The 70,735-nt window shown below is 51.5% G+C and overlaps 1 protein-coding gene across 1 annotated transcript; it reads right to left on the reverse strand.

Moving 5' to 3' along the window:
• Positions 1-1,676: 1,676 nt before the first annotated feature.
• TGM2 (transglutaminase 2) lies at positions 1,677-53,410 on the reverse strand. Its single transcript, XM_075011324.1, has 13 exons — positions 53,136-53,410; positions 36,840-37,019; positions 26,930-27,172; positions 25,080-25,198; positions 21,738-21,866; positions 19,622-19,799; positions 17,217-17,352; positions 16,789-16,892; positions 15,978-16,217; positions 15,208-15,480; positions 9,413-9,573; positions 4,706-4,842; positions 1,677-4,101 (listed from the first exon to the last, which is right to left on the reverse strand). Exons 1-13 carry the CDS (start codon positions 53,143-53,145, stop codon positions 3,945-3,947), a joined length of 2,067 nt encoding a protein of 688 aa, XP_074867425.1. The 5' UTR covers positions 53,146-53,410; the 3' UTR covers positions 1,677-3,944.
• Between the last annotated feature and the right edge of the window lie 17,325 nt (positions 53,411-70,735).

Below are 70,735 nucleotides of genomic sequence, written 5' to 3' on the forward strand. Positions count from 1 at the left end.
AGAGGCGAGCTGGTGTGAGCCCCCTGGCCTCCTCCCCTTCCCCTTTTAGCCCTCAGTATCGGTCCTTGCAGTTGTGTGAGGGAGAGCCAATGTGGTGGAGAAGGAGGTGTGGAGCTGATGTAAGGGATGTGCCAGCAGGTGCTCGGTACTTCTGGAGGATTTGGCGAATGCGTCCTTCAGAGATCATTTGCATGAAAATGCAAAGGTGTGCATAGGTAATGCCTTGTAAACAAAGCCTGATGCACAGCCAATGAAGCAATGACTTTGCATCTATTGTAAACAACATGTTGTTGTAAAGTCATAATTTATGGATCGCACAGGGATCCCTGCATCTGAGCTTTGTGAGGTAGAAGGGAGGGTGGCAGAGGAGGGATAGTGATTAAACCAGCTGGCAGGGAGCACTTGGGCCATACAGCTGTAAGACTGGTATGACTAGTTCTTTGTCTCCCTCTGTTCAAACATCAATCTAGAGTTGGGGTCTGTAGTTATCTTGTGAGAATTCACCTGCATGGATTCTGAGATGCTGTGGCTAGGCCCAGAGCTGAAATCACTGGCTGCTGAAGCCACAGAGAGCTGGAGTCACAGGGTTTTGCCTACAGCAAAACCTGCTATACAGCAGGCAAGTGGCTGGTGGAGCACAGTAGACAGAGGCGGCTGGCAGGAGTGACCAGCGGGTGGCCGTTGGAGAAGCCGCAGGGCAGCTGGCAGGAGCCAGCGGAATGCTAAACCAGCACAGAGGTGGCGTTGCCTCAGGCTCAGGGAGCGAATGCATCAGGGTGATGGGGCAGGGCCTGCACGGCCTGGATCGAGTTGTAAGTGGGGCATTTGAAGGGGGATTCGGAGAAAATTTGGATGTGTGGATTGGCTGGTTACAGTATTGGACTGGTGAGCCTGAGAGGCAAAGGACACTGCTCAATACATTTGAGCTGGGACAGTTACTTGAGGGCTGGTTATGTACGTGGGGTGTGGGATTTTCCCAAGCTGTTGCCATATGACTTTCTGCCTCTTTCATTAAAAGTTCTCTCCTACACTCAGACTCTGTGCTTGCGAGGGGGGAGCATCGCCTCTCCGAGGTGCTTGGGGGATGTGAATTTCCCAGGCTACTGGGTGGGGGCTCGAGTCGGTTCCATGTGAGATGGATGAAAAGGAACCCCTAGATGTTGAACCGGCTCTGGTTGCTGCCAACTTCTTCTCACAGAAGGGTCACACTTGCATATTTTAGCACCTGGGGAATGGGGAGAGTAAAGGTATGTGTGTTTTGGCAAAGTGTTGAGGAATTGCTGATGGTTGCACAGGGAACCTTAATGCTGCACTCCCGAGTTTTCCAAAGTTTGCAGTTTGCTCAGTTCAGCACTCTGCAAAGGACAATCTGCCTCCAAGCAACTGTGTGTGTTTATGTATTTTTTTGCCATTGAATGTATTGGCTTTGCAGTGATAGAAGCAGGAAGAGAGCTCTTTCGGGGGGAATCAAAGAGCGGCTTTTTTTAATTGACATAGAAAACATATCCATTGACCCAGCATTTTACTGGGGCATTAATGCTCCTAGGGAGGGCAGACAGAGGAATTTCATATTGCATTGGTGGACAAACGCTCCTGTGCCTACCTGGCTGTAAGACAGACAGAGAGGTTCCTGGTGCCTCCAGCGTGTGTGGGCTGCTGAGAATGCAGCAGTCTGATTTTGGAAGTGAAAAAGAAACTCTTTATTGTGTGCTTGTAAAGTTACTTCACGTCAGTGTCATGACCAGCCCTCAGCACATACTGTTTGCCATGAGGTTAGTAGAAACGGTCAGAAAGCGAACATGTCACCCTCACTGTACATTAAAAGCTATAGACAATACACATAGAAAACAAGCACATTGTTACTCACATTATACAATTGTTTTGTCACCTTGCTGCTTTTGAGAGCACTTTCCCAGCATTGATAACTAGGTCAAAGTAGTGCTGGCCCTGCACAGTACTGTTGTGAAAGTATCTGTCTTTCTGCTGGTTGGGTTATAAATTCTGCTCAGCTTCCCAGGGGAGTGTTTACAGCTGGGGGAAAAGAGAGGTTTCTTGTGGTGTCTAGTTCTAGGAGAAGCGGTGGGTTTGATACTGGAAGCTTTTCAGACTGGTTAAAATGTCTCCTGCTTGGTGCGGATGCTAGGGAAGGCTGCTAGGCATGCCCAGGGAGGGCTCAACTCTCCCCACCCCCCTTACAAATGTAAGCAGCCACAGTGAGCATCATCAACTCCTGTTTCCCAGGAGGCAAAGCCGATTTTGTTAACCATTCACTGCTGAATGTCAACAGACACGTCCCATGGCTGCGCACTGCCAGTGCCAGGACTGGGAGATCTGCCAGGTGCACTCTTCCACGCCAGAGGGGCCTGTTGCCCAGCCCTGGGCACCCTGCGGTGGCAGCAGGCTGATGAGCTTCGCCTCTCCCAATAACCCCCTGCCCTGCGAGGTGCCTTGTCTTCTGCTGAGGCTGGAGGGATTCATTGGTAATTTGGGGGGAGGGATTAATGAGGCGGTGGAGGGTGACTGGCTGTTTAGTATGCTGGGCTGGGTGGCACGAAGAGATTAATGTATACAGGACCTGATCCTGAGTGATGCTGAACCCTGGAGTAGGTCTCTGGAACGTGCCACGGCCAGTCAGGTTCAATCCCCAGCCTGTCACCTCCAGCATTACCACAATGGGATCTCTAAGGGCTGTTTCAATCATTGCCTCACTCTTCGCACCAGAGGTTCTCAGCTCTCTTCTGTAAGTGCCCCTGCACCGATCAGGATACAGCCCACCACAGAGAGCTCAGCCAGGCAGAGCCCAAGGGGATGGATGACTGGCTTAAGCACCGTTCCCTCTCATTTTTTCTTTTCATCCATGGGTGGAATAAATAATATGTGCACCAATGCATGTTCAGCTGTGCACCACCAATAGAAACACGCTGCTCTGCTGATCACCTGGGCAGGACCTGAATCTCTTCTGGACAGCTGCCCAAGCACTCAGCTTACAGGGAACATTAGTGCAAAGCCATTTCCTCTGGCCCTGCCTGGCCCCCCAGAAGGCAGGCACAGGCAGTCAAGCTTCGCTGAAGCAGCTGAGGCCTTCCCAGAGGTGGACTGTGACCTGGGGTCACCCAGGCTCTAAGGGCCGTGTTTGCAAAGCAAGCCTTGGAAGCTGTGCTTGGGCTCCTAGGACACACTGGCTGTGGGCACAAAACCCCCTGGCACATCCAGCAGGTTTGCAGCCACATCCCCCCGTTGCATAAACACAACTACACACAGACCTGTCAGTTCAGAGGTAGCTTCTGGGCCAGGCTAACATCCAGCCCTAAAAACACTGGATGGCCCTAGACAATGGTGGGGTGGGAGGTAACCTGCAAGGGAAAAGGAGCCTGGTGTTCTCTCCAGCATGGCCTGGGGCCCTAGCCAGGCTCAGTGCCTTGAGACGATTTCAGCCCAGCGGTAGCTGCAGCCTCTAAGAGGAGTGCGGTGTGGCAGAGGCCAGGGCACGTGGCAGCTCCTTTTCAGGCCGCACCCATCCAGGGGCCATTGGAAATGCTGCTGTGCACCGCAGCGAACGCGTGTGAGGAAGGCTGGGGCTGGGGCTGGGGCTGGGGCTGGGGTCTCCTCTGCCCCCTTAGCTCCATGCCCACCCGCTGCCAGTCTCGGCTTGGCCCGAGGTTCTCCTGGTAGGGGAGCGTGGTGGAGGGGGACGTGTCTGCTGCCGAGCCTGGGGGAGGGGGGCAGCACTGGCATCCCGGTAGGCGCAGCCAGGCTTGGCTCTTGCTGCCAGCTCTGGGAGCCGTTGCACTCAGCAGCTGGCTGCTCCGTTCAGGAAAACCCCCTGGCAGGCCGCGAAGGGTGGAGGCAGGTGGCAGAGGCAAGGCTGTGTGAGGCGCGGCGGTGTCTCAGGCACTGTAGGAATCATGGAGGAGCAGGGCCAGGGGCACGTGGGCCGGGCGCCCTCACTTGGGTTGTGGGGCAATGATCACATTGCGATAGCCCTTCACGCCCTTCAGCTTGTCGCTCTCGAAATTCACCACGAGCTTGTGCCGGCCGGGCTGCTGGGGCACCAGGTTCACTCTGGCCTTTGCCTCCTCCCCCGGCTCGATGGGGCCAGTGCTGGGGACAGGAGAGGTGCAGTCAGCAAACCCCGGAGTGGCAGCGTACCCCAGTCCTGCAGGGGAACCCTAGCAGGTACCCTCGCCAGGCCCACGTGTGGCCCTGAGGGGAGCCCCTCTCCTTGAGAGGCCCTGGACACTGAAGAGGCGTCTCCCCGGGCCCAAAGACAGCACCAGCCTGGGGAAGAGGGGTCGTCCTTGAGGAGCAGTAAAACAAACTGTGTGGGGAGGAAGGGCTGCGAGAACTGTTTCTTTGATTGAAAACTGCTTCAGAGCCACAAGCGAGGGGGAAACAGATGTCCAGGACACATGCGGTTGAAGGACCGTTCCTACCAGCTGCTTTGGCTGGGGCTGCACCCCTTGGTTCCTCCCTGCAGCAACCCCTGCTGGGGCAGCTGGGCTGGAGACACCCCAGCCAGCCCTCCTCTGCTGCCCTGTCCGTGACTTTATCCCATGGGGAGTAGCTGCATTTTCTCTGGCTGAGGTGGGCCTTTGCTGGCTCTGGTGGCACAGGAAGGTTCTCGCTGTGTCTCCACAGTCAAACTCAGCCCCTGCCCACCCCTGCAGCCCAGATCAGACCAGCCTGGGGAGTAGAGAGCACTTACAGATCCTGTGTGGCCTGGCCCTGGGTCAGCCCGGCCCCCGCCACAGTGAACAGACAGCCAGTGAGAGGGCTCGAGAGCGGGTTCATCAGGGTGAGCTCAGCCACCAGCTTCCGCTTCTGCTGCGGCTCCCCCAAAATCTGTGGTGAAAAGAAATGAGCTGGGGCCTCAAAAAGTTACTTTTGCTGTTAGAATGTGTGTACTGGTGTGTGTGCATGTGTACCTGTGTGTGTGTGTGTGTGCGCGCGCGCGCGCGCGTGCATGCCTCTGTGTGTGTGTAGCTATGCATGTGTGTAGCTGTGCTTGTGATGTATTTCTCCGTGTGTGTGTGTGTACCTTTGTGTAGCTATGCATGTGTACCTGTGCATGTCTGTGTACCTGTGCTTGTATACCTATGTGTACCCGTGCGTAGCTATGCATGTGTGTACCCCTGTGTGTGTACCTGTGCATGTGTGTAACCCTGTGTGTGTATGTGTGTGTAACTGTGTATAGGTGTGCATGTGTGCACCTGTGTGTGAACCTGTGTATTTCTGTAGCTTTGTGTGTGTACACCTGTGTGTATCGGTGCATGCATAGCTGTGCGTGTGTACCTCTGTGTGTGTGTGTATCTGTGCATGTGTGTGTACTTGTGCGTGTGTGTGTACCTTTGTGCAGTTATTCATGTGGGAATTGGCAGAGGTCATTGCAGAGCCTTTGGCCATTATCTTTGAAAACTCAAGGATATCAGGAGGGGTCCCGGAGGATTGGAAAATGGCAAATGTAGTGCCCATCTTTAAAAAAGGAAAGAAGGACAATCCAGGGAACTATAGAGTGGTCAGCCTTACCTCAATCCCTGGGAACGTCATGGAGGGGATCCTCAAGGAATCCATTTTGGAGCATTTGGACGAGGGGAAAGTGATCAAGAGAAGTCAACATGGATCACCAAGGGCAAGTCATAGAATCATAGAACAATAGAGCTGGAAGAGACCTAAAAAGCCATCAAGTCCAGCCCCCTGCTCTAAGCAGGACCAAACCCACCAGATCGTCCCTGTCTGGGCTTTGTCGAGGTGAGACTTAAACACCTCCAGGGATGGAGACTCCACTACTTCCCTGGGTAGGCCATTCCATGCTTCACCACCCTCCAAGTGAAAAAGTTTTTCCTAATGTTCAACCTGGACCTTTCCAACCACAACTTGAGGCCATTCTTCCATGTTCTGCCATCTGTGACCACTGTGAACAGCCTCTCTCCAGCCTCTTTGCAGCCTCCCTTCAGTAAGTTGAAGGCTGTTATCAAGTCCCCCCTCAGTCTTCTCTTCTGCACACTAAACAGTCCCAATTCCCTCAACCTTTCTTCATAAGTCATATGCTCCAGCCCCCTAATTATTTTGGTGACCCTCCTCTGGACCCTCTCCAGTGTATCCACATCCTTCCTATAAATGGGGGCCCAGAACTGGACACAGTACTCTAGATGCAGCCTCACCAAAGCCGAATAAAGAGGAATAATCACTTCTCTGCATCTACTGGCAACGCTCTTCTTGATGCAACCTAATATGCCATTAGCTTTTTTGGCTACAACGGCACACTGTTGACTCATGTCCAGCTTCTCGTCCACTACAACTCCCATGTCCTTTTCTGCAAAACTACTACTGAGCCAGTCGGACCCCAGCCTGTAACGATGCTTGGGATTCTTCCAGCCCAAGTGCAGGACTCTGCACTTGCCCTTATTGAACCTCATCAGATTTCTTGCAGCCCAGTCTTCCAATTTGTCTAAGTCAGTCTGGACCCTGTCCCTACCTTCCAGAATATCTACCTCTCCCCCTAGCTGAGTGTCATCCGCAAACTTGCTGAGGGTGCAATCCAGCCCCTCATCCAGGTCATTGATAAATATGTTGAACAGCACAGGACCCAGAACCGAACCTTGGGGCACTCCACTAGAAACCAACTGCCATCCCGACATCGAACCGTTGATCACCACCTGCTGGGCCCAACTTTCTAGCCAGCTTTCTATCCATCTTACCGTCCATTTATCCAATCCACATTCCTTTAACTTGCTGACAAGAATATCGTGGGAGACTGTATCAAAAGCTTTGCTAAAGTCAAGATAAATCACATCCATTGATTTTTTTCCCCTATTCACAGAGCCAGGTATCGCATCATAGAAACTAATCAGATTGGTCAGGCATGACTTGCCCTTCATGAATCCATGCTGACTATTCCTGATCACTCTCCCCTCCTCCAAGTGCCTCAAAATGACTTCTTTGAGGAGCCCCTCTATGATTTTTCCAGGGACAGATGTAAGACTGACCAGGCTATGGTTCCCTGGATCATCCTTCTTCCCTTTTTTAAAGATGGGCACTACATTTGCCTTTTTCCAATCATCTGGGATCTCTCCTGATCTCCACAACTTTTCAAAGATAACAGCCAAAGGCTCATCAACAACATACACCAACTCCCTCAGAACCCTCGAATGAATTAAGTCCGGGCCCATGGATATATGTACGTTTAGCTTTTTTAGATAGCTCCTAACCTGTTCTTTCCTCACCAAAGACTATCCACCTTCATCCCACAATGCATCATTTATCGCATTAGTCCGGGAGCTGTCCTTGTCCGTGAAAACGGAGGCAAAGAAAGCATTAAGTACTTCAGCTTTCCCTACATCATCTGTCACTGGGTTACCTCCCTCATCCAGTAGGGGCCCCACACCCTCTCTGATCACCTTCTTCTTTCTAACATGCCTGTAGAAACTTTTCTTGTTATCCTTCACGTTCCTCGCGAGTCGCAATTCCAGTTGCGCTTTCGCCTTCCTGACAACTGCCCTACATTCTCGAGCTGTACGTTTATACCCCTCCCTAGATATCTGTCCAAGCTTCCACTTTTTGTAAGCTCCCTTTTTGTGCCTAAGTTTTCCAAGGATTTCCCCAGTAAGCCAGTCTGGTCTCCTACCATATGTACTTCTCTTGCTGTGCATTGGGACAGTTTCTTTCTGTGTCTTCAATAGGGCTTCCTTAAAATACTGCCAGTTTTCAGCAGCATGTTGTACGGATGTGAGACATGGGTGATGAAAAAGATTTGAAAAGAAGAAGATTGGCGTTTGAAAGGAGTTGTTATAGAAAGATTCTGATAATAGGATGGATGCAGAAGGTCACCAGTGAGGAATTATATAGGAAGATACAGCCAAAAGAGAGCCTGCTGCAGACGGTTATAAAACGGAAGCTACAACTATTTGGACATATTGCAGAATGAACAACAAACGAAAAATCAAGACCCTAGTATTCGGCATAATGGATGGCGCGAATAGGAGAGGCAGACCCCACAGCGAATGGATAGATGATATCGTAGATTGGTGCGGAGCTAGTCTACAGAAACTAAGCCACTCTGGTGAAGCACTGGAATGCATTGCTGAGTGAGGTGGTGGAATCTCCATCCCTAGAGGATTTTAAGTCCCAGCTTGACAAGGTCCTGGCTGGGATGACTTAGTTGGGGTTGATCCTGCTTTAGGCAGGGAACTGGATTCGGTGACCTCCTGAGGTCCATTCCAGCCCTAGGATTCTGTGATTCTATGTGTGTAGCTGTGCGTGTAGGCTCCCTTCAGTTGCTCTAGTTAAAGCTGACTGGAAACCCACGTGTAAGTTGTCTGGACCCACCTCCTCCCGCCCTTGTCCGGTGGGGAGCTGTCATGCTGCATCAGTCCCAGCACACAGGGGTCTGCCTTAGTTGCTTAAAAGGCAAATGTAAAAAAAATGCAGTTGGAGATACACATCTAGAACTGGAAGGGACCTCAGGAGGTCACCTAGTCAAGTCCCCTGCCCTCTTGCTAGGCCTAACCACCATCACTGGCATTTATCTGCCCCCCCCAATGGTCTCCTCAAGGATTGAGCTCACAACACTGGGTTTAGCAGGCCAATGCGCAAACCACTGAACTATCACAGAGTCCAGTGAAGTAGCTGTGTTTACAGCTGCTCTTCACCCCCAGCCTGGTTCACTGTTTGGCATGGGCCCTGCACCCAGTTTCTGGCTGTGTGCGAGGTGCCAGGGACTGTGGCAGTGCAGCTGTAAGTGACACGCTTTAAATCCCTCCTGGCACTGTCCATGCAAGCTGCTCCCCCTAACAAACCGAAACCCTCTGACCTTCCGCCCTCAGCTACGGTCTGTCCTCTCTGCCTTCGGCCTCATCCCACGCACGGGGCCATCCCTCATTTCCCCGGCGGTGCTGCAGCATCCCCTGTGCAGGCTCAAGCCCTGCATTGTGAGAAAGCCCCGGGCTCTACAGGAAAGCAGGAGGCTTCAGTCCCACCTCCTCTCTGTGGAGAGGTGAAACAGGAGGCCCTATGTGTGTGTGGAGAGAGGGGAGGTGGCTGGCAGCTTGGTCTCAGGCGTGGGGCTGGAGAGGAGCTTATGCCTTTCAGCACTGACCTGGCACAACACAGCACTGCCGCGTGCACTGGGAAACCCTATCAGGGCAGAGCAGCCAGGGATGGGCTGGCCCAGTGCGGCAACAGAGCGAGTCTGGGTTCCACGGAGGATGGGGGGGGGGGTCAGGTCAGTACCCTGCCCTGGGGATAAAGGGGGTGTATCTACGGCAAAGTGAATTACTTCTGTTGTCGTCTGGCTGGAGCCAAGAACAGTGGGCTGAGAAGTGCCCCAGCCCCCGAGCGATGGCCTCTGTGGAGCTGAGCTGCGGTGGGATGTGTGCTCAGCAGTGACAGGCTGGTGACTCGCCGAAGCCCTTACCCTAATCTTAATATCCGGGTTCTTCACGTAGATGTCTCGGACGCCCAGGACGGCGTCTCCAGTCTGGTACTCGATTAGGAGGGCCACCAGCTTGATCATGTTGTCTTGGGTCAGGCAGCCGCTGTACTTCTCATACAGAATACGCAGGGGCACGGTCTTCTCTGCAGAGAGGTGAAAAAGATCTGGGTTAGCCGTCCTCCCCGAGCTCAGCTCCCTCTGGCTTCCTGGTGCCCAAGGACAGACCTGCCAGCAGTCTCAGTGGGCCCCCTCCCACAAGCTGGGCCGGCACAGCCACGGGCCGCCTGCCATCTGGGTGATGCTGCATGTGCCCTGGCTGGTGCCCAGCAGTGCTGCTGGGTGTGTCTTTCTAGCACAGCCAGGGCTGATCTGTGCCTGCCCGGAAGGGCTGCCAACTAAGTGCACAAACCCAGGTAACCTTGTCCCACCCCCTTCATGCATAGCTCCTGCTACTAAGCTGTTGTGAGCCCTGCCCTGCTGCCTTTTCCTGGACACAGGCTTCCAGTCTCTAGAAAGCTTGGGACAGAGGGACTCAGGGTAAATAGGCCCCACGGGGGCTGCTTTTGGGAAGCCCGTAAAGCTGCAAGCACAGGCAGCATTTGCCTCCTGGGCAGGGCCAGTTGTGGGTCCTGTGGAGGCTGGTGGCTTCAGACAGGCGAGTGGATGGGGGCAGGGCTCTGCTATTGCCCACAGAAGTACAAAAGCCAGAAGATGCTGACTGCTCTCAGAGCCTGGGAGGTGGAACTCCAGGCTCCCTGCTCCACAATGCTGTGGAGAGAGCAGCCACTGAACAGCATCTGGGCCCCCACTCCCACGGCACTGGGTGAGTGTGGGGCAGACAGTGTTACCAATCAACCCTGCTAATGAGAAACAGCTCTGAACATTTCCAAAGCTGCCCCAGCCCCTCAGAGCCACCTGGCAGCCAGGGCAGGCTTTGGGAATGACAGGGGTTTCCCTGGGCTCTGCAGGGGGAGCTGCTCTAGCAGTGCCACCAGGAACTGAAGAGAAGCTGAGAGCTGCCTATAGGCAGGCCTGAACCTGGGACCTCTGGAGCTTAGTGCAGGCACCTCTACAGCTTGAGCTAGAGGCCAGCTGGCTCTCAGCTCAAGCTGTAGAGGACAGTGACTCTTTCCCTGTGAAGTGGTCTAGTTACCACTACGTGGAACAGTTAACCAGACATAGATGTGTGGGTTACACAGGGGAGCCCTGGGCCCCACAGGAAGCGGCACAGATTAATGGCGCTCAAGAGAGCTCGGGTCTGAGTCACTGCCCATGTCCTTCTAGGCCAGTCCACTCTGGCTGAGACAAGCAGTGCCAAGCTCAGTGCAGCAAGCCAAACCAGACTGCAAAATGGCAAATTTCTCGCCTGTGGACTCTCTCGTCCAGAAGAATCCAAAGCACTTTCCTGGTTCAAGACCTTCCTTCTCTTCTGTATGCCCAGTGAAGGGGAGCAGCGGTGTGCCAGAGGCAAATCAGCCTGCTAGCAAACGTGCTCTGTGAGAAAGGGTAAGCCACATGCACATCAATAGGAGACGCTCTGTTCTCTCCTAAGCTGTGTCAATTCAGCATTTTAGACTGAGCATCCTTAAGTTAACCTTGCTGCCTTGAGTTTGTTCAGCCTAAAAGGCGTTGCTTTCCGTTGCTTTGGAAGGAATTTAGACCAGATGCAAAATCGGGGTCTTGACAAGCTGTCACCTTTCAAGAACCTCTTCCCTTTCTTGCCGCTGTCAGGCAGGGAGCCCCATATAACTTGGCCAAATGCCAATCTGAGTAAAGCGCCCTGCTCGGTGATCCATGCACACTTCTGATGGATTCTTCAGTTGCTGTGAGTCATTCAGCAGCTGCTGTAGGCGACTCCAGAGATATACACCAGAGTCAGCATAGGGCCTGTGATGGCTGGGAGGGCTTCCCTACACACCCCAGCCATTCAGTTAACTAGGTTACCTGTAAAGGGTTAAACCCAGAGACAGCAGAGCCCTGAGCATCTCCTGGCAGTGCTGGCAGTCAGCCAGGTGAGCCAAAGGGCAGAGAGAGCCAGATTTGAACTGAAGCAGTGATCTGCCAGAGCAGAGATACAGAGGTGACTTGACACTGGAACCAAGCAGGCGATTCTCAGCAGTACCCACGCCTAGAGAGGGCTGAACCTTGGAACTACACGTATGCCAGTGAACAGCAAATGTTTAACAGCGGTTCCTGACCTTTGCCAGACAGGGACCCATTTTGACAATTCAGGAAGACTTGGTGACCCCCAGCTCTGAGCTGCTGGCGAGCCTTAACAAATCTAATTGCGACCCATGTTTGGGTCCTGGCCCATAGGGGTAGCAGTGCTGTAACTAACTAACTTTGTGCCCAAGGCAAGGAGTTAAAATTGTGCCACTCATGTTTATATATTCATAGTAGTTATTTCATAGAAAAGGAGGAGTCACTCTCAGGGATTGGAATGACTGGGGGATCCACTCAGGGGCTGGAGGGGTTGGGTGAGTCACACTCGGAGGATGGCAGGTCAGATTCAGGGGCTGGAGAAGCTGGGGTGTCACACTCTGGGACTGGGCCGGGGGGGAGATACAAACAAAAAATGAAGACTGACAAATCAGCTACATAGAACAGAAGTGGGGGGGGGCAAAAGGGAGGAAGGGAGGGAAAAATTACTTACTATAAGAATCTATTAAGTGGCTTACTTGGGATGGCTGCGCATATCAAAGGTGGAGAAGCTGTCTTTGCAATGCATAAATGCTTCTCTATTGATAGAGAGAGCTGCTTGATGTGGCAGCTTTAAGGAGCTGCAAATGACTCCACTGAGAGCCACATGCAGCTCTGAGCAGCTGGCGAGCCTTAACAAATCTAATCACGACCCATGTTTGGGTCCCGACCCATAAGCTGGGAATCCCTGGTTCAGGTAGACGTTATCAGGTCACCTTCTTTCTTTCTTTCTGTTTGTGGGACTCTTCTGTGTCTGCCCAGAGACTTGGGGAGCTTGGGAGGGGACTCAGCACCTCTGTCAAATTAGGCCTAAAGCAACTTTCCAGAAGAGCGCTCACAGGTCATGACACCTCTGCAGTAGTGCTGTCCAGGGGACACTGCTATGATTTTTTTATATTATCTTATTACCCAGGAGCCCCCGTCAGGGCAGGTGGCCCCTGTGCCAGGTGCTGTGGCTGATTGTCTTCGTGTAAGGCAAGAGGAGCCAACAGCTACAGCGTGCCCAGGAATGCAGGCACTTAGGGGAACTGGCCAGTGTGATAGGCAGCAGTCTTAGTCCCTTGTCAGCCACCAAGGCTGCAGCAAGCTCTGATCAGATATAGACTCAGTGCTTTCCTTTCCAGGAAAACAGGGGTTTGTCTGGATGTGCAGGAGCAGTGAGGCTTCCTCACACTCCTGCGCACCTTCAGGCAGATCCTCAACCTGACCAGGCTGACCTTGGACACCTAGCTGGGGCCTACAGTGGCCAACAGATCCAATTTTCAAGGATCTAGATCTGAAACTGCAGATCCAACAGCTGAACCTCGGAGCCACAGGTCCGGACCAGGCAGCCAAGCATGGACCTGAGAGCCATTAAACCCAGCTTTAACATTTCATGCATTTGACAATGGCTGTGGGAACACCTGTTGCCCGATTAAACCAGTGGGTGGAATGTCTTGAGTTAGAATTTTCAAAATAAAACTGTATCCACGAGAAGGACAATAGCATGCAGGAAGAGCGTGAGAGAAACCTCCTCTGTGAGGGGCCAAATGAGTGCAATATACAGCCCTAGAACGAGAGATCACTGCAGATAAGCCCAAGTCCTTTGCTTAATCACAAGTGCGTGCAGTAGGTAATGCCTTGGCCTATCCTCAAGTACATTTCTGGCCTCTCTACCTGAATAATGGTCATCAGAGATTATAAACCCACAACAGAAAACAAACAAGTGGGAAAACGCTGAAAGCTGTGTTGGCCATAAAGCAGAAGCCCAGAGAGCGCTAGAGCCTATGAAATAACAACCTGCCTGCATGGGGCTTTACATGTGGAGACAGGCCTTGCTCTCGTGCAGCAACGGCATTTCTAGATCCCTTCTGTGCAATAGCGAAAGTGATGAATGCGGTGTGGCAGCAACCTGCCAGGATAAGCACCACCGATGAGTCTCAGCTGGGAGCTGATCTGTTGGAATCACAGCCTTTGGGTGCTATTTATCTCGGTAGTTTGCCTCCAGGGTATGTTTGGCACCTTTATTATTGCAGGGGATTAAACACAAACACTGAATTCTTGCGCTGAACCAGCCCACTATTTGTTTGAACTGGTGACCCAGATGGCTTGTGCTGTCATTGAATTAAGCAAAAGAACATCTGCAGACTCAACCAGAGCTGTGGCACCCATAGCAGGGCATGAATTCAGTGCCACGTGCCAGTCTGGAATGAGGTTTGTGTTAGTGTACGTTGCTTTAATTCTCATCAGTCAACGGTAATAATAATATGTTGGGCCAAACTGTCAAAAACGGACTCCAGTCTTGAATAAGCTAAAAGTAGAATTTGCATAACCAGATGGCATTGTGGGGGCCATCTGGATTATTGGGTTTTTGTCAGTACAAAGTGATGCCTGCTCAATTTGTACTAACAAATCCCATTGTGCATGCAAATTGCATGGAAATGCATGCGTCGAACCTGAGAGGCTTGGGTAATATCCAGGTTAGATCTGGCTGTGAGGTTCTTCTGGCCGAGGATGTCCTAGAGAAGGGAAGATGCAGCTCTCACACTGTTGGCAAGTGTCTTCCTGGAAGTGTATTCTTAGATGGCAATTGTGCCCTAGACTGCCCATCCAGGCAAAGATCTACTGAAACAATAGCACTACCAGCCATATGGAGATGGGTGAGCAGAAGGCAAAGCTGCCTTGGCAGCTGGTCTGCCACCTGCCATGCCTGGGCTGCCTAGGCCATGTTGGAATACCACAGTCTTGCAAAGCTCACTCATTTGGTTGTTTTTTTTCCCCAGCTTTTGTCTACGCTTACCAGTAGATTGATGCTTTGGAAATCAATCTCCCAGTGGTTGATTTAGTGGGTCTAGTAAAGACCCACTAAATCAGCTGCTAAGATGATCGTGGGCCTGTACTCCACTAGAGGGAGAAGAGTCAGGGGAGTGGATGGGAGAGCTTCTTCCATTGACCCCCTGCAGTGGAGACACTGAGGCATCTCAACTTAATGTACATGAACTCCAGCTATGCAATTCACTTGGCTGGCTTGCATACCTGGGGTTGATGTTGCCCCCTAGGGTAGACCAGGCATCAGAATCCTGATCAATGGGAAATCTGGATTGCTGGGCCGTGGGCGGATCAAAGATTTAAAAACGTTAGATCGTTGCTGAAAAAGCAATTGTGATCCTGCCAGGATTCTTGGATGCCCTCCTGCTTAGCATCTGAACTCCTACATAGAAATGCATCATTCGAAGTGAGTTCCTCTGTACCCTATAGACGCTGCCGTCTCCACAGCTTGGGAGTGAGCGCAGCAAAATCCCAGTGCTATCACAGTGGAGAAAATACCCTGCAACGTTTGTCTGGGATCTCTCTGATTGTCGCTGATCTGGCCATAGGATACGCACAGAATGCAGAGCTGTGCAGTGCTCTGCAAGAGACGGACAGTGACCAAGGGCCACTTTGTCAGCTGGTATAAATCACGGCTGTTCCCCTGGGCTTAGAAGAGCCAGGCTGGCTGCCATCAGCTGAGGGGCTGGCCCTGGAAGTCGAGAGGGTGTTTTCTCTGCTCCCTTCTCCCTGCTTTATTAACAGTATCTTTTCTGGAGCCAGCCTCTTACCTGCGTGGGGTAGGAGAGAGACATTGAGAAGATCCTTCTTCCCACACTCAGGGCCCAAGACGCCGTTGTAACTGACAGTCCGGGCACAGAAGAGCAGTCTGCACAGCCGCTCGGTTGCAGTTTGGTTGCAGATTACTGCATAGACATCAAAATCACAGCCGTTGTTCATGCCCTCGGACACCTTGATCTTGATGCTCACGCCCTGCTCCTCCTCCAGCAGGGATTGCTTCTGGAGTTCTGCTTTTGCAAACACTTCCCTCTCTTCATCAGATCCTGCAGGGAGTGAGAAGATTCTTGGTACCAGCTAGGTTCCAGCTGCCTTTGCCCGTCTCCCCATAGCTGTCCGGAGTGCGATCCCTCTGCAGCTTGACCACTCGGATGCTGTATTAATTAGATGATTCTCGTCCAACCCTGAGTTCCCCCCATTTTATCCCCAGCACTTGGCTCTTCTCTCACTGGGCAGTGACCAGACCTTCCCAAGCTGCATCATGGTGTGCGCTTCCTTTCCGCCTCTATTTCGCTATGACCTGCTGAGCCCCTTCCACTCCTGTATGGCTCTGATTCTGTGAGCTCAGTGGGAATGAGCAGGGCTCCTGCCCCCAAACTCGCACACGAAACGAGCCCGTCCTGCAGCGCACCCTCTGCATGCATCTCTGAGAAAGTCTGGGGGAGGGCTGACTCCCCTAAGCCTGCCCCTTCCACCCTGGACCACCTCCCACTGTGCCTCCAGGCCCACGGTGCCAGTCAGCCCCCCCCCGAGCAGCGCGCACCCTCGGGATACTTGTAGTTGTGAGTAATGTCTTCTCTGCTGTCGCTGCCCACGCTCTTGGTGCTTATATTCTTTCCTATGGTCGAGGTGTGGATGGTCTTCCTCCTGGAGCCATCCTTCTGCAGCAGCCAATAAATTACGTCCGCACTGACCTCCGCAAAGACAAATGGGATGTCATACTTCAGGGCCAGCTCCCCTTCCTTGATGGCTTTGACTGGAGCTGGCCCGCAGCAGTACACCCCTGAGGGGGAAGGGTTCTGTGTTACTGTCCAGTGTTCAGTGCACATGGGGATCGGCTGCTTGCCTGCTTGGTCTAGGATCTTGGCTATGCTGGGGGTGTACCACACACTAGCTGGACTGGATTGAAGTGAGCGCTCAGTAACAGGCCCCTGGGGCAGAGCAGCCTGTCCTGGAAGAGTGGGAGGGCTGGGGAGCAGCCAGCTCTGTTCTGGAGACAAGCCTGGTGGGCAGATTCTGGGAATCATCCAACCCAGCTGTGCAGCAGCTTGTGAGTGGGCCTGATGCTTGCCAGCTGGGGGATATAGAGGACAGCTAAGGGCTGCCGGGCCAGGAGAGGCTGGGGGACGCTCTCCCAGGGCCACAGGGGAAAACAGCGAGAGGGCAAGCAAGCCCTGGGAGCCCCAGCCAGCCTGGGGGAGGTCCTGACCTGTACTGCCAGAGACCAGGGGGCCTATAACTTGGGCTGGGAACAGGTTAGTGCACCGTGATTGGGTGTCAGAAAAGAAATGGGGTTCTGGGGGGAAAGCTACAAGCAGCCCCAGGCGTGGCTGCGTCCTGTATCATCTCCTTACCTTCGCTCTTCTCCTGAGGAGTTGGGTCCAGAGCCTGCCATCCGTCATAGCCAGGGGGAAGATCGGGCCGGGTCATCCAGACCTCCACCCAGCAGTGGAAATTCCTGCCAGGCAAGCAAAGAGAAGAGGGACTGAGAGCTCACGTCTTCTGCAAGTTGGGAGCAAGAGGTGAACAGTGGCCCACTCTAGAGGGCCACTAGCGCTGTCTGCTAGGAACACACAGGTGGAGTCCTGGCTCAACGTTTGCTGAGGCGGATGTGGCCAAGCACCATCACTGATCTTACCGGGGACCTCTGCCCTGCAGGAGCTCTGCCTGCCCTGCGAGGAGCACGTGGTCTGTTCCTGAAGAACTCAGCTCCTGGCATGCGGGACTGAGCAGGTCGCACGGTCTGTTCTAATGTGTGTCCCTCACCGCGGCTGCTACTCACCATATCATGTCTTTGGATGTCTGCTGCAGCTGTCCCATTTCATCTAGGTAACGGTCAATGATCAAGTTGCTGTTGGTATCGTGGGCGGAGTTGTAATTGGTCACCACGCGGGTGGGAATTCCCAAACATCTCAGGACTGTGGAGAGAGTGAGAAGAGGTGAACCCCCCGTACATTCCACGGCTGGGCATTGGAAGCCCTCACACCTGCAGGGCACTTTCTATCCCAGGCTCTCTGGTGCTGTCCAGTCCCTGAGTCTCACTACCACTGTTCCCTGTAAGCTGAGCACTTGGGTGGCAGCCCAGCTGAGAGTCAGGTGCTGCCCAGCTGAATAGCAGAGCGCCCACAACCGGCAGCCTGCGTTTCTATGGGTGGTGCACCTCTGCGCATGTCTGAGTGCACAGAACAAAATTTATTCTGCCCACAGGTGGAAAAAATGCGGTGGGCTCACAACCAAAGTTCCCTCTAATCTTTTCCTGCCACATGTGGATTTTTCCCATCCATGTGCAGAATGATTTTTATGCGCACCGAGGCCAGTGCGAAAATGCACCACCAGGAGAAACAAAATCCCAGCTGTGAGTGTTCTACAAATCTCCTGAGCAGCTGCACACATGTCCCCTCTGTAGGGCAGGGCAGGATACCCAGAGACCACGTCACACACAGGCACTGTGGCCACAACAACCCCATTTTGCTTTGCTAAAATCTCGTGCTGTCTCTGCTCCAGCGGAAGCAGCCGTGAGGGTGCCAAGCGGCCAGCAGCGTTCTAAACACTCTGGCATCTAACCATCCACAGAGCAGGTCCTGCCCAACATGAGGCTCAGAAACCCAGCCCCCTGTTTCCCGCAAGTGCTCCTGTAGGTGGGCTGGAATACAGCTGAAATCCTCTAGTGTTCACAGTAACTTAATGACAGAGCCAAGACAGAAAACGGCTCCCCTGACTTAACGCAGGCGCTCAAACCCCACGTGAGAGCTTCTCTCCCAGACCAATAAACACCAGCTTTGCTTTCAGCTCTGGCGGAGGCTCACACTCTGCCTGCACCCGGGGGATTTGGGGCTTTGTACTTGGCAGTGGCAGACAACCTGTTCCACCCTGGCAGGTGGAAGGGCTGTGCAGTCTGACAGGCACTTCATTAGACATAGGGCACAAAAGCGACTGGGAAAATCATAGAATCACAGAATCCCAGGGCTGGAAGGGACCTCAGGAGGTCGTCTAGTCCAGCCCCCTGCCTACAGCAGGATCAGCCCCCACTAAGTCATCCCAGCCAGGACTATGTCAAGCTGGGACTTAAAAACCTCTAGGAATGGAGCTTTCACCACCTCTCTAGGCAACACATTCCAGTGCTTCACCACCCTCCTGGTGAAACAGTTTTTCCTAATATCCAACCTACACCTCTTCCTCTGTCACTTCAGACCATTGCTCCTTGTTCTGCCGTCTGACACCACTGAGAACAGCCTCTCTCCATCCTCTTTAGAGCTCCCTTTCAGGCAGATGAAGGCTGCTATCAAATCACCCCTCAAGTCTTCTCTTCTTCAAACTAAGTAAGGCCAAGTCCCTCAGCCTCAGGCCATGTGCTCCAGAGGTTCCGCGAACAGGTAGGGTTTCGCAGCCTATGTTTTTATTCAATTTCCTAGCTGTGTCTTAGGCTAAATGGGGCCCCCAGGTAATATACTGGCAGTTCCAACCTTTCCAAGGTCACTGGAAGGGGTGGGCCGGCCTTAGAAATCCACAGCTGCTTTAGCTATCTTCTTCCTCCTGTTTATGTGCCCCGGGAACAAGGCCAAACTCTTATCCTCTGTCCCAAGACAAACGCGTGTGCACACGGGACATGTGCTGAAAGATTTAAGGCCAGGCTCTGTTCTGACTTGCACCAGCTTGACTCTCGCACGTTGGTTAAGTTACCTGTGACACGGCACTCTGTCCCAGTGTGTGCATAGTGGAGGCTATCAATGCACTGTCTGCCATTCACATAGGATTTCTCAATGGTCTCTTGGGATTAATTGCCTTATTTTAAACTTTTCTTTGTCATTCCTGCAGGAAATGACTCCGTGCCCTGTTGCAGGGAGTGTTACACATGCTGCTGGGGGAGGGGAGGGGTGGGAGTGAAAATTAAGTGAGAAACCATGGTGATGTTTGCCAGGTTTGCAGTTTCCTGGCCAACTAGATTAACGGAGTGTGACTGCTAGGAAATCAGCACAGAGCTGACACGCCCCTGCTGAACTGCGATGGGCAAGCCTGGTTTCTCTCGTGCTGTCTTCAGCCTGGTCTACCACCACCGACCGCGGCAGAGTTACTCCTGCCTTACAGCTGGATGACGCAGGTCTGCGCAAGCTCTGGAATGTGGGAACGGAACTAGCCAGGCCTGTGAGGCCGGAGGCAAAGTCTGCAGCTCTCAGCTGGTCTCCTCACCTGTACACGCCACTGCTGCGAAGACCCAGCACTGGCCGTATCGCACTGGCTGGCAGCCGTATTTCCTCCACCGCCTGAGGATGTCCACGCTCCCGATCCAGGACATGGGATTTACCCCATCCTGGTAGTTATTGTCCCAGCGCCCCGCCAGCACTCCCTGATCATCATTGCAGTTCACCTGCAGCACAACAGACAAGATTCCTGGTGAGCACAGAGTGTCTGCAGCGTGGGGAAGGATGGAGCCAGCAGGGCGGCCCGGACTGAGGGGACAGCAGAGGGCCGGTCTGACTTTCTAACAGCCCCAGTTCCACAGCTCATTCCCCCATCCAGAGCTAGTGATCAGGACTTAGGCTCCAGGTATGGGACCTCCATTCCCAAAGGACCTTTGCTAGGGTGACCACCTGCCCCGTCCTGGGCAGGACAGTCCTGTATTTAGGGGGCCAAAAAGGCACCCGACTTATTTTTTAAGTGGGCGCATTGTCCTGTACCTGGCCCTCCCCCACTGCCCTTTCCCTGTGCTGGCTGGTGACTCGCAGGGCTTTTTTCCTGGCCGCTGCCATTTTCAAACTGTACCTCCCCGCCTGCTGCACCACTGGGACGCCACTGCCAGCCCCAGCCGCCTCGCTCAGGTGCCTGGTTGGGCTGGGGACGGAGGTGGGGCTGGAGCGGGGGAGTTGGGGCCGTTACATGGCCAGAGCCCCGTCCACCCCCAGTCCCTGCCGCGGGGCCGGGGCGGAGCCAGAGCCCTCCTGCAGACAGAGCCCTGCACAGTGTGGGGGCAGAGCCGCCCAGCCCCCACCACATCCCAGGGCCAGGGCCGGAGCCCTGTATGGTGCAGGGCTGAGGACCCCCTGACCTCCTTTGGGGCTGGAGCCCCCCTCCCAGAGTCCTGCCACAGGGCTGGGTGCAGCTGGGGCTGGAGCCCTACCTGGGCGGTTCCTGCTGCGAACCTTGGGCCAGAGCCCTGCATGGCACAAGGGTGGAGCTGCCCCTTCCAGCCCTCGCCACGTCACAGGGCCAGAGCCGGAGCCTTGTGCTGTGTGGGGTGGGAAGAAGGTCGCGCCTATTGCCTGAGACAAGGTAACCATCTGTCCCGTTTTAGCGGGGACCCCCCGCCACCACTAGGATGTCCTGTATTAGCCAAGGGGAATGTGGTCACCCTAACCTTTGCTAAGCTGACAACTGACAACCTGGCAGCCCAGGAAGCCAGGACATGTGGTGAGCAGCTGGGAGAAGCCAGCTGTGGGTGTAGCCATGGAGCGGACTCAGAGATAGCGGAGAAAGGGTTTCCTGGCTGGAGGCGGGATGGCTAGGTGCATGCACGGGTAGATGAGCAACCAAACCAGAGGAAGTGCAGACAGATGGTTTCAGGGATAGAGAGAGGCGGAAGGGGGAGTGGATGGATAAACTGATGGTGGAGGTTTTATGCATGCAAGGAAGAGAGAGCCAGGTGGTTGCTCACCTTTATTTCCCTGGCCTGCTCGCTGCCTGCTAACCCACCCTCTGGGCTTGCCCCAGCTCCCAGGCAGCTGCAGGCAAACTCCCTTGTAGAAAGGAAAATCAACCTTCCTCTGCCACTGGCTGTTTGCAGCTCTGGATATCCACCTTCACCACTGGGCTGGTGGTCACCCACAGCCACGTGCCCATTGTGCACCGAGTGTCCCTCCAGCAGGGAGGTCAGGTGGTCGCATTGCCGGGGGGAGGGACAAAAGGCATAATTTGCCCCAGTCCTCTCTTTAACAGGGCCCCCAAACCCACGTGGCTCCGCGACCCCAGGTGTCAGCTCAGAACTGCGGGAGAGGAGCTGAGCCGCTGCTGCGGGGTGGGTGTGGCTCAGCTGTGCTCATGTGAGCAATTACAGGGACACAGGTACCCCAAGGCACAGAACGAGACGCACTGGGGCCGCTGGGCTGAGTGCTCAGTGGCATCTCTGCCTGCAGGTGCCCATAATGCAGGGGGCTGGGGCTAGCTAAGCACAGAACAGCTGCGGGAATCCACGGCTGGGCAGGCAGGAGCTGGGCGTGCAGGGTGGTAAGTGCGCTGGCTGCAGGATGGGCCGAGGGGTCAGCAAGCGGAAAGCTGCCCGCTGCTGTGCTACAAAGCTTCTCATACTCACCATGGCGCTCACCACCCGGCTGATGTATGCAGGGTCGCTGCGGCGGGAGCAGTCTCGGTTCTGGTCTCGAAGGAATTTGGGGTTTGTGTCCAGCAGCTGAAGGCAGATATCCACAATTTCATCTTCAAACTGGTGGGGGAGACAGGCGAAAAGGGAAAGTGTGTGTATGAGCCCAGGAGCTGGCGCAGAACCAGCAGGGCACCTGTCCTTCCTGGTATGTGTGCTAGCCAGCACAGCTCATGCAGAGAACTAGGTCTGCGAGGGATTCACATTAGCTGCATGCCAGGCAGGAGATACAGTGGGGGACCCAGCCCCTTTCTTGCCGGAGATCTGGCCATTGCAACAAGGCGCCAGATGGTGTGGGTGAGAGAGAGCCAAGGGGCAGCTCCCTCTGGATCTGACTTCCTCATCCCTCCCTGGGCGCTAGGCAGCTGGGGCTCCACGGCTGTCTCTCTAGGCGGGCTGCAGGAGTGGGCCCCTTAGCATGCCAGGCCTGGCCAGCAGCCGCAAGCCCTTGCCCAGCACAGGGGGCTCAGGAGCTGACTGAATCCCTGCCTCTAAGTCAGTGCCAATGGGCATCCCTGGCCCTTTCTCTGCTGCTCTGTGCCCAGGCTCCCGGAGAGGACTCAGCTTGTTTCCTGAGGGAGGGAGACTGAAGGAGCAGGTGAGAGCCTGCGAGGCTGAACGGGCCCAGCCCCTGTCATGCAGGCACCCGTGGGTGCAGCTCTGCCCCGGGCAGTACAATCCCCCAGAGATGTCAGGAGCTGGCTGCCTGGGACTGGGGTGCAGGACGGGGCCAGGCAATCTGGGTGCCTTTGGGCCAGTTGTGTGGATAAGGAGCTGGGTGCGCGAAGGTCGAGGCTAAGGATGGGAACGGGCTGAGCCTCCTGCCATCAGGGCTGAGCGGCGGCTGCGGCGTGCAGCTGGGGTCCCTCTTCTGCAGAGATGGTGAGTGAGGCAAGCCAGGTCCCAGGCGTCCATGGGAACCCAGCCGCTAAGTTGCCTGCCTCACGGGAGCCACAAGGCCCTACTGACCTCTCCAGCGGCTGCCCAAATTCCCTCCGCGCCACTGTTACCTCAGGGTGGGCCGCCTCACCCCGCCCTGCAGCTGAGCGCCCTGGCTCTGCAGGCCCCGGCGCATCTTTCCCCTCCTCTCCCCATGGGCCTGACGGAGCCCTCTGGATGAGGGGATGTGCACCCCCCAGAGCAGTCCCAGCCCTTGCCTGGGAGCTGGAGGAGATGGGAACCTGGATGTCAGCATCCCACTTCCCAAGGGAACACGCTAAGCACTTGGGGGGGGGGGGGGTCTCTGGCTGCAGATGGGGCTTAGAACCCTGGGCTAGGGGTCACCAGTGGAGGCGGATGTCTGTCTCTGGCCGGCTGCCCCTGTGCTTTTCCCACCACCTTCCCCCCAGGTAGCCTGGGCCGCTCTCCCCACACCAGAGCCCTTCCTTGAGGTGCCCTGCAGAGCGAGGCCATGCCTGGCCAGGCAGGCTGGGGGTGTCTCCTGCTCTGAGCGCTGGCTGTAACGCGTTGGGTGGCCAAAGCCTGGAGCCAGCCAATACCTCTCCCCCTGCGGGTGTGGGGAACTGGTTCAGTGCTCACCCAAACCAGGGCCCAGGCCGCGGCCACGCTGAGATGCTGAGCAGCCTTAGAGAAGCTGAGCTTGGGAGCCAGCTGCTGTTCTGCACAGCCCCCCAGAAGCCAGGGACCATGGGTGACTCTGGTGGGTTTGTGACAGCAGAGGAAGGGTGCAGCAGAGGCGAACACCGAGTCAGCAGCCTCCTGCTCTGTGGGAAAGCCCCTCAGTCACCTCCACTCCAGACAGCCCCCCTCCGCGGGCCCTGTGAAATCGGAAGCCCTGTGGTAGGCCCTGGGAACTGGGGGTCCCTCACCCTGCTTGGCACCAGCCCTGACGAGAGAGGAGCCCTCTCCAGCTCCGGGCTGGGCCAGCATTCCAGCCCCAACGTAGCCGAAGGCGCTTGAAATGCAGCCAGGAGACCCCAGTGACCAGAGCGCACACAGCCTTGCTCCCAGTGCTGCCAGTCCCTTATCAGCCCTGGAGCGGGGGAGGGGAGCTGGTTATCTAGCAAAGGACCCTCCATATGTTTCCCAGGCAGAGGGTGGTTTTGTCCTGATTAGGGAGTGCTCTGGCCTGGCCTCCCTCCCAGGCCTTGTTGCTTAGGGATTTGGGGGCAGCTCCCTGGCTCTGAACGCAGCTGTCCCCCTCCGGAAATGAGACTCGTTCGCCTCCAGAGGCGGGTGGGGGGGGATTTCCCCTGCACTGTTATCTGAGGACACAGAAATCGACTCCTGCCTGGCACGAGGGATGGGCCGTGTTGGGGAGCAGCGACCCCTGTGCTGTGTGTTAATGGGCTGGAGTGTCTCACTCTGGCTCTCCCAGTGCTGCACAGGTGAGGTCCACCTGCGACAGGCTGCAGCTTTGCATTGCAGCTCCGGCCCTCCTTTCTGCTCCTCCCACATCTGCCCTCCTGTGGTGAAACTCCCCATTGGCATAAAGCTGCCTCCCCTCCAGCCCCAGCCGCATTTCCTGCTCTGCGGCCCCTCTCCGGGACCAGGGAGGCGCCAATGGAGGGCTGGCGTATGGCTGGGAGAGGCGCCGATGGGCCTGACTGTCTGCTGCCCAAAGGGCATTGGGAGACTCTACCAGTGGCCTGAATTACATCGCTGGCTCTGGCAGGTCCCAGGCAGCAGCTCTGCCCTCTCCACTGGGCCTGAGCAGAGCCTGGACATGGCAGAGAAGCAGCTGGGGGTGGGGGGAGGGTCATCGGGTTCCCTGTTTCCCCACCAGCAACTCTTCCCAGATTCTCTTTCTCCCCGCTGCCCAGGTGTCCCCCTGCTGCCCCTCCAGGATCTGGGATCGTGGCCCTCCAGGTGGAGGAGAGGCGCTGGGCCCCGCTTCCCTTGGACTCCCAGTGCCTCTCCATTAGGCGGGCAGGAGCAGGCGGCAGAAGGAGGGAGGGTGCAGCCACTCCCGCAGCTGGGACCGCGGCTGATGCCCCTCGAGGCATGGTCCTGCCTGGTCACTGGGTCGGAACGGCTGCCTCCACTCTTCCAGGCCTGAAGCGGGAGGGGGATTGGTGACTTGGGTGGGGATGGCCGCGTCTCCCACCTTGCATGATGCTGCCTGCCAGGAGCAGGTGTTTCCAGAGGGTCCCGCGGTCCCCTAATAGGCAGTGTTCTCCCTAGAGAATGCTGACTATGATGCTGTGATGCTGCTCCTGGAAGAACTGTGAGTGGGTTCCTGGGTGGACATTGCAGCTGGGCCCAGAGCCTGCAATTGTGGCAAATGCAGGCAAGAGAATTGGGCTGGAGGCTCACCTGCCCAAAGTTCCAGGGTGTGGGGACCATGAACTTGACAGATCCCTGGTAGATGAGGCCCTGCTGCGTCAGCACGTACTCTGTCCGCTGCTCGTCAAACTCCAGAAAGACTGAGTCATCTGGGGAGCCAGGAGAAGAGAGCACGGTGAGACACTCGCCCACCTCCATCCTCCCCTCGCAGCTCCCCTGGACAAGCAAAGCCCCGGGCCAGCCCTGGCCCTTCATGGAGAACTATTGCAGAGGTGGGCAGCCCACGTACTTGGGAGAACCCTACCGCATGCTGCAGAACCTGGACCGGCACAGAGCCCAGGGCACGTGAGCCAACAAGCGAGGGGAAAATCCTTCCCTGGGCTTGTCTGGAAATGCTTTGTCCCACTGCTTTGACCCCACTGGGCCAGATTTGCAGCTGGCATGAGCTGCTGCCCTGTGCACCAGTTTTAAAGCATCAGAGGACTGACAAATGGCTGCTATTCCCCAGCACAAGGTCCAAGGGAATGGAATCATTCATTGCCAGCAATGTGGGTCATGGAATTTGCTGAAAAATTCCAATTTGATTTACATTTCAATTTAAAATGGGGAGGGGGCTTGGCTTTGCTCGGGAGCCCTTCTCTCCTCCCCTGTCCCCATATTCTCCCCTCTGGAGGGGAGAGGAGTTAAAAAGAGGAGAGGAAGAGGGAGTGAAACCCAAGCAAATGAAACCTGAGAAGTATTTATAGCTGACTTTTTGTTTGTCTTCTTTCAGTGAAAGACATCCAAGTGTGGCCATATGTTCTGTGGGACTGGCTTGTTGCAAAACCTCCCGGCCAGCCCGGGCGTTACGTGGAGTGGCATCCTTATCTCCTTCTCGGAAGGGTTGACACAGAACCCTTTGGAATTCAGGAAGTTTGTAGTGTTAGGGCCTATTTTTCTCTTGGGTGGTGTTAGGTTGCAATTGGATGGGGAAGCTGGTGGGGCCAGATTCCCTGTACCGATGGTGAGAGCAGTGGAGGACAAGAATAGGGTGAGGGCAAGTAACCTGGTTGGCCATTTGCCCAACCGCAGACTCACGGGTCTGGAAGAGACCTCAAGAGATCATCGAGTCCAGCCCCCCTCTCCAAAGCAGGATCAGCCCCAACTAAATCATCCCAGGCAGGGCTTTGTCAAACTGGGACTTAGAAACCTCTAGGGGTGGCGATTCCCCCACCTCCTTAGGTAACCCATTCCAGTGCTTCACCACCCTAGCCAGATGCTGGTCACTTCTGCCACGTGGCTGTCTGAGCTCCGCAGGGATAGTGGTGGCTTTGATGGTGCCAGAGCTGGCTTGCGTACTTAGCGGCATTCAGCTCTGCATGTTCTGCCCGTAACCTGTGCCAAGATGGCCCGGGGAGGTGGGCAGTGTTCAAGCAGAGGGGGAGGAGTGGGAGCTGAGAGGCTCCCTGGCCTCTGGATTTGGCTGGCCCCTACCTGCAGCCCAAGCTCTTCCCCATGCACCAGACTGTCAGGGGGTTTCCAGCATGGGAGGTGGCAGGTCAGCTCAGCCTTTGGAGAGGGGGGGGTGGGGACCCAACTCTGGGTGTGCTCCTATGGTGTGGGAAGGGGAACCAGCTGCTGGCTCTAGGGTGGAGCTCGAGGGAGCCAGTTCCAGGGCACAGCTGGGCCTGTTGCTGGAGCTCAGCTCTCTCCTGGGACCCAGATTCATACCTCTCCAGAGTTCTGGGTGTTTGCAGCCAGCACTGGTTTGGCTTCCCCAGGAGAGGCCAGGCTAGGCCATTGAGCTGCAGACCTGTGCAGGCCCAACCAGAGGGTCCAAGCCTGGCCCATCACCATTCCCTGCAACTTCTGCAACTGACATGGATGCACGGAAACTTCACCTGGACTCCAGGGGTTAAAGAGCAAGATGAACTCCCCGAGCCTGAAGCTGGTGCCTTGGTACCCCATGGAGGCCTCCAGGGTCAGGGAGTAGCGGCCGATCCGGGCATCAGGAGGGGCATAAATCAACAGAGAAAGAGCGTTTCCATCCTGATGGTCCACCACCGCACTCCAGGCTGATTCCTGCAGGGCATCGGAGACGAGGAAATGGGACTTGGTTCCCGATGTCTCGATGGGGCATGGACCTGCCAGAGCAAACAGCCTTGTTAGCACCCCTTGCTTCTGACCGCTTGCTTGCTTGCTCGCTAGCCCATGAGGCCTGGGGACGTTGCCTCTGGGACCAAGGGAACAAAGCTCTCGAAACACCACCCTCTGTGAGCGCTAATCAAGAGCCATGAGTCCGAGGCTGCACTGGGCCTCTTCCTGCCTCCCATGGCCCACCAGCCCTCCCCTTTTACAGACATACTCCACTGGTCCCATGCTTCCCGCGCTGGTTGCAAGGTAGCTGCCCTTAGCTCAGGCTCAGGCCCAACGCTGGCACTGCATGTATGGTCACTGGCCCCCAGCAGGGCAGAGGCTGGGGGCTGTGGTGTCCTGAGTAGACCAGCATGGGGAGGGCAGGTGAGGGGCTGACAGGCTGGGGACGCATGTCCTGCAGTTGGCTGCCTGTTCGCGGGATGGAGGACCCACGTGCGGGGCAGAGTTCTCCTGGTTCTTTCTCTGGCTGATGCATGTGGCTTGTCAGCGCGGCGAGCAGGCAACAGGGGCCCCATTGCTGATGCTGGCTGGATTGATGCGTGGTGTACTGTGCCCCTGCGTGCTACAATGGGGCACTGTCTCAGGGCTCTGGGGTGGGCAGGGGCCCCCAGCTGGGGTAACAGTCAAGGCCGAGGAGGTGCACTGGCCTGGAATGTCAATCTGTTTGGTGCTCTGCACAGGGTGATCTGCATTGCCGGGTGCTGTGCACGTAGGGCCCTTTCCAACCACACCCCCACTGCCTATTCCTGCTCTGCAAGTCCCCTTTGCCTTTGCTGTGATTCTGTGTGCAACTCCATCTGCTTCTGCTGTGGAGTGATGTGGGGGGGGGTTACCCCCCCCCAGCCTTGGTGTAGACACCCCAATGCAGACTGTAAGCAGCCCACAGGCGTGCACCGTGGGGAGCCAGGCCTTCAGATTGGGGCACCCCAGTCTGTCTGGATACCTGGGGGCCCAAGTCTTGTCCTTGTAAGCTCCAACTAACAGCTCTCCAGTGACCATTTCTGGGTCTCCAGTAGGAACCAAATTGAGCACCTGGACTTACTCCAGTGTCACTGCACGTGTGCAGAATTCATGCCCCCCCGCAGGACCTTTTTTCCCCTGCAGAAAAATGGCTTCTGTCAGGGAAGCTGTAGGAGGAGCCATGTGCCCCTCCCCAGCTGTGTGGACCTGTTGCTTCCAGAGGCTGGGGCAGCCAGTAGAGAAATGAATCACTTCCGAGGGGTAGAAGGTGGGGTTGGGCAGTTGTGCAAGTGAGCGAGAGAGACACTGTCCCTTGCAATTGCAGCGTGCTGCAGGTGGAGGGGCAGGGCCTTGGGTGTTTCTGCAGATGTCGGCATGGGGCAGGATCAGCCCCCCCCTGCCTGCTTTGTGAATTCTTCCCATTGTCTTTCCGAATTTGCCCAAGAGTATCAAACAGATGTAAAAGTTGTAAGACTCCGTCATGTTGCCAAGTCATGTAGAGGAGAGTGTGGCCTTCTGAATGCCTTGGGTGCTTTAGTGATTAGAACTTGTCTGAATTTTTTTTGACCTGAAATTTTTTCCTATCAAAATGCATTCTGTGAACTGTGTGTTACTGATCTTCTTGGAGAGGGTCAGGAGCCTCTATCATCTGAGAGTTTGATGCTCCAGCCCTCCCTTGCGCTCCAGTTGCCTCTGATGTAACACAGAGCAGATGGCTAATAACTAGAAATAAAGGACTTTACAGACTAACAAAATGATTTATTCTGTGATGAGCTTTCCTGGGACAGACCCACTCTGTCAGATCAATTGGGTCTGTCCCACGAAAGCTCATCACCGAATAAATCATTTTGTTAGTCTTTAAACTGCTACGTTTCTGCTTTTGTTTTGTTGGAGTACAGACTAACATGGCAACTTCTCTGTTACTAGAAATAAAGCGACCTTGCAATAAGGCCAGGGGAGTGGATTGGGGATTTTCCCCAATACCCAACTTGCATTCTTCAGTCATCGCGCTGTCGTTTAAATCAATTAACAAAATAACGCAGCCCAGCATGATCGCGTTCAGTTATTTTGACAAGTGAAATATCTAGAGTTTTGTCAAATTTTAAAATATCGACCGTAGAATTTTTCAACGTTGTGCAGAATTCAGGCGTACCAGAGACAGGGCTGTGGGACACCATCTCCTGCCAGTCGCATCCAAAGATCCCATAAGAACCCACCACACTGAGCATCACTGGGTCCCTTTTCCACTGGGCTTCCGCGCTGGGACTGGAATGTCCATGTTCTTGTTCCAAAGCCAGCTGCTCTGGTAGCCACCTGCTCCCTTTGCAGTACAATGCGTGTCTGTTTCCAGAGGCTGGGCCCCAGCTAGCACACTGCATTTCCAGTGTCCAGTGCTCACCTCAGTAGTCCCTTGGATCAGTGTGCTGCAGTGCAGACAGAGCTGTCCTTTCACTCTGCTCTGAACGTAACCCCCAGTGCCAGGGGACCTCCCAGCTCCTCCCAGGAGCAGTGAGGAAAACACAGACCAGCCCAGATCTGGCCCTGGAAGCTCAGCTGCTGCTCCCCTGACTCTGCCCTGGGTCCAGGCAGCCTCAGTGAGAGGCAGATTTCATTGCAAGGGAAGTTGTCTGCACAACCCTCCCTCCCACACTGGAAACCCTGTGTGATGCTGAGCCTGTGCCAGACTCCACTGCTGCACCCCGCCCTGGCTGGGGAGGAGAACTCCCTGACCAGAACACACCAGACTTAATGAGAGTGACACAGTTTCTCCTCCTCGCTCTATCTGCGCGGCTGGAAAGAGCTGACCTGCCTTGTCAGAGGCAGCTGGCTGAGCTCTGCGAGCCTGCACAGGCAAAGCCATGCTTCCCTTTGCAGCCCTCTGCCTTACTCATCTCCCCAGGGAGCCCCCACTCCAGACAGGCAGAGGGAAGCTGCTTCCTTCCCCCGCAGTCATTCCCCGAAAGAGCCGGGGGACAGCTCTGCCTCCGGGGTGGGGGTATAAGGCTCCTATTGGATCTGTCCCACAAAGCACTGCCTGGAACTGTCGAAACATCTCTGCTAAGAACACACACAGCCTGTTTGCATTGAAATAATGCCCTGCTGTGGGACGGGGCTCGGAGAAATCCCTCAGGGTGGGGCTGACTTCGAGCAAAGGCTCAGGTTTGAAATACAGGGACTCCCTGGAATCCCAGTTTTGAACCTGGCAAGGCAGAGACACCATCCTGTCCTGCTAACCCTGATCTCGGTGCAGATTTTAGTGCCTCTAGCTCTTTTCTGCAGGGATAGAGACTGCCATTCCTGTGCCCTGGGCCATCTCCCTGCCACCCTCTACTCCAGAGGCTGCCGCCGCATTCGACTGTGAGGCAGGGACGTTGTAAGACTCTCTGGGATTGTTTGGAATGAAAGGCACTAGGGACTGATCACACCAGTTGCCAGCAGGAGATGGTGAGCAGCTGGGAAGCGGCTGCTGCGGCCGTGTCTGGAATGACACAGGTCACTGCAGCCGGGAGCGCCTCTTTCGGGATGCAGGTACTGACAGCACACAGCAGGTGTGGGGGCAAAGGCCAGCGGATCCCTGGATGTGTGTGCGCTGCAGGCCTCGGGGCGAGCGTGCCTAGCTTGACACTGTGTCGCTGATTCTGCACTTTCCACCTGCGAGGTCAGTTTGAATTCGGAGCTTATGCAAAACAGAAATGTTGTAAATAGACAAGAAACACCAGGGCCAAAACCTGTTCCCAGAGCCGGGCACGTTTCCAAGGGCAGCATCAGTAAATCCCCCCGGCGCTTCAGAGACAGACAAGAACTTCTAAAAGGCATCAACCCAGGGGGGCAGCTCCATGGGAGGGAGGGAAAAATTCCCTCCTGGCCCTGCAGGATGCCGTTTGGGGCCTGTAGCCTGATGACCTGGATCTTTGAGACAGGCCTGCAGCAAAGCCCTAGACTTGTGCGTAAGGCTAGCTGGTGTCTTTCTCTGTGCAGGGCTGAGACAAGCCTGCACTCTTCCCCTGCTCCGAGGGAACGTCAGTCATAGTCCTGACTCCATGTGACACAGCGGTGGGGCCCATCCACTCAGAACTCTCAGTCACTGGCACAATGGCATCTTTTTCATATCCAGCCCCGGGTGCGAATCAGTGGCTTCCTGTGGCTGCAAAGGCACCGGCTGACTTGTGCAGCGTTTCTGATTTGTTCCCAGTGTGTCGGCTGTTTGCGTTTGATGAGACATGCTGGGTGCAGCTAAAGCAAAGCTCTGAAGTCGAACACATCAAACTCCTCTCCCCAGCACGGCTCAGAAACATCCTGTCCAGTGCCGCTCTGCCCTAAACAAAGCCCAGCAGGGATGCTAGCTTTCCTCAGCCGAACTCACAGGAAGTGTCTCACAAAACAAGACCCCTCCCATGCAGAGCTCTTCCCAAACACATCAGGAAGACCAGCTCCCTGGGGAGTTTGACATCCCAGCAAAGCCAAGGGCAAAACTCCCCCTGACCTCAGTGGATTTCACCATCTGAGCCTAACCCCAGGGCTGCTCCTGGTTAGCGAACGAGTTCTTCCTTTTGGAGGTGCTGGAGCTGGGGTGAGAAACAAGCGGCCTGTGGGCCAGATGCAGCTCACCAGGGTTAGCACCTGGTGGGCCACTGGCGCTTTATTTACCTGTGACTCTGCAGGCACAGCCACCCACCGCATTTATTGGCCCCAGATCGCCATTCCCGGCCAATGGGAGCCACGGGAAGGGTGCAGAGCAGAACACTGCGGCCTGCATTTTTCTGTGAGAATTTTTACCACAACAAAGTTTTAATGTTTGTGTTGAGATTTCTCCTTGGGAAAAATAACTCTGTCATACGCCCTTCTGTCCTAGACCCTGGCACACAACATCTCGGTCAGGGCCCTCTGCCAAGCATGAGGAGGGCCCTTAGAGAGGTGGGAGCGACTACCAGAGGCTGGAGCAAAGGCATTATTTACCCCTGGAGTCAGCAGGGCAGATTTTGTCCATCGGTCTAACCAAAAATCTTTCTGCACTGTCCTGCTCGGACCTGATCTGGAAGATCACTCAGCCTCTGTTCACAGCCGTCAACAAGGCAAATCCCATGTGCTAGACAGCTGAATGTCTTTGTGATGTGGACCCAATGAATGGATTGAGTGTCACCAAACCCGCCAGGGCAGCACATGGTCATGCCTCCTCCTCGGGGTCAGGTGTGAAGCTGGAGCAGAAGGCCCCAGAGTTCATTCCCCAGCCCCTGAGCCAACCAGTGTCGGACCCCCTGTGTCCACCCCCTCCCCCAGTGCCTCCAGGTACAAGTTTGTCAGTACAAAGGTTTGGAAAGACGATAAATGGATGAAACTATTAACAGCATCTTTCTGCCCTGCCAGGAGCGGCCTCCTCCCCCAGCCTCAGCAGCTCTGCAGGGCTGCAGGGAGGTGACGCTGCTTGGAGATGGCAGGGAAGGGGACCCCTTAGTTATACCTGGAGCAGTAAGTCTCACCTGACTCAGGCTCATGTGCCCAGCTAAAAATGGCAGCATAGCAGTTTCGGCCCAGGTGGGAACTCAGGCTCTGCAACGTGGCGGGGGGTGGCTCTCAGGCCCAGACTCCCACCAGAGTCTGAACGCCTCCGTGGCATGAACCGTGTGAGTCTGAGTCCTTTGATCCAGGCTCCAAGAACTTCTGTGCTGTGCAGCTGCACCCGCTGAGACTAAGTTCCCGAGACAGTCCAGATACATGCTCAGAGAGGCTGGGACCTTTTCATCCCTGCAGAGTGCTCCTGCATTGTGAAGGAAGGCAGGCTGGCCAGGCTGCAAGCTTCCTTGCTTTGTTCCCCTGCCCAGCCCTCTTTGGTTCTTCTCAGTGGAAACCAGCTGCCTGATGCTCAGAGATAACACACGAGCCAAGTTCCAAGCATCTTTCTCCCCCTCACCGCCCAGGCCCAGAATGGCCCCGCCCTTCGAATAAATAACCCCAGTGTGACACTGAAGGCAGGGCAGCGTTCAAGAGAACCCTGAGTGGAAATACTCATGCAGGGATTAAAGCCCCAAATCGGCACAGGCTGCTACAACTGAGGCCAGCTAACGCAGTCTTTCCCCAGCTTCTGAAACGCTGTGGGGAGGGGTGAAGTTCTCGTGTGTAATCAGCTCCCTCCAGCCTAGCTTTGTACTGCGTGCGTCTGCTGCTCCTGCAGGGCAACATGCAGGATAGGGCAAGGAAAAGCAACGGCGTCTCTGAGCCGCGCTCTCCCTGGGAGCCAGTGCTTTTCTTGTCAAAAAACAGGAGCTGTACCGGCTCCTCGCCTCCTGTCTCCTTCCACCACCGTGGCTGGGGCTGCCGAGGGGCAGTGGGGATGCTGGCTCCCAGCCCTTCTCTGCCACAGGGAGTGGGGTTCTGGCTCCCGGCCCCACACCGCTGCAGGGCTAGCTCCACCTCTGGCTCCGGCTTCAGATTCCAGCCCCACTCGGAGAAAAGGTGGCCGTACGCTGTACCTGTGCATACCATCACCAAAAAGCACTGCTGGTAGCCCTGTGGGCTGGATTAGCGGAGTACACGGCTGGTGGAGGTATGACCCAAGCTGGGTGGTGGGTCATGTAGTGGAATTGGCCCATCTCAAGCACTGACAGGGGGCTGGGTCTTTCTTACTGTGTTGTTTGGTCCCCTGGGCAGGACCAAGATAAATGGTCTGAACCAACATAAACCTCCTGCCAGGCTTTCCCGTGGCTGAGGTTCCCTTTGGTGTTCTGTCCCTGGGCAGAGCTGGGGCACATGCCCTACTGTGTTGCCAAAGGAGTTTGGTGTGGCTAATCTTGACCTATCCAACACTACAGCACCAACAGAGCTGGCGTCTCTTTGGAGGCTGAATTTTACTCAACTGTGGAAAGATGGAAATTCACAGCCGTTGGCTCAAACCCAGGAGAAAAGACCTGCCCCGGCTTTGAAAGTATTCACAGCCAAAGCCTCAGAACTAAACCCAAACTTTTCTGGTCTAGGCCACCACTACTAGTCCTTCATCTCTGGTTTCTCCAAAGACAGGGCATAGATGTACCTTGACCCTGAGCAGACGGGCTCTCCTTACCCCAGTCACTAGGAAGGGAAAGGGATCTTTACACAGAATTAGCTCTGACCTACACACAAAGTCAGACAAGTTGAATTAAAGGTGTGATTTTTGTAAAACTGATTTAGCTAAAATGGTGCAACTTTGTGTGCTGACACTCTTATATCAATTTGAACTGGCTTATGTTAGTTTAGCTTCCACTAGTGAATGCACAGATGCAAGCTAAAGGCATAGAACCAGCCAGCGTTAAATCATTTTATGAGAGTTTGTGTGTGCAAGTTGTATGTATGATGTAAGTAGACAGTTTTACAGTTTCCATGTGCAAACAAGCCCTTAGCTTATGGGGAATAGAAGTACAGTCTTGCAGCTAAGGCATGGGACCAGGAAATGGGTGTTTGGGACTCTGTTCCTGACTCTACCACAGACTCTGTGTGACCTTAGACTGTCACTTCAGCTTCCTTCAGAACCTCAGTTTTCTATCTGAAAAATAGGGATAATATGTGACGAGGTCTCTTGCCCCATTTTCTTCTGATGGGTTGTGCCCCATAGTTTCCTTCACCCATTAGTAGTCCTACATGGCCTAGTTAGCGCCTCCAGTCAGTCCTCAGCAGCCTCGTCTCCCATAGACCAGCTCCTCAGGCTGCTGATCCTGAGGTTGCTGAGCCAGAGTTAGCATGGGAGTGCCTTTCCCGCGGCTGGCTAAGCCCCGTTGACTGGCTTCTCTCACCTTTATACTAGGGCTGCAGCTGGAGCATGCCACCCAATGAGCCTGGGACACGCACCCCTGGCCAGCGTGGGACTGGTACAGCTTGTCACACTGCTTTTTAACATGGTAGTGACATAAGGCTCAGTTAATTAACAACTATTGGGTACTTAAGATTCTCAAGTGGAAGGTGCTATGTGCATTCACGGCAGGGCAATGCCAATAAGGAATATAACTTTATTATTATACTTATTATTATTGTTGGATTCTGAACTTCTTGAGCAGGTACCTTAGAGTACTATAAAATAGCGTGTGGATGAAACTTTTATTTGGCTTCTGAAATCTTTTTTCCAAAGTATGTATTATTCGTAGTTCTAGTAATGCAAATCCCAGGTGTGAAAGCAAAGGCTTGGATTTTTGGAATGCCTCGCTAGGCAGCTACAGATGTTATGGCTTCCAATTCAGATGTTCCAAGGTAATAGCTGGGCAAAGCCTGACCCTGTTAGCTCATCTGAAATAATCCTTAGCATGGACTGATTGACTCATCTTCATGTCTAAATGCTTAAGAGGTGTGGAATGTGGCAACACTGAACGTTGCTGGCTTTGGGGAGTTAGGGTTACACTTAAGTAAGTAACATTCACAAATGCTTCGAGAACAACAAGAAGTCTTGTGGCACCTTATAGACTAACAGATATTTTGGAGCATGAGCTTTCGTGGGCAAAAAGCCGCTTTGTCAGATGCATGAGTGGGGGTGTGTGGTTTCAGACGGGTATTTAAAGAGTGGGGTCCCAGTAAGAGGGAAGGCCAGAGCTGACAAGGTCTATTCAGCAAGGTGGAAATGGCCCAGTATCAACAGTGCTTATCAAAAGAGGAGAAAACAAGTACTGTTGATACAGGGCCATTTCCACCCTGCTGAATAGACCTTGTCAGCTCTGGCCTTCCCTCTCACCGGGACCCACTCTTTAAATATCCCTCTGGAAACCACGCCCCCCACTCATGCATCTGACGAAATGGGTCTTTGCCCACGAAAGCTTATGCTCCAAAATATCTGTTGGTCTATAAGGTGCCACAAGACTTGTCCTCGAAGCTACAGACTAACATGGCTACCTCTGTGATACTATTCACAAATGCTGAGATTCTTGCTTTCTTTCAGCTGTTATTATATTGCAGAGCTACTCCTTTTATACCTTTCTGTCCAGGGCCTTGAGGAAAAACAACCTGAAATGAGGATCAGTGCCCGGGAAAATTTACTTTAATGGTGGGAATAACATGACTGAGATAACATTCTCCTGTCAGGAAGAGGAAACTCTCCTCCCTGATCTCACAGTGCAAAACAAATAAGTAAAAAGTCGGAACGTGGGGCTTTTAGACTTGCATTGAGAGTTATAAAAACAAGCCAAGGCAAGTGGTGGGGAGCAATTAGTTTTGTTGAACAAAAACATGAGTCATGTGGTAGTGCTTGCCTATCTGTGTGGTGATAGACACTGAGATGGGCTGCCAGAGGTGAATGGCGCAGGGCTGGCCTCTTACTGAGGTGAGGAGCTGAGGTGATGGGCATGGAGCCGAATATGACTTGGTTCCGGGGGTGGCGGGGGGGTGGAGAACCTGAATCCCAGGTAACAGGAGTGGAAAGTGCTTTTTTGAATGGGCAGGGGCAGGGCGGGCTTTCTCCTTGATGACTGGGGTAGAATGGTCCCTCCTAGACGTGACCATGATGGGGTGGTGCTGAGAGAGCTTAGCTGGACATGGCCTCTCTTTGAGGGGAGGTGGGCTGGTGTGTGCCTCTGAGGGGAGGGTGGGTGAATATGCCTGTCTCTGAGGTGGAGGGGTTGGATGGTTCATCTCTGAGGTGACAGGAGAATGGTGGATATTGGATGTGTTTCTGAAGTGAGGGGGTGGAGCTGCCTCCTGTCCATGGTTACAGCAGTAGAGTTTCCTGACAAGTTCTGGACTTACCTGTTGCAACATTGAGAGCAAGTCTATCCACTCCTTCCTCATAGCCCCTTCCACTGAAGTGCAGCGTGATGAAGAAGGACTGTCCCCTCCTCACAATGAGCTGCTGGCTGCCCATGTCAGCTGTCATGTGGTTCTGACTGTTGGTCTCACACTCCAGGTCGCATGATTCCAGCACCAGATCTGCAAAACCAACAGCATGTAAAGTGCTCTGCCGGGAAGGCAGCAAACATAAGGCACAAATTGACCCAGACTTCAGGCCAGGCACCAAACTCTGATGCCCTGACTGAGAAGAGATCAATTTTATTCCTACAGCGTTCATGCATTTGGCTTCACCACCAGACACGTGTCATGTACTCACACACAAGGGCAAGTTGTTCTGCTGCATCTGATGCGGGCAGCTGCATCACCACACCTGAGCAAGGTGCACTGACCCCAGGTTGAGGGAGGTGATTCACCAGCTGGAATCTTTACTTGGATGTAAGTCGGTGTACCTCAGGGCTGCATTTAGCCCCTCCCACCACCTCACACACCCTTATCTACAAACAGAACAAATTTGGCTCATAAAGGTAATGCTATTAAGGCAATTATACATAGACTATACATCGTAGGTACAGCATCCTTGGTACCTCAAGATATGTTGGTTAAAAAAACTAGAATGATAGAACATTAATGTGTATCAGAGAGGTAGCCGTGTTCGTCTGTGTCTTTGAGAACAAGAAGTCCTGTGGCACCTTATAGACTAACAGATATTTTGGAGCATGAGCTTCCGTGGGCAAAGACCCATTTAATCAGATGCATGAGTGTGGGGGCAGGGGTTTCAGAGGGGTATTTAAAGAGTGGAGTCCCAGTAAAAGGGAGGGCCAGAGCTGACAAGGTCTATTCAATCAAGTTGGAAATGTCCCATTGTCAGTAATATGTTTCAAAATAGGAAAAAACAGGTCAGATCAGATGGGGGCAATGGCCCATTGTCAGAGTCTAATGTGGAGCTGCTAACACCCAGGACAAAGGAGCTGCTTTTGTAAGGGGCCAGCCACTCTCAGCCTCTGTTTAATCCTTGGTTGATGGAGTCAGAACATTAACATCACACACACTGAATGGATCAAAATTGGCTGACTGATAGCTCTTGAAAAGTAGGTTGGAGACAGGGCATCATCTCCAGAGAAGTGTTTCCAGTGGGGTCACAGAGGAACCATTTCTTGGCCCTACGCTATTTATATTTTTATCAATGATCTGGGGAAAAAAAGCATAATATCGTCATTGGCAACGTCTGCAGAGAACAACAAAAATTGGGGGAGTGGGAATAGGAGGACAGATCACAGGCTCAACGCAAGTTAAACTGGATGAAAGCAAACAATATGTTTTGATATGGATAACTGTCAAGGTATATCTCTGGGAACAAAGCATGTAGGTCATGCCTACGCAACGGGGGTACTCTATCCCAGGAAGCAGTGACTCTGGAAAAGATTTGCCAGTCACGGTGGATAGCTAGCTCTGGTGCCCACAATTCAAGAAGCAGGCTGATAAATTGAAGAGAGGTCACAGAAAAGCCGCAAGAATGAATACAAAGTACAGCTTATTGTGAAAGACTCAAGGAGCTCACCCTATTTAGCTTCACATAGAGAAAGTTAAGGAGTGAGTAGATTAGTCAGTAAGTAGCTACAGGGGGAACAGACATTTACTAATGGGCTATTACATCTAGTAAATATGTGTATAACAAGGATGGGAAGCAGCCTTGAGAGGTCACTGAGTCCAGTCCCCTGCACCTAGACTATCCCTGACAGATGTTTCTCTGACCTGTTCTTAAAAATCTCCAGTGATGGAGATTCCACAACCTCCCTAGGCAATTTATTCCAGTGCTTGACCACCCTGACAAGATGATTTTCCTCATGACCAACCTAAACCTTCCATGCTACTATTTAAGCCCATTTCTTTTCCTGTCATCAGAGGCTAGGGAGAATAATTATTCTCACTCTGCCATGTAACAACTTCTTAGGTACTTGAAAGCTGTGATGAAGTTCTTTCTCATCTTCTCTTTTCTCATTTAAACAGGGCCAATTCTTTCAATCTGTCTGTAAAGGCAGGGGTGCCAGAACAATTTGCAGAGTGAGGGGCAGGGGGTTGGTGCTGACAGCTATTGAACCAAACTGTATGTACTGTAATGGAAAACACTTCAAGTCAGGAGCTGCAGCAACCCTGCACCTCTAGTTCCAGCACCTATGCGTATAGGTCTTGTTCTCTAGACCTTTAATCATTCTTGTTGCTCTTCTCTGGACCTTCTCCAATTTCACCACATCTTTTCTGAAATGTGGGGCCCAGAACCACAAAGACTCCAGCTGAGCCCTAATCAGTGCAGAGCAGAGTGAAAGAATGCCCTCTTATCTTGCTCACAACAATCTTGTTAATGCATCCCAGAATCATATTTGCTTTTTTGCAACATCATCACACTCTTGACTCATATTTAACTTCTGGTCCACTATGACCCCTGGATCCCTTGCTGCAATTCTGTAGGTGCTCAACTGATTGTCTTCCTTGATAAGTGGAGTACTTTGCATTTGTCCTTCTTGAATTTCTCCAGTTTGTCTAGGTAATTTAGAATTATAATCCTATTCCGCAAAGTACCTGCAACCCTTCCCATCTTGGTATCATCTGCAAACTTTTTAAGTATATTCTCTGTCCCATTAATTAAATCAGTGATGAAAATGTTGAACAGAACTGGACCAGAGCTGATCCCCATGGAACCCCACTCATTATGCCCTTGCAAGAGTGATTGTGAACCATTGATAACTACTGTCTGGGAATAGTTATCCAACCAGTTATGCACCCACCTCATAGTAGCCCCATCTAAGCTATATCTCTCTAGTTTGTTAATGAGAAGATCATGCAAGACTGTATTTAAAGGATTTTAATGAAATAATGGAGATATACCTCTACTAAAGCTGGAAGGGTCCTTGGGAAGTCATCTAGTCCAGTCCCCTGCCCTCTTGGCAGGACCAAGCACCATCCTTAACGTCTATTTGCCCCAGTCCCTAGGTTTGGCAGACCAATGCCCAAACCACTGAGCTATCCCTTCCCCCCATTGCTCTACTGCCTCCACTCTATCCACAAGGCTTATTACCTTGCCAAAGGAAGCTATGTGGTTGGTTTGACCCAATTTGTTCTTGAGAAATCTATGCTGACTATTTTTTAACACCTTATCTTCTGAATGGTTGCAAATGGGTTCCTCAATTATTTGATTCATTATCTTTTCTGGTACAGAAGTTGAGCTGACTGGTCTGTAGTTCCCTTGGTTGCCCTTATTTCCCTTTTTATAGATGTGCACTCTATCTGCCCTTTTCCAGTCTTCTGGAATCTCTTCCATTTTCTATGACTTTTCAGATATAATAGCTAATGGCTCATATATCTCCTCAATCAGCTCCTTAAGTATTCTAGGAATCATTTCAATAGGCCCTGGTGACTCAAAGACCTCTAACTTGCCTAAGTAATTTTTCACTTGTTCCTTCCCTTCTTAAACTTCTGGTCCTTATCCCATTTTCACTGGCATTTCCTATGCTATATGTTCAATCACCACCAACGCCCTTGGTGAAAACCGAAACAAAGAAGTCATTAAGCACCTCTGCCATTTCCACATTTTCTGTTACTGTTTCTCCCTCTTCATTGAGTAATGGGTGTACCCTGCCCTTGGTCTTCTTTTCGCTTCTAATGCACTTGTAGAATATTTTCGTGTTACTTTTTATATCATTGACTGGAATGAGCTCATTTGGTGCCTTTGGCTTTCTCATTGTGCCCCTACATAGCTGTGTTATTTGCTTATATTCATCCTTTAAATCTCACTTAGTTTCTACCTTTTTTAAAAAACAGTTTCAGATGATTGAAGATCTGGTTAAGCCAGGGTGGTCTCTTGACTTGCTTCCTATCTTTCTTATGAAGTGGAATGCTTTGCTCTTGTGCTGTTAATAATGTCCCTTTGAAAAACAGCCAGCTCTCTTCAACTGTTTTTCCCTTTATACTTGTTTCCTCTGGGGTTTTACCTGCCAACTTGAGTATGTTAACATCTGCCTTCTTGAAGTCCACTGTCTTTATTTTGCTGTTCTCCCTCTTACCATTCCTTAGAACCATGAACTATTTATCATTTCATGATCACATTCACCCAAGTTCTCATCCACTTCCAAATTCTCAGCCAGTTTCTTCCTATTTATCAAGATCAAACCTAGAACAGCCTCTCTTCTAGTACCTTTTCTCCATTTTCTGGCATAAGAAATGATCCCCAACACATTCCAGATTTATTGGATAAGCTGTGCCCAGCTGTGCTACTTTCCAACAGATGTCTGCGTAATTGAAGTCCTCCATGATTACCAACTCCCGTGCTGTGGATGATTTTCTTAGTTGTTTAAAAAAGCCTAATCCATTTCCCCCTGGTGTGGTGGTCTGTAGTAACCTGTACCTCAACATCATCCTTGTTTTTCACATGATCCAGTGGCTGAAAGATGAAGCTAGACGAATTCAGGCTGAAAATAAGAGGTAAACGTTTGACAAGGAATGTAATTTACCATCAGAACAACTTATCAGGCCATGGTGGATTCTCCAGTACTGACTATTTTCAAATAAAGATTGGATATTTTTCTAAAAGTTCTGCTCTGGGGAAGTTTTGTGGTGTAATCTGTGTAGAGAGTAGGACTAGTAGATTGCATTGATCTGGTCTGGCCTAGGAATCTATGATTCTGCACACACACAGTACATATGTGCATACACACCATACACACACGCTACTTATATGCACACCATGCACACACACACTACATATATGCACACCATACACCCACAGTCCATATGTGCATACACACATGGTACATACGTGCACTGTATACACACCACACACAGTCCATGTGTGTCTACACACCATACGCACATGGTACATATGTGCACTGTACACACCATACTGTGGCAGGGTGGGCTCGGGGAGGAAAGACAGGAGAAACAACTGGGCAGAGATGGAGCTGACAATCAGAATGGGAGCAGCTGAGGAGTAGGGCTGCCCCAAATCGGTTAAGGCCAGCTCATCCCGCTCAGGGCTCCCTTTATAAGCCCTTCTCCATTCAGGGCAAGGGGAGGGGTGGCTAAGGAGGGCTCAGAAGGTGCGTGAGGAGAGGGAAGGAGATTTGGAGGAACACAAGAGGTCATAAAAGAGGAGAAGAGCTGCAGCAAGCCGGGGGCTGGGCTGCCCCAGTCCAGGGGACCTGAAGCTCAAGCAGAGACGCTGGGGAACCTGGTCAGCTGGAGGAGCCAAACAAAGGAGGGGACTTGTTGCCATGGTTACCACTTCCGTACAAGAATCATCTGGGGAAGTGGCCCAGGGACGAGACTGCAGGGGCAGGGTGAAGGAAGTCAGCCCTTGCTGGTAGTGGTTATCCAGGGTGCCTGGGCTGAAACCCAGAAGGAGTGGGTGGGGACCGGGTTCCCCCCAGACCACTGACCTGCCCCTGCAAGGGTAACGGAGTTTGTATGATGGGGCCAGTGGACTCAACGGAGGACCTGGGGCCCAGGAACAAGACTGACCCTGCCGCAATACACACGATACATACGTGCACAGCACACACTCACACAGTCCACATGTGCATACAGCCCTTGCTGCAGTCTTGCATGTTAACAACGTAATTGAAATCTGTCTGAACTTCAGAATTATCTGGCCTCTTATTAAATCATCCAGAAAAAAAATTCCTCATGTGGGTCAATTGCCTCAGGTGTTTGGCAAGAGCTTCTGAGCATGGGCAAAGCTCCCAGGAACAAACTGAAACTAATTACCAATTTAAGCAACCTGCCTGTGGCAGAGAGAGATGCAGCACCCTGGTGGTGTCTGGGCTAAAGTCTCCCGTGGCTCATCACTGGGGGATGAGTTTGTTAATAGCCTCTCCCTTCCCAAGAGGCAGACATGAGTGAGTCAATTCACACTGGCTGTGGTTCTGAATGCTCAGGGAGGCCCCTGTTTGGCAGCACCTAGAGAACACACTCTGCTCTTTGTGTGTCAACCCCAAAGAGCTTTACACAGGGCTGATATTTGCCATGGCCAGTCAGCAACTGCAGGCACAGAGTGAAAGCATCTAGTGTCCACAGAGCTGAGATCCTAAGGCCCAACCCTTGCACTGAGCAATACAACAGCAGAAAGGTATGTGGTGGGTTGGGCTGGATCTGATGAGTGGACTTTGGAGGGATCTAGTCAGTAGGCTGCAGGGGCAGGTTAGCCTACATTTGTACTTGTGTAACAACAACTGAGCAAGGGTGTTGGCACTGGGGATTGAACCTGCAATCATAGGCACTAAAGCCTTATGATCTGCCACATGAGCTAAGGACCAACTCACTCACAGCCTGCACTGCACAGCAGAACCAAGCCTTCACTCTCCTTCATACATGGTCTCAGCACCTCTGGGCTTACCTTTGGCTGACAAAAGTTTTGTCACTCAATGTATCAGAGGGGTAGCCAAGTTAGTCTTCATCTTCCAAAACAACAAGAAGTCCCGTGGCATCTTGAAGCTACAGGCTACCACGGCTACCTCTCTGATACATATAGATATCTGTTAGTCTATAAGGTGCCACAGGACTTCTTGTTTCTGTTGTTTAGACGTGCTTTAAGAAACCACCTATGAATGGCAAAGCCTTGTGGCCGCAAGTGCATGTGTGAACACTGCTGTGGCAGTGGGACCAGCTGGCAAAGCTACACCCTCTCGTGGGAGGTGGAAGGATTTTGTCAGCAAACCTCCCGACAAAGGGTATTCACACAAGTCGACTTAGCCCGGTTGCTCAAAGCTGCGTAGTAGGGGCCTAGCCACAGAGAGAGTCAGTGCATTTTCTTCCTGCCTCTGGAGGAATTTGGTTTCAGCTTCAGCTGTCAAGTTGTGTTGGTTATTCTCCCACCCCCACTCCCATGCACTTCAGAGCTGGAGGAGTGCTTGGCCTTGGCTGTTCCCTGTTCCCTTGGTCAGGCTGACAGGAAGTTTCCGACTTCCTATGGCTTGACAAATCCGAAAGCCTGACCATAAACGTCCTGAGAAAGGGGTAGTACCAGAGAGATCGCCATGTTAGTCTGCAATCCAACAAAATAAAACAGCAGAAATGTAGCGCTTTAAAGACTAACAAAATCATTTAGTAGGTGATGGGAAGTGGGTCTGTCCCACAAAAGCTCATCACTGAATAATTTTGTTAGTCTTTGAAGCGCTACATTTCTGGTGCTTTTTGTCTGAGAAAGGGATGTCTGGCTGGCTGGCCTGAGGCAGAGACACTGAGGCAAGCAGGGCCTGTACTAAGCAGCTAGTGATAAGCAGACAGCAGTTTCCCATTGTCATGGTTTCCCTTGTTCCTGTCTGGTTTCCTGGGGCAATGTGATGGCATTCATCATTGTTCAAGGCTGGCGACGGTGAACGCATTGCAGAAAGGCAGATGAGTTGCCAAATAAGTGGAAGTATTTAACGGAGGAGAACACAGACAGCCAGTTCCCTGCCAGAGTACCTGAGCTGGAAAACCAGGGCCTGATTTCTGGAGCAAGTGCTGGCAGGGCTGGGGCTGCTCTGCTCACTGCTGCCTGGGTCCCAGCCTCTCTCATCAACAGGCCACCTGGAACAGTGGTTCTTAACCAGGGGTACATATGCCAGCTCTGGGGGGCAACGGAGACTGGTGGGGAGCGACAAGCAGGAGGCATGGTCATGTGAGCAGCCCACAGTTGAGACTCCTCCCTGCTCCACCCTAGTCTGTGGGAGGGCTGGGAATCCCCCACTCCACAGCAGGCCCTGCCTCTTCTTGCCCCTGGTCTGCCTCTTCACCACCCTGCCTTTTGCCCCAAGCCCTGTCCCCTGAACGTGCAGCCTGGGGGATTGCCAGGCCCAGGGGTCTGGTGCTGGCAGCAGTGACCTAGCGCCCCACATGTTCACCTCTGTCTGCTGCCCTTGCGGTGTTGCTCTGCTTCTTGCAGGTGAATGTGGGGCCAGCTCTGTTCCCCTCCTCACATGCCCAGAGCGAGGGGACCAGAACAAGCTAGGACCACATTGCTCCCCCTTCCCCCACCACTACCGGAGAGTGCAGGGGGGGATCCAATCCCTCTGCTGGCACAAAGCCCCCACATGCTAGTCCCCTGGGCCATCCAGAGGCTCTGACCCCACCGGTCACTGGCCCCCTGCTCCTCCTGCCCACGGCGTAGGGTGGGACGCATGGCCACATGGTGGCCCTGCCTGGGGGTATGCAGAGATCCTCCAGCAGGTACGGCATCTCCTCTGGATATCTACCCAGTTGTACAACTGGCTACAGAGAAAGCCCTGGTGAAGTCTGTACAAAAGGCACTATCACACAATGGCTCAGTTTCTGGATGGCGGCTGGTTTCAAGCAGAGTGCCCCAAGGCTCGCTTCTGGGGCCGGTGTTGTTCAACGTCTTTATCAATGACCTGGATGAGGGATGGGATTGCACCCTCAGCAAGTTTGCGGATGACACAAAGCTAGGGGGAGAGGTAGATATGTTGGAGGGTAGAGTTAGGCTCCACAGAGACCTGGATAAATTGGAGGATTGGGCCAAAAGAAATCTGATGTGGTTCAACAAGGAGAAGGGCAGAATCCTGCACTTGGGACAGAAGAATCCCAAGCAGTGTTACAGGCTGGGGACTGACTGGCTCAGCAGCAGTACAGCAGAAAGGGACCTAGGGGTTATGGAGGATGAGCGGCTGGATATGAGTAAGCGGTGTGCCCTTGTAGCCAAGAAGGCCAATGGCATACGAGGTGCATTATCAGGAGCATTTTGAGCAGTTCTAGAGAAGTGGTTGTTCCCCTCTATTCAGCACTGGTGAGGCCACATCTGGAACATTGTGTCCAGTTTTGGGCCTCCCCCGTACAGAAAGGATGTGGATGTGCTGGAGCACATGACCTATGAGGAGAGACTGAGGCATTTGGGCTTATTTAGTTTTAGTTTGTAGAAGAGAAGACTTAGGGGTGATTTAATAGCAGCCTTCAACTTCCTGAAGAGGAGCTGTAAAGAGGATGGAGAGAAGCTGTTCTCGGTGGTGACAGATGGCAGAACAAGGAGCAATGGTCTGAAGTTACAGAGGGAGAGGTGTGGGTCAGATATCAGGAAAAACTACTTCCCCAGGCGGGTGGTGAAACACTGGAATGTGTTGCCTAGAGAGGTGGTGGATTCTCCATCCCTTGAGGTTTTTAAGTCCTGGCTTGATAAGGTCCTGGCTGGGATGAGTTAGTTGGGGTTGATCCTGCTTGAAGCAGGGGGCTGGACTTGGTGACCTCCTCAGGTGCCTTCCAGCCCTAGAGTTCTATGATTTATGCTGCTCTGAATCCTGTGCACTGACTTGCACATCTGGTAGTTTTATTCGGGGGGCGTTATTTGGTGGTTCCATGGTAGCAATGAGACAGTAAGCACCTGTTCAGTAGCAACAGGCTGCGACCCATCTGAGTCCTTATGTCTGAATCTGAAAGCCGGCTGTTTTTAAGTGGGGTGAAACCTGGGGGTGCAGCAGACAGATCCGGCTCTGGGGAGGTGTAGAGCCCTCTGAAGGGCAGAGAGGCGCTGCTCCCGGGAAGCGTCTGAATGCTGCCTGGGAGGACAAAGGGAGGGAGCTGCACAGACCCTGTTGCTATAGGAACAGCGCTGGTGAGAAAAAGGACAACCCCCAAGCTGGCTGCGTACAAAGCGAAAGTCTGTCCGGCAATAGTGCCCTCAGGTTCGTGCCGACAGCTCTGCCCCCCAAACCTCACCACAAAGCCAGCCTTGCGGCCTGCCAGCAGGCCAGGAAGTGCAAAGGGGAAAATTGCCCTCACTGGTGGGAGGCTGCCCTGGTCAGTCACCAAGCACCTGGGCAGGTGGCGTTGAGGGGACTGAGGGTGTATCCTAGCCATTAGCGGTGATCTGTGGTGGAAGGCAGGAGAGATCCCCGAAGACTGGAAAAGGGCAACATCAGGGCAATGGGGTGAGGGGTGGGTGAATGGTCACAACCCCCCTCAGTCTCAGGCCCTGGTTCTCCCTAGTCCTGTGCGCTGCCTCCCCACTGCCCTTGCCTGTCCTCTCCACCTCTTCCCCCAGCTGTGGCAGCCTGTGGGAATAGCAGGGCCTAAGGGCCAGCATCTGCAGCAGGCATCCGCCCCCCGCATTCACTGGCAGCCACAGGGAAGAGCAATGTGCTCCCAGCTCACTCTGCTCCTGTGGCCGCCTCATTCTGCTTCCCACCAGTAAGTCAGGGGAGCTGAGCCCCTGCTGTGGAGACCGGACCTCCCCACGGCTCCCCGCACCAAATGCTGGCCAGGCCCTTGTCTCTCCAGCCCATGGCATTGAGGGCATGTGACCACTAATGATGAGATTCAAGGACAAATGCAAAGGACCCCACTTAGGAACAAGCAGTTGCACACATACAACATGCAAAGCGACTGTCTAGGACGGAGTGCTGCAGAAAGGGATCTAGAGGTCATGGGGGACCACAAGCTAATTATGAGTCAACAGTGTGATGCTTGCGAAAAAGCAGTTCTGGGATTCATTAGCCAGAGTGTGGAAAGCAAGTCACAAGAAGTCACACTTCCGCTCTACTCAGCCCTGATTAGGCCTTAGTGGGAGCATGGTGTGCCGTTCTGCGCACTGCATTTCAGGAAAGATGTGGAGAAACTGGAGAAGCTCCAAAACAGCCACAAAATATTAAAGGTCTAGAAAACAGGACCTGTGAGGGAAGACTGAAAGAACTGGCTTTGTTTCATCTAGAAAAGAGGAGATGAGAGAGGACTTCGTAACCGTTTTTTAGTGGAGGGAGAAAAATTATTCTCAGTAACTTCTGAGGCAAGGACACGAAGCAATGGGTTTAAACAGCAGCGAGGGAGGTTTAGGTTGGACATTTGGAAAAGCTTTCTAGATGTCAGGGTGGTTAAGCACTGGAATAAATTGCCTGGGGAGGTTGTGGAATCTCTTTTATTGGAAATTTTTAAGAGCAAGTTAGACAAACACTTGGCAGGGATGGGCTGGATGGTACCTGGTCCTGCCAGGAGTGCAAGGGACTGGAGCTGATGACCTCTCAAGGTTCTTTCCAGTCCCGCTGTTCTATAATTCTATGTCTCTAATAATCAAAATTATTCCATTGTGCTATTGAGCTGCAGGAGTGTGATTAATGTTCAAAAAGCTGCAGAGAGAAGGGAGACTTCCATTTTACATTTCTGAAGTCTGAATTAGCAAAAACTGTGCCCAGATACCAGGGTATGATGTTATACCAAGCTAGACTCTTGGGCCAAAGCATTTGGGCTGAGTCAGAAAAATGGATTTGAGAGAGGAATTAAAAAAATGGAAAAAGAAAAAAAAAAAAAACGTGGTTCAAAAATCAGCCTGAGCTGGTAACGACAAACTTTTTCTATTCTTTTTATCCAGTAACAACCAATCTATTCCTTAGTTATTAAATTGACGAAAACATATACTAGGATGTTGTAGAGCAGTTCCTGGAAGCCTGTATGCTGTTTATGGCAGGTATTACAATGCTCACAAATATCAGAGGGGTAGCTGAGTTAGTCTGTGTCTTCAAAAACAACAAGAAGTCCTGTGGGACCTTATGGACTCTCAGATATTTTGGAGCGTAAGCTTTCGTGGATAAAGACCCGCTTGCCCACAAATGCTTATGCTCCAAAATGTTCACAAGGCTGTTGTTGAAATGAAATATCTTTACATTCCAATTCCGTTTCCCCTGGTGTTTTAAAACCCTTTAATGTAACAGGGAAGGGACACCAATTTAACTGTCACTTTTCTGTCTGGATCTGGAGTCAGACTTAGCACGGACTTCTACTCACTACCATCTGAGCTACCTCATAGGACAGCTGCCACCAAAGAGATTAGAAGGGTTTTTCTCTTCTGGGTTTTTGAATTGTCATTGCTTTGAGTGCTGGACTCTGGCACTTCCTCTCCTAGAAATGGCAGTGGCCACAATGGTCACTTGCCGGCTGCCTTTCCCTAAACACACCTGCACTTTTAAAGTCCACAAGCCAGCACCGAATGATGTTTTCCTCGGCATCTAGCAGCAAGAGTCGCAGAGAGAGATTGTCAGTGTTTGTTTCTACTCTGAAAGAGGCGGGAGGGCTTGGAAGTTGGACACACTGTGGGAGGGACACAATACACACAGAGACAGAGGAATTCACAGAAAATGGCAGTTCCACCTTTTCCTAGGAACAGCCCAAACACAGGATCCTGGTGAGGCTCAGGGAAGAGAAATACTGGAAGCCACATTCCCTGGTGAGGGCAGCGAGCACCATGCAGTGACCTCGAGGGGTTTTCCCCATTTGCACTGCACATAATTGGGCTGTCGTTGATGTAAGGGCTCCTGCTTTCCATCATCCTGAGGATAAATAAGGGTCTTTGGACTCCTCTCTTAAAGCAGTGTTCTCAAACTTCTTATCCCATGGCTGCCCCAAGCTCAACGCAAACCTTTCCGTGGACCACCAGCTAGCCGCCCAGGATGACAAAACGCCTCCATTTATCTCTAACACTCTTAAATACTAAATTATTCACATTAGGCTACTGGAACAATAACATAAGGGGATGAATATAACCAGTAAAAAAGGAAACATTAATCAAAATCAAACTAATGAACCAGATTAAGCATCTTAATTAAACAGATTTATCATGTTAGTTTACCAAGCTTTGTTTTAAATAAAATATTAACTTATGTCCCAAAAAAAAGTTTCCCCATTGTGTTTATGGCAGGGGTGAGGAACCTTTTTTGGGTCAGGGCCACTGATCTACCAAAAAAATCAGTCAGGGGCCACACAAATGAAACCCCCAAGAAAACAAACTCCCCCCCATCCTCACTGATGTGCCCCCCACTGGAATATCTCACTCCCTGGGGCTCCAGCCCCACAGCAGGGGAGAGGGGAAAGGAGCAAGAGGAGGCAGGGAGGACCAAGCTTCAGGGCTTCCCACAGGCTGATGAACTCTTCTGGGGGCCTGAGGTTAGTAGATTTTGTGACCCTCTCTGGGTCTGAGACCAAAAATGAGGGGCACAGTGGGTGGAAAGAGCTGCCAGGGACTGGGATAAGGATGGGGGTGAGGGTGGTGGTCTGGCCAGGAGGGTGGGAGGTCCAGGAGGGGGGTGGGAGGGTGTGCAGGAGCCAACTGGGGCTGGGAGAGCTGAGTGGGAGGAGGCCATATGAGGGGGATGGGGTGCAGGGGCTGGCCATGAGGGTGAGGGGCAGGGGGCGCTTACCTGACTCTGCTCCCGGCCACTCCCAGGTACCATCCTGTGCTGCTCACAGTTGGGAGGAAGGAGAACAGCAGCTCCAAGAGCCGCTTCTTCCCCTGCCGACCAGATTCGGGACATCCCACAGCCCAACGCAGCAGGAAGTTCATGTGGGGGAGGAGAGGTGCTGCAGGGCTGAAGGGCCAGTGCGGACTCCCTGCCATGGGACGGGTGAGCCCCACGCCTCACACCCACCTGCAAGGTGGCCACGGCCCACGAGTGCTCTGCGCACTGCAGCTGGAGAACCAGCGTCTCAGCGCCCTGCAGCAAGGAGCAGTCAGAGGGCTGCTCTTCTGGCCCAGGGCACTCAGGGCTGCAGTCAGTTCAGGGAGCTTGTCGTCTTAGGATGCCACTGTCACATTGCAATGCCACGGCTGCCACTGCCTCATTCACGTGCTTTTATCTTGTCTTGGGACTTGAGGAAATAAAGCCTGGTCTTGTCACTCGGCCCTGGGCTGCTGAGCTGCAGTAACTTGCATTACGTCCCTGTCTGTCTTTGTCCCCGGTGTGGCTCTGACATATCTCCCAAGTGCACCTATACGCCTCCCCCTCCCCGTGTTGCTTCAGGATGGGCTGTGATTCCTTAAATTAACCATGAGACCAGATCGTCTTATCTCACTCGCAAGAGACTGAATAAAGCGGGCAACGTGCTGATCAGAACTGGGCATGGCAGATAGGATTTCCTAAGAACGTAGGAAGGGCCACTCTGGGTCAGACCCCACGTTCAGCTAGCCCGGTACCAGTCTGCTGACAGCAGCCAATGCCGGGTGCCCCAGACGGAATGAACAGAACAGGGAGTCACCTCCCTCTCCTGCTGTCCAGTCCCAGGTTTAGGGACACCCAGAGCACGAGGCTACATCACCAGTCCATCTCAGTGAACACCCATTGATGTGTTTATTGTAGCTGCTGACTTCCCCTCTAGCTAAGGGGTGCTCAACCCCCACCCCAGAGCCCACTCCCTCTCTTCCACCAGGCTCCTGCCCTGCCTCTTTCCCTCTTCTTTTCATCCCCTTCCTGAGTGCACCGTATCCCACACCCTCCTTCACGCACAGAGCTGTTCACGGCAGGAGGGAGGACCTGAGTTGTCCAGCGAGGCAGCTGGGAGGGGGCAGGGTAGGGCACTTAGCTGCCACTGGGGGCTGAGCACCCACTATTTTTTCTCTCCAAGAGCTCCAGCCCCAGAGCACCCACAATATCAGCACTTAGGGCACCTGTCCTCCATGAGTGCATTCAGTTCTTTCCTGAGCCCCCAGTTATACTTCTGATGTCCCCTGGCAAGGAGTTCCAAAGATGGACTCTCTGTTGTGTAAAGAAGTGCATCCTCATGTTAGTTTTAAAACCTGCTGCTCGTTACTTTCATTAGGTGATGTTGGTTCTTATCTTATCCTTTGCTCCTTTCTCCTCACAGTTTTCTCTTCTTGAAGCTGACCAGTCCCAGGGTTCTTATCTGAAGCTGTTCCATGCCCCTTGCCGTTTTTGTTGCCCTTTCTCAGGGCTCTTTCCAATGCTAATGTAACACCATCAGACCTGGGTTACCAGCATCAGGGATAGAACCCACCGACATAGAGTCTAAAGCTCTACACTCTACCACATGAACTAAAGGCCAACCCGCCCTCAGGGGAGGCTGTAGAGCAGAGGCTTCACTCACCCCAGATGAGGTCTCCGTGCCTCTGGGTACTACACTAATATAAGTAACAGAGAGGAAGCTGTGCTAGTCTATACACTATCAAAACAAAAAGCAGTCAAGTAGCACTTTAAAGACTAGCAAAATGGTTTATTAGGCGAGCTTTCGTGGGACAGACCCACTTCTTCAGACCATAGCCAGACCAGAACAGACTTAAATATTGAGTCTGTTCTGGTCTGGCTATGGTCTGAAGAAGTGGGTCTGTCCCACGAAAGCTCACCTAATAAACCATTTTGCTAGTCTTTAAAGTGCTACTTGACTGCTTTTTACACTAATATAAGTTTGTTGAGGTGGGTAACCAGAGATGGACGCCATATTCTAGGAAGGAGTGTACCATAATGTGATGTTTCCTTTATTATCTATCCCTTCCCCAGTAGTTCCTAATAGTCAATCATCTTTTTGACTGAGACTGAATGTTGACCAGTGACCTATCCGCAGCAACTCCAAGCACTCTTTCTTGAGTGGTAACAGCTAATTTAGACTCCATCATTTTGTTTGTATCATTGGGATTATGGTTTCCAGCGCGCATTACTGTGCACATATCAGCACTGAGTTCCTTCTTTGTAACTCTTCCCAGTCAGCTTTGGATTTCACTATCTTGAATAAATTTGCATCATCTACAAACTTTGCTACCTCACTGCTTACCCGCTTTTCCAGATCATTTCTGGATATGTTGAACACCACTGGTCATGTACAGATCCCCGAGGAACCCCCTCTATTTATCTCTCTTCACTGTGAAATACCTAGAGAAGAAAGTATTCTTCCCCTCCCTGCACCCACAAAAGATAGTACAGAAAAGACAGCTCTGTGTCAGATGGGTATCTCTGGGCTTAGAAGCGGGTTTTAAGGCTTTATTTAGATAACACCCTTTCCAAACAGGGTAAGACTGAAAGCAAATATTTTTGGAGCAGCTCTCCACAGAATCCTGCTGAAAGGGAGTTTGCAATTATAAATAGGATTCTAAAGTGTCACTCCTAACAGCAACAGCTTTATTTTAAAAAACAGCAAGTGACCACAGCGATATTAAAGAAGAAAATAAATTCAAAATAGTTTGCTCCTGATCGTAATAATCTTCTTTTTTAACCTAGTGTGTCTGATTTTTCTGCACTTCAGACAGGAGTTTGCCTTTCAGTTTCAGTACATTCCACAAATACAGGCAAGTGCAGCAGAGGTAAAACAAACAAACTGTAATACTACTCAACTTTGTAAGTGCGGTTTATGCCCAGATACATACCAACCGACTGATGTTGCTGCCCGCCCCTATACATGCCACTGGCAAAGTTCACGATAACCAGGCAAAACATTTCTGATTTAGAAGAATTATAAAAATATTTGTAAGGCTTTGATGCAGTCTCTACCATTTTGCAGTTTTACCTTCAGCCATGGTGTCCGGCACAGGAATCCGTTCTGTTCTTCTCCCCCTCTGTTTGGAATGCCCACAGCTATGGGAAAGGAGTTGACAGTCTATTTCCTCCCTCCCTCTCTAGCTGTTCTGTCCCTTTATACAGGCAGACACAGCACACACCCCCTCATCTGGGTGGATGGAGCAAGCCTCGCAAGAAGTGGAAAAACCCCACTGTTTCCAGGAAAAATGAAAGCTACCTATTTTTTTTTCAACTTTGAGCGTGGATTTGTCACAAAAGCTGGTCTGTAATAGCTCATGGACCCACACACATGCTAAAAATACACAACTGACGCACCCAGAAAGAGCCGGGGGAGGGGGATACCGCAGATAAACAACCCCTCCAACCAGAGCTGGGAAGTTCTTTCTCCAGTTCCAGAAAAGGAAGTCCTAAAGTCACCCCATGCAAGGGAGGCTTGAGTCAGTGTCCTGAGCAGGTTAGCTGCACATTGGAGAGGCTGTCTTTTTCTGGTACTTAGCTGGTCTGAAGATTGTGTCCCCCAAAATCTGCACAGTGGTATTGATGGGGGGGCAGTCACAGGAGACCAATTGTGATGTTCCGTGGGATGTTGATCATACCACTGACCCTGCCTTCTTGCTCTCTGGGGCTCCCCACCACCCTGTCCTGCTGGGCCAGATCCAAGGCACAGAGTTGGAGCTAACACCCCTCCCCCCCCCGCACAACAGTGTAGACACTGATTTACTTTAGCTCTGGGCAGGTGCAGTTCTAGAACACAGCACCCAGAAAACCAACCCCCACAAGGGATCAAAACCCCAAATAATTCGTCTCTCTCTATGCCCCACAAGACCCTCAAGCTGGCTAGCTGCCCAAGCCAACGACCTGAGCCCCTTCCCTCCCACAAAGCCAGGTACCACCAGCCCCCTGTTCTTACCCCATCACACTCACCCGAGCCAGACACCCCCAGCCCCCCCATCCGACTCCATCCTTCTCCCCCAACCCACACTCACTCACCTTTGCAGGAGGCAGCTAGTGCTAGATGGATCTTGGCCATCTGTCTGCTTTGTATAGCAGCTGCTCCAGGTCACCCACGTAAAATGGCAGAGGCTGAGAGCCACGAGCAAAGGCTGGCTCTTTCTTTGGGCAGGGTGGGGGGAATGATGAGGGGGCTGGGTCACTTTGCACCCCCCCTGTGAAATTTCTTTATGCCCTCCCCCGGGGGGCACACCCCCAATTTGGGAAACCATGGTTTAAACAATCAGTAGTTCCACAGGATGGGAGGTGTTGCTGCTCCTGCACTTTGGTGCTGACTGGTAATCACAGTCAGGGTCTGTAGGTGATCTGAGATGGGTTGGACCCATTTACTGCTGGGTCATTGACACAGCTTTCTGAATCCTCTCCAGATTTTGCCCTTTGTGAGTATGCTGCAGGGTCCAGGAGAACTCCTAAAAAGTCAACTCTTGGGAGCATTTTGCTCGGAAACCACTTGAGACCAGACAAGCATTTGTAATGGTCTGTTCTCTCCCTCTCATGTGGGCAACTCCAGCATGGGGAAGCAGATCATGAGCATCCTGGAGCCTGCTCCATGCCAGGAGATGCCCTGTTTTCCCTTTGGAACTGGAAGACATTCATGAAAAATATGTCCTGTGTTTTTAGTCAAGAGGTTTTCACATATGACACTTTTGCTATTGTCCATAATGTCTGAGATGCCCTGCAATGGAAACTGCCCAAAATGCCACCTAGTTCTGCCGTAACTTCCACCAGACCCTCTATGTGCTTGGCTGATATGCCTCTGTGTAAGCTGCTATCCTGCAGAAACTATGCAAGAAGAACCATTTCTATCACGTGACACCATGTGGAATCTGGAGCCCTTCCCATGATTATTGTGGATGGGTTTCCCAAGAACAATTCATGTCAAACCACCCTGATAGCTTTCTTTGATAGGCTCACAAGTCTTGTGGATTGGGAGGAAGTGGTAGACGTGGTGTACTTGGACTTTACTAAAGCATTCTATACTGTCCCACGTTCCTTTCTTATCAGCAAATTTGGGAAATACAATGTAGATGGGGCTACTATAAGGTGTGGGCATAACTGGTTAGATAACCATTCTCAGCGAGTCATTATCAATGGTTCATAGTCATTGATGGAAGAGGATAACAAGAGGAGTTCCACAGAGATCAGTTCTGGAACCAGTTCTGTTTAGTATCTTCATCAATGGTTTAAATAACGCCATAGGCTATGGTTACATTGACCCCACACTGCCAGCAACAGTATGCAAATAGGCAGTTTTGAAAATGCAAAAGGCTGCTTATTTGCATATTCACGCTCCAGCAGAGGCCACTGCTAGCAGAAAAAAAGCAGCGTAAACGTGGTTCTGCCGGCGACACCCACCCTTTGTCAACAGCCTCTTAATCCTGATTTTTTTCCCAGGCTGCAATGGAGTCGGGGGAATGCACGTGTGAGACTCAGGCTGGATGTGAGACAAGCAGAGCAGCACCCAGCAGCAAAGGATGACCCTGGTGCTATAACCTAGGCTGGCAGGTAACACCTCTGCCCTGAACAAAGAGGAGGGAGGAGCTGAGCTGGGTTTGATTTGGGGGCGGCAGTTAGAAGCTGGAGGGGAGAGGGAGCTGGAAGGCAGCCAGCCGGGCGAGGGGGAAGCTACACCCCAGAGGGGCACCCCTCGGGCTCCTCTCCCCAGGACGGGTTGGAATGACTGTCTCTGACTGCTGCACTGACTCTCCTCCTGGAGAAGGAGAAGGCAAACCACAGCAGCTTGGGGTAAGTGGCTCTCTGCAGTGTGTAGCTCTTTGTGTTTGGGGGTTCTGGGCTTGTGTCTGTCCATATGTTTGGTGTTTGGAGTGCTGAGCTGTCTGTTTGTTTGAAAGGCCGTGTGTTCAGGGTGGCAGTTGGAAGCTGTTAGCCTTGATTAGGTTTGAATCAGAACAATGTGCTGATTGGCTGAGCTGAGCTGTCGTCAGAGGGAGGGGCTATCTGGAAGGCCAGAGAATATAAACCCTGCCAGCGGGCGACAAGGGATCCTGCGACCTGGTGCTTGCGAACAGTGTGATTGCTAACAGGAGGGAGTTTTGAGAGGGGATCTTAGAGGGGGAGCTTAGAGGGAGCTAGTTATTCTATTGCCCTTAAACATAAACCTTTATAATAATCCCCATCTGAAGCATTTACTTAAAATCCCCATATATAATTAAATTAAATTAAATCAGGGCAGGCAATGGAGGCAGAAGCCCAGCAGCACAGCGGGGGCTATCCTGTTTATTGTGTTGCATGTAATATGTATGACTACCTGCCCTGTGGGTGGGTGGCGTATGTGTGCACTCGATGTAAGGAGCTCCTGACCCTCAGACACCGAGTGCGGGCTTTGGAGGCCAGGGTGGCTGAACTGGAGAAGCTAAGGGAGGCAGAGAGCTACATTAATGAGGCTTTCTGGGACATAATAGGGCTGTCCCACCTCCAGTCTGACAGCCCTGATGCTGTTAAGGAGGATGAAAGGCTCGGGGAAGGAGAGCAGTCAACGGGAGCAGAGGGAAACCAACCCATAGTTGGGACCCTCCTTCCAGAGGGTGCTATGTTATCCTTTCGCACCGAGGATACCTCTCCGGGGGAGGAAACACCAGTTGTAAGGAAGAGGCAGGTGTTAGTAGTGGGAGATTCGATCATTAGAAATATAGATAGTTGGGTTTGTGATGACCGGGAGAACTGTATGGTGACTTGCCTGCCTGGCATGAAGGTTGCGGTTCTTTTGAGGCATCTAGATAGACATATGCAGTGCTGGGGAGGAGCCGGTGGTCGTGGTACATGTAGGTACCAATGACATAGGGAAGGGTAGGAGAGATGTCCTGGAAGCCAAATTTAGGTTTCTAGGAAGGAGACTGAAATCCAGGACCTCTATGGTGGCATTCTCAGAAATGCTTCCAGTTCCACGCGCAGGGCCATGTAGGCAGGCAGAGCTTCAGAGTTTCAATGCATGGATGAGACGATGGTGTAGGGAGGAAGGGTTTAGATTTATTAGGAACTGGGGACACTTTTGGGGTAGGGGGAGCCTATACAGGAATGATGGGCTCCACCTAAAACAAGGTGGATCGAGGCTGCTGACATTAAACATTAAAAAGGTCATAGAGCAGTTTTTAAACTAAGAGATGGGGGAAAGCCAATTGGTGCAGGGGAGCACGTGGATCGGATGGAGACTTCTCTTAGACGAGACTCCATTGATAGAGATTCCCTAGAGCTCAGTCAGAAAGAGAAGATGGGAGATGGTAAAGTATGGGCCAGGTCAGATGAGAAACAGTCACATATAAAAAAAAATCCAACACATCAGTGAAGGGCAGACATATAGACAGTGGTAGGTTTTTAAAGTGCTTTTACACAAATGCTAGAAGTCTGTCTAATGAGATGGGTGAACTAGAGTACCTCATATCAAAGGAGGAGATTGACATAATAGGCATCACAGAAACCTGGTGGAATGAGGACAATCAGTGGGACACAATCATACCAGGATATAAAATATATCGAAAAGACCGAACGGGTCGTGCGGGTGGTGGAGTGGTACTATCTGTGAAAGATAATATAGACTCAAATGAAGGAAAAATCCTAAATGAATCAAATTGTTCCATAGAATCATTATGGATAACAATTCATTCCTCTAACAGGACTATGGCACTAGGAATATATTATCGACCACCTAACCAGGACAGTGATATTGATGCTGAGATGTTAAGGGAGATTAGAGAGGCTATCAAAATAAAAAATTCAGTAATAATAGGGGATTTCAATTATCCGCATATTGACTGGGTACGTGTCACCTCAGGACGGGATTCAGAGATAAAATTTCTCGACGCCTTAAATGACTTCTTCTTGGAGCAGCTGGTACAGGAACCCACAAGGGGAGAGTCAATTCTCGATCTCGTAATGACTGGAACGCAGGATCTGGTCCAAGAAGTAACTATTACAGGACCGCTTGGAAATAGTGACCATAGTATAATAACGTTTAATATTCCTGTGTTGGGAAGAACACCGCAGCAGTCCAACACTCTGGCATTTATTTTCGAAAAGGGGAATTATACAAAAATGAGGAGGTTAGTTAAACAGAAATTAAAAGGTAGAGTAACTAAAGTAAAATCCCTGCAGGCTGCATGGAAACTTTTCAAGGACACCATATTAGAGGCCCGACTTAAATGTATACCCTAAATTAAAAAACACAGTAAGGCTACATCTACACGTGAAGCCTACATCGAAGTAGCCTATTTCGATGTGGCGACATTGAAATAGGCTATTTCGATGAATAACGTCTACACGTCCTCCAGGGCTGGCAACGTTGATGTTCAACATCGACGTTGTGCAGCACCACATCGAAATAGGCACTGCGAGGGAATGTCTACACGCCAAAGTAGCACACATCGAAATAAGGGTGCCAGGCACAGCTGCAGACAGGGTCAAAGGGAGGACTCAACAGCAAGCCACTCCCTTAAAGGGCCCCTCCCAGACACAGTTGCACTAAACAACACAAGATCCACAGAGCCGACAACTGGTTGCAGACCCTGTGCATGCAGCATGGATCCCCAGCTGCCGCAGCAGCAGCCAGAAGCCCTGGGCTAAGGGCTGCTGCACACAGTGACCATAGAGCCCCGCAGGGGCTGGAGAGAGAGCGTCTCTCAACCCCTCAGCTGATGGCCGCCATGGCGGACCCCGCAATTTCGAAGTTGCGGGACGCACAACGACTACACGGTCCCTACTTCAACGTTGAACGTCGAAGTAGGGCGCTATTCCCATCCCCTCATGGGGTTAGCGGCTTCGACGTCTTGCCACCTAACATCGATGTTAACATCGAAATAGCGCCCAACACGTGTAGCCGTGACGGGCGCTATTTCGAAGTTAGTGCCGCTACTTCGAAGTAGCGTGCACATGTAGACACGGCTTAAGAGACCTAAAAAAGAGCCACTGTGGCTTAACAACCATGTAAAAGAGGCACTGAGAGATAAAAAGGCATCGTTTAAAAAGTGGAAGTCAAATCCTGGTGAGGAAAATAGAAAGGAACATAAACACTGCCAAATTAAGTGTAAAAATGTAATAAGAAAAGCCAAAAAAGATTTTGAGGAACAGTTAGCCATAAATTCAAAAAACAATAGTAAAATGTTCAAGTACATTAGAAGCAGGAAGCCCGCTAAAAAAGCAGTGGGACCTCTGGACAACAGAGGTATAAAAGGAGCAATCAAGGAAGATAATGCCATTGCAGAGAAACTAAATGATTTCTTTGATTCCAGTCTTCACGGCTGAGGATATTACAGAGGTTCCCAAATCTGAGCCGTCCTTTGTAGGTAACAAATCTGAGGAACTGTCCCAGACTGAAGTGTCAGTAGAAGAGGTTTTGGAACTAATTGATAAGCTAAACAGTAACAAGTCTCTAGGACCAGATGGCATTCACCCAAGGGTTCTGAAAGAACTCAAATGTGAAATTGCAGAGCTATTAATGGTCCCTCACCAAAGGCTCTTATGTAAATTAGGTGGTCATGGGATAGGAGGAAAGATCCTTTCATGGATTGGAAACAGGTTAAAAGACAGGAAACAAAGGGTTGGAATAAATGTTAAATTTTCACCATGGAGGGAGGTAACTAGTGGTGTTCCCCAAGGGTCAGTGCTGGGACCAATCCTGTTCAACTTGTTCATCAATGATCTAGAGAAAGGGGTAAGCAGTGAGGTGGCAAAGTTTGCAGATGATACCAAGCTGTTCAGGATAGTCAAAACCAAAGTAGATTGTGAAGAACTTCAACAAGATCTCAGCAAACTGAGTGATTGGGCAGCAAATTGCAAATGAAATTTAATGTGGGCAAGTATAAGGTACTGCACGTTGGGAAAAATAACCCTAATTATACACACAATGTGATGGGGGCAAATTTAGTTACAACGGATCAGGGAGGGGATCTTGGAGTGATAGTGGATAGTTCTCTGAAAACATCCACGCAGTGTGCAGCAGCAGTCAGTAAAGCAAATAGGATGTTAGGAATTATTAAAAAAAGGGATAGAGAATAAGATGAAGAATATCATACTTCCCCTATATAAAACTATGGTATGCCCACATCTTGAGTACTGCGTGCAGATGTGGTCTCCTCACCTCAAAAAAGATATACTGGTGTTAGAAAAAGTTCAGAAAAGGGCAACTAAAATGATTAAGGGTTTGGAAAGGGTCCCGTGTGAGGAGAGGCTAGAGAGACTGGGACTTTTCAGTCTAGAAAAGAGGCGATTGAGGGGCGATATGATAGAGGTTTATAAAATCATGAATGGTGTGGAGAAAGTGAATATTGAAAAGTTATTTACTTGTTCCCATAATATAAGAACTAGAGGAGACCAAAGGAAATTAATGGGTAGTAGGTTCAAAACTAATAAAAGAAAATTTTTCTTCACACAGCGCACAGTCAACCTGTGGAACTCCTTGCCGGAGGAGGCTGTGAAGGCCAGGACTCTAACAGAGTTTAACATAGAGCTTGATAAATTTTTGGAGGTTAGGTCCATAAATGGCTATTAGCCAAGGGTAAAGTATGGTGCCCCTAGCCTTTAGTCAAAGGTTGGAGACAGATGGCAGGAGACAAATCGCTTGATCATTGTCTTCAGTTCACCTTCTCTGGGGCACCTGGCACTGGCCACTGTCGGCAGACAGGATACTGGGCTGGATGGACCTTTGGTCTGACCCAGTATGGCCGTTCTTATGGTCTTATGTTCTATAAGAAAACTGGGCCTCTGTCGCCTAATAAACTTCCTGTTCTACCTGCTGAGTAAGAGTCACTCCTGCCTGCGGACGGGGTGCAGTGCATGGGGACCACTGAACCCCATCACACAGGCATAAGAGGCTGCCAACAAAGGGGTTGGGGGTGTTCATCGTCAGAACGTTATTTACAATGTGTTTTTTCTTCCGGCAGCAGTGTCTGCCGGGTAATATGGGTCAGTGTTAACAATAGATGTAGAGAACACATTTATACAGTTTGAAGGTGATACCAAGCTTGGAGGGGTGGCAAATGTTTTGGAGGGTAGAGTTATGATTCAAAATTATCTGGACAGACTGGAGAAATGGTCTGAGGTAAATAGGATGAAGTTCAATAAATAAGAATAAGTGCAAAAATACTCCACTTAAAGAACAATTAGCTTCACACACAGAGAATGGGAAGTGACTGTCTAGGCAGGAGTGCTGCAGAAATGGATCTAGAGGTCACAGTGGACCACAAGCTAAATATGAGTCAAGAGTGTGACACTGTTGCAAAAAAAAGCAAACGCTCTGCGATGCATTAGCAGCGGTGTCATTAGCATGACACAAGAAGTCATTCTTTTACTCTACCCTGTGTCGATTAGGCCTCACCTGGAGTGTTGTGTCCAGTTCTGAGCACCACATTTTAGGAAAGATGTGGAGAAATTGGAGAAGGTCCAGCGAAGAGCAACAAGAATGATTAAATGTCTAGAAAACATGAGCTACGGGGGAGATTAAAAGAACTGGATTTGTTTAGTCTGGAAAAGAAAAGACTGAGAGGGACATGATAACAGCTTTCAAGTCCCTAAAAGGTTGTTAAAAAGAGGCGGGAGAAAAATTATTCTCCTTACTCTCTGATCATAGGTCAAGAAGCAGTGGGCTTAACCTGCAGCAGGGGAGGTTTACGTTGGGCATTAGGAAGTCAAGGTGGGCAAGCACTGGAATAAATTGTCAAGGGAGGTTGAGGAATCTCCCTGAATAGAGATACTTAAGGTCAGGTCAGACGAACATCTGTCAGGGACAATCCAGACAGTGTTTGGTCCTGCCATGAGTGCAGGGGACTGGACTCAATGACCTTTCAAAGTCCCTGTCAGTTCCAGTATTCAGTGGTTCTGAACACCATTAGTGTAACACAGCAATGAACTGGGCCACATATGCCATGTAAATTATTTGCATAAATCTTAAAATTTGCCCAATATAGTCTTGCTTGTGTGTGTGTGTATTGCCTTTGCATTGTATGATATGATTGGTCTGTAGCTGCAAACTTGTGCTCTGCATGTAGCTCAGTGGTTTTCAAAGTACGCATTGCAACCCAGTGACAGGTTGTGGAATGTCTCACACAGGGTTGCCTTGTTTGTAGGGTGACCTGGTGACCAGCAAGTCCATGGTTCCAGAAGATGCAGGAAATTTCCCAAAGCACCTGTGCAACACTGCTAACTGGAAGCCACTGTGGGTAAACCCATGCACCAACCTCACTCCCCCACACCCTACCCCAACCCCGAGCTCTCTCCGTCCCAGAGTCCCATCCTGCACCCCAAGTCCCTCATCTTCAGTCCTACCACAGAGCCCACAGTCTCGTCGAAAGGTAGAGTTATGTTGAGTCACAGATATCAACAATTTCCTTCAACTGCTTCTCAATAAAACAAACTTTGCAAACCATTGGTACAGATGACATCCCCAGACAATTTGGCATCAGCCCTACCGAGCTTGTTTGACAGCCCATCAGCTATTCATTTGACACATTGAGAGAAGGTGAGGGACGTGACTACAGACAGAACTCTATGGCTTTCAGGCCATGTGCTGGACAGCAAGAGTCTGGGACAAAGGAAGAACAAACTACATGGCTAAAGGAGTATCAAAGAGGCAGCTGCATCTTGTCCATTTTGTCTTCAGATGTCCTCCTGACCTCTGGAGGAAGATTGACAAAGCCTAAGGACTTTTCTGGACAAAGGCCTGAATGATCCATCCAAGCCAGGGATATTTTCCAGAGGGACTTTCAATCCAACAAACTCACCAGTACTGCTAGGAACCTGATGGAATCGAAGTCTTTATAGGTCTGTGAGTGTTTGGCCATTTAACATTTCTTGTCTTGTTTTTTTCTTTTTTGTTATAATAGCCCTTTGGTCTTTGACACTAAAGAGCTACGTCTACACGTGAATGCTACATCGAAATAGCTTACATCAAAATAAGCTATTTCGATGAATAACGTCTACACGTCCTCCAGGGCTGGTGCCATCGAAGTTCAACGTCGACGTTGGGCAGCCCTACATCAAAGTAGGCGCTGCAGGGGAGCGTCTACACACCAAAGCGGCCCACATCGAAATAAGGGTGCCAGGAACAGCTGCGGACAGGGTCACAGGGCGGACTCAACAGCAAGCTGCTCCCTTAAAGGGCCCCTCCCAGACGCACTTGCACTAAACAGCACAAGATCCACAGAGCCGACAACTGGTTGCAGACCCTGTGCATGCAGCATGGATCCCCAGCTGCAGCAGCAGCAGCCAGAAGCCCTGGGCTAAGGGCTGCTGCACACGGTGACCACAGAACCCCGCAGGGGATGGAGAGAGCGTCTCTCAACCCCTCAGCTGATGGCCGCCATGGCGGACCCCGCTATTTTGATGTTGCAGGACGCGGATCGGCTACACGTGCCCTACTTTGACGTTCAATGTCAAAGTAGGGCGCTATTCCCATTTCCTCATGAGGATAGCGACTTCGACGTCTCGCCGCCTTATGTCGATTTCAACTTCGAAATAGCGCTCGCCATGTGTAGATGTTGCGGGCGCTATTTCTAAGTTGGCGCAGCTACTTCGAAGTAGCCGGCACGTGTAGAGGCGGCTAAGATGTGGCTGGTAACAAGGCATTTTGGGTAGGACCCAACCCTATGGTGACCTGATAATGTGGCTGACCCTTTCTGATCAGAAGAACATTTGGTCTATTGAGCAGAATTTTTTAAATAACTTCTCGCTGTGTTGGACCAAGTGCTGCTTGGGAGTCAGAGCACTGAAATGCAGGAGAGGGAGGTACGTGAGTCCTTTTTTGCCTCTTGGTAACCAGCGTGGGTGATCAGGAGCATAGTTTGTGAGTGGCTGGGGAGTCTAATTTCAGTGTTATCCATCAGAATGGGAGCATCTGGTCTTGCTTTAGCAGCTTGCCCTGACCTTGACATTTCCCCAGTGAAGGCTACACCCAGGCACAACAGCTCTCACTGCTTTCTCCAGTGGGGACAGACCTCCCCTGTCACAAAAACTCTGCTGAGTCCGTGCCTCTGGAGTCTTCTACATTGGAACCAATAACTGATTGCACTGATGCGTCTGATGAAGTGGGCCTTTGCCCACGAAAGCTTATGCTCCAAAATATCTGTTAGTCTATAAGGTGCCACAGGACTTGTTGTTTTTGAAGCTACAGACTAACACAGCTACCTCTCTGAACTCATTGCACTGTCACTGCAAATCTGAAAAATGGCTGTAGCAGCCCCTGCAGCCCATGAATGGACTTGACTGCAGCCCTAGGTAGCAAGTGGACAGAGGCCTCTTGCCAAGTTGGGCTTTGGTGGTGGTGGGAAAGAGCACAGGCAAGGAGGAAACAAAATAGCTGATTGGTTCGGTTACGCCCGAGGATCTGGATTGATTTCACCGCGCTGGATGGGGTTTTGCAAAAAGAAATCCTTGCTCTAGCATCCAGTATTGTGTTCTCCCCATGCAATGGAGGTGAAGCCACTGACAGAGGACCTCTGATGGATTTAGAGCTCAGCCGGTTGAGTTTTTCGTATTCACAAATGCATTGTCCTGAAGACATGGTGCTGTTTTGTCTCAAGTGGCACAGGGCCAGAGGCTTCTCTGGAAATGAAATCTCTCCCAGGACAGGAAAGGAAGCAGACAAGCAGAGCCCAGCATGGATGTAAAGCTCCAGCTGCCTGGCTGTGGCTGGGAAAAGCCGGGCCACTCATCACAGCCTGCCGTAGGGAGGCAGGGACCAAGGTTAAATATGCAATAACTCCTTGGTGAGTGGAAGCCCTTTAAGCCGATGTGGTTAATTCCATCATCCTGGTGAATCAAATGAGGGAGCCATGTCATGAGCTGCATTGCTGATGGACCTGAGGCAGAATACATGGCGTTCAAGGGGCTGCACTTTTCACCCTGAGTAATGTAAAGCAACTGCCTCCAGACTGTTTGCCTTGTCTTCCCATCTCAGAATATGCCAGCTAAGAACAACACAGGAGCTCTGAGGCTGAAGAGCTTGTTCAGCGTGCATGGACTGTCTGGGCAGGATGATGCTGAGTCTCCTCTCTGAGAAGCCAGCTTACCCCCATTGGCTTCAGTGAGCTTGCCTGGGTGCAAAAGCTGGTGGAACCCAGTGGATCAGGCTCTACGTGTTTTATGTTGCAATTAAATGGGTTATCAGAGGGTCGAAATCAGACATGTACAGCCAATAGATCTGGTAAACATCCAGGCAATGGAACTGCAGGAGCGCCCTCAGCACCCTTAGTGTCTGTTTACTGCCACCACCCTCCCCGGCCAAGCGTGTCCTGGGGCACGGTGGTAGCGTAGGTCCATGGTGGGAGGCATTTCCTGGACACAGTTGGGATTACAGAAGAGGCTGATAATTAGATCCTATTTTTGGACGCTCAGCTGCCGTGGTTTGAGCCCCTGCTTGTACAGTGTTGATGTGACTTACTAGTGATTTGAAATGTCTCACGTTGCACGGTATCTTTTCGCTAGGGCTCGTATTTTCTCTCCACTCTTCTCTGTCCTCTCTTGCTGAGCCTTTTTTAGTTACCCTCCTGGGTAACAGAATCTACTGTGTCTGACCTTAGATCTTGCACATATTGTAACCTCTGCAAAAGCATTCTCCAGAAATACACCCCCACCCCCCAAAATGTGCCAGTGGGACCCATTCAGAGAGCAACCCCTTTGTAGAGTATTCAAGTCTGAAAGCACCTGAGGTCTGTGTACCTATGCACACAGCTGGCACACACCAGTGCAGGCTTTCCCATCTGCCCCTGACTGGGACATCCCCTTGCTTTTTAAGGTCATTGCCTCTGACAAAGCAGGTCTTTGCCCAGGAAAAGCTATGCTCCAAAAATATCTGTTGGTCTACAAGGTGCCACGGAAGTCGGAATTGTTGTTTTTTGCCGATACAGACTAACACGGCGACCCCTCTGGTACTTTTAAAAAAGGTGTCTCTTCAAATCAGATTGAGAACGCAGCTCGCTGCTGTTGTTGCCCCAGTGTAGCCCGCGTGCCTCATCTCTGAACTCAGGCATCTCCCTTTTAACTTTGCTGTTCCGCCTGAAGCGGGAATCTAAGAAATATCTGGGCAGGGGTTGTCAATAGGCAGACAGACCGTGGGCCAAGTCTGGACTGTCGAGTGTTTTTAAGCAGACCGCAAAATCTATTTTATTTTATTTTATTGTTACTGTTACTGTTTTATTTCTGCACTATTTTCTCTGCAGTCTGGACTTGGCCATTTCGAAGTTTACTAATGAAGTGCTGAAATACATATTTAGCACCTCATTAGCATGCAGGCGGCTGCGGCACTTCGAAATTGACGCGGCTCCTTTTCGAAAGGACCCCGGCTACTTCGAAGTCTCCTTATTCCTATCTGCTCATAGGAATAAGGGGAGTTCAAAGTAGCCGGGTTCCTTTTGAAACGGAGCCCTGTCTCGACGAGCCACGCGGCGCCGAGCCGCGTCAATTTCGAAGCGCCGTGGCTGCCCGCATGCTAATGAGGCACTGAATATGTATTTCAGCACTTCATTAGTAAACTTTGAAATGGCCATTTGCATGGCCATTTCGAAGTTTTTGGCTTGTGTAGACACGGCCTTGATGGAATAAAAGGGATTACTGTGCACCAGAGTAATGAGTGCAGGAATTGGCCCTGTTTGATGCAGCACATTATGAGAAATCTGCCCTGCTGCGATGTTTCTGTGCTGTGTCTGTCACTGATTTGACTCGCGCTCTGTACGTTGAGATGCTGTGTTCCGGGTGTGCGTCCTGTGCTTTGCATAATGTCTGGTCCTGAGCATCTCGGCAAAGCAAATCAGAAACAGGTGGAACAGGAGGTTCTCCCTCTGCTTTCGTTTTGCTCAGAAACCCAAGCGCTTCATTACCTCCTCATGTGTGGATTTGTGCGTTGGCTAGAAGGAAAACAAAGGGCAGGGTGGAGGTGAGGTCCGTGCACTAACTATGGCGAATGTCATCTCTGTTTCAATGGTTGGGTCAAACAAGGCCTCGGTCAGTGAAGCCCAACAGTTACTACCGCCTGCACGTCTGTGGCCCTCTTCGCTCTAGTATCTGAGCACCTCACGAGTTTCCTGGATAGTCCACACACACCTGTGAGAGGCATTGCAGAGCTATTCCCCCCGTTGTACAGAGGGGGAACGTAGTCCTTGAGGGCGTTCATGACTTGCCCCCGTTTGCCCAGGAAGGCTGTGGCAGGGCAGCAACTTGAGCTCTGGGCTTTCACATCCCATGCGAGTAACTTAACCAGTAGGCTCCCCCAGCTTCCTGTTTGGATGCTGATTGGTGACCTATCCCTAAGGCATTTAGCAGCGTCAATCCAGGTCCACACACCATCACTGATTCAGACAAAGGAGTAGCTGATTGGCAACCTAAGGACTAAATGGGCAGGAATCTTGGCTGTTCTCTCTTATAGCCCAGTGGTTTGAGCATTGGCCTGGGTTGTGAGTTCCATCCTTGAGGAGGCCAGTTAGGGGTCTGGGGCAAATAGAATTAAAAAAAAGGTCAGGGATGGTGCTTGGTCCTGCTGAGAGAGCAGGGGACTGGACTCAAAGACCTCTCGAGGTCCCTTCCAGTTCTATGCAGTATGTGTATACCTTCTAGGGGAGCCTTTTAGCTGTGACCTATCAGGAATTGCGCTCTTTGGGTCATAGAAGGGGACTGAATTCACTCACAGGAAGCCAGACATTAAGAGTGTAAAGCCAGTTATCCCAGCCTTGCCATGGCTGACGTTTGATGTTCCTTGAATTTTTTGAATGCCTAATGTGAGTTTTGACGGCCTTTCAGGCCAACACTGATAACAGACTGAGCATGGCAGAGTTCCCAAGCACTCTGCTGTGGGAAGAAAGCAGAGAACACTGGGGGTAGCGGGTTTGGATTTAATCAAACCATCTCAGGAAAGGAGAAAATCCATGTGTGTTGAAGTGAGGGGGGTGCATGTGAGACTCAGGCTGGATACATGTGTGACAGGCAGAGCAGCTCACAGTGGCTAAGGATGACCCCCTGGGGATGTAACCTCAGCTGGCAGGTAACACCTCTGTCCTGAACAGACAGCAGGGACCAGAGAGGTAGCCATGTTAGTCTGTAGCTTTGAGAACAAGAAGAAGTCCTGCGGCACCTTATAGACTGACAGATATTTTGGAGCATCAGCTTTCATGGGCAAAGACCTGCTTCGTCAGATGAAGTGGGTCTTTGCCCACAAAAGTTTATGCTCCAAAATATCTGTTAGTCTACAAGGTGCCACAAGACTTCTTGTTGTTTTCAAAGAGCAGGGAGGAGCCGAGCTGGGTTTGAATCGGAGGCAGCAGTTGGAACCTGGAGGGAGAGAGAGTTGGAAGGCAGCCAGCCTGGCGAGGGGGGAAGCTACACCCCAGAGGGGCACCCCTTGGGCTCCTCTCCCCAGGATGGGTTGGAATGACTGTCTCTGCCTGCTGCACTTGACACCTCTGTGCTAAGCTGGGCCTCTGGCGACTAATAACTTCCTGTTCTACCTGCTGAGTGAGAGTCAATCCTGCCTGCAGATGGGGTGCAGCGCTTGGGGACCCCTGAACCCCATCACACTGATCAAAACATCTCAGGAAAGGAGAAAATCTATGTTACTGTCCTCTTCCTCCGGGCTTCTGCTATACGCTGTGGTGGTGTCTGTCCTTCCCTGGAAAGGCCCTAAACCATAGCGTGCATATTAATACTTTGCTTAGCACACCAGGTGCTTTTTGGAGGCATCATGCTGTTGGGTGCCAGGAATTTGCTCAAGGTGGTAGCATACAACTGTGCTTTCCTCTCCTAGTCGCCTTTAAACCTGGCACCTCCTCCAGGCAGGCACATTGCAGGCCTTTCCAAATCACTGTACTGTCCGGCTGAATAATAGGTGCATTATTGGAAGTGTGTGCTCTGGACAGACAGCGCGCCTTTACACTACCTCTGTTGTAGCAGAGTTGGCTCAGCTTCCAACGCTGACAGGATAGCAAGCCCTTGAGAAGAGACCAGAACGCTGGTCATTTTTCTAAGTTATCCACCATCAGTGGAAAGTCACTCTGTTTTCTGAGATTACCTCATGTTACGTGCAGGTGCCTTTAAATATGATGAGTGAGTAGGGTCAGAAAAATATCAATTCCCTCTTTGCAAACCAACATGTAGAAGTTCTCTGGAAAACTGCAATGGCTGAATAACTTCTTTGACACATACTCCTGCCCCCCCATCGAGCCCCATGCAGCAAAACGAAGCAGCTGTACAAATGGGTAACAGGAGAAAGGCAGCCCTGGTTCCTTGGGTTTCCGAGAGTGTCAATGCTTGTACTGGAAATCTTCAAGAGCATTTCAGAGTGTAAGAATGACCACAGTGAGTCAGGTCAAAGGTCCATCTAGCCCAGTGTCCTGTCTTCTGACAGTGGTCACCATGCCCCAGAGGGAAGTAATGGAGCAGGCAATTACTGAGTGACCCATCCCTCTGTTGTCCGTTTCTAGCTTCTGGCAGGCATGAACTGGGGAGAGATGGTGTTGGGGATTTAGGAGGTGATGGTCATGGTCTGATGCTGCATTCACCACCCTAGCATGCGAGTGTCTGTATTAAGCAGTGTCGCTGCATCAGTGTTGGGGGTGTGTTCTCTCCTCCCACGCCCCCGGGGAGACACTCATGCAGCACAGCGTCTTCTTTTGGTGGGGTCGGTTTGTTCCATTCCCATATTGCTGTGTGTTGATTTGAGAGAAGGAAAGTCACAGAACTGCCCCATGCACTTCAGGTGGGAGACGGACTGGTTTGGGATGGTCCTTAGTTCCAGGAGGAGTTTGTTCCACAGTCTGGGGCCAGGGGAGATGGAAATCCTCCCCTTACTCGTACATCATGGGATGGCAAGAGAGGCCCCTACAGATGGATGCATACACCCTGCTGCTCTTCTCTGAAGGCTGTACTGGTGGGGAGGGATGGTCTATACAGTTTCCCAAATCTTTTTCTCTTCCCATGCTAGTGCTAATGCGGTTCTATGCAGCAACAGAGGAAGGAGTAAGCATTGGCCCACACTAAACACGTAAAAAGAATGGAGACAAAATCCCAAGCAAGGGAGCCAACCTGCAGGAGGTAGTAGGTGACTGCTCTGGTTGTGTGGCATGTGCATGGGAAATAATAAACCTAAGTAACGTCTAATGAGGATCTCAGGATGCTTTAATGAGGCCATTAAGCTCAAGTGTGAACCTAGAGGTAGAGATAGAATTGACAAGCAGCCTTATGGAAAAAGTGACATTTGGGAAAAAAGAACATGAAGAATGACCATGCTGTGTCAGGCCAATGGGCCATCTAGCCCAGTATCCTGACTTCTGACAGTATGGCCAGCTTCCTGATTCCCATGTACTAAAACAAATATTTGCTTTTCATTTTTATGGCTTTTGCTAATGGCTCTTCAGATTCTTTCTTTTTTTTTTTTTTACTGTTTTTTTGGCCCGTTTAATTGTGCTTTTGCACATGATATGCCAGAGTTTCTGTTCCTTTTTATTTGACTTCCAGTTGTTAAAAGATACAGAGGCTCTAATGACCTCTTTTGACCTCTTTCACTCTGTGCATGACGACAAGGCTAGCCAGGGTGGCATTTTTGGTCTTTTTTTTTTTTGCAGTGTGTGTGTGTGTGTGTGTGTATGT

This window comes from Carettochelys insculpta, chromosome 17 (genome assembly GCF_033958435.1).
Source record: "Carettochelys insculpta isolate YL-2023 chromosome 17, ASM3395843v1, whole genome shotgun sequence".
NCBI classification, from domain to species: domain Eukaryota; kingdom Metazoa; phylum Chordata; order Testudines; family Carettochelyidae; genus Carettochelys; species Carettochelys insculpta.

What these genes read in the sequence shown, in the direction of transcription:
- TGM2 (XM_075011324.1), bottom strand. An exon ending in ACATCCAAAGACATGATATG is followed by an intron (nt 16,893 to 17,216) that starts GTGAGTAGCAGC and finishes CTTGCCTGGCAG; the next exon opens with GAATTTCCACTGCTGGGTGG. An exon ending in ACCCGGATATTAAGATTAGG is followed by an intron (nt 4,843 to 9,412) that starts GTAAGGGCTTCG and finishes TTTTCACCACAG; the next exon opens with ATTTTGGGGGAGCCGCAGCA.